The sequence below is a fragment of the Talpa europaea genome (genome assembly GCF_964194135.1).
Source record: "Talpa europaea genome assembly, chromosome: 6".
NCBI classification, from domain to species: Eukaryota; Metazoa; Chordata; class Mammalia; order Eulipotyphla; family Talpidae; genus Talpa; species Talpa europaea.
In genome coordinates this window covers 128,273,130-128,345,218 of record NC_140072.1, presented here as the reverse complement: position 1 = coordinate 128,345,218, position 72,089 = coordinate 128,273,130, and the positions used below count along the sequence as shown (strand labels likewise).

The 72,089-nt window shown below is 39.1% G+C and overlaps 3 protein-coding genes across 3 annotated transcripts; 1 reads left to right on the top strand and 2 right to left on the bottom strand.

Moving 5' to 3' along the window:
- Positions 1–21,100: 21,100 nt before the first annotated feature.
- On the bottom strand, positions 21,101–45,060 carry GPR180 (G protein-coupled receptor 180; the record flags this gene model as incomplete). The annotated part of the gene is made up of 9 exons (XM_084235388.1): positions 21,101–21,259; positions 22,232–22,309; positions 24,053–24,244; positions 26,653–26,810; positions 29,870–29,919; positions 30,062–30,242; positions 37,063–37,263; positions 43,422–43,580; positions 44,916–45,060. 9 exons carry the CDS (start codon positions 45,058–45,060, stop codon positions 21,101–21,103), a joined length of 1,323 nt encoding a protein of 440 aa, XP_084091514.1.
- An 801-nt stretch (positions 45,061–45,861) lies between these two features.
- On the bottom strand, positions 45,862–47,239 carry LOC311171875 (small nuclear ribonucleoprotein E-like; the record flags this gene model as incomplete). Its single annotated transcript, XM_084234905.1, has 2 exons — positions 45,862–46,242; positions 47,161–47,239. 2 exons carry the CDS (start codon positions 47,237–47,239, stop codon positions 45,956–45,958), a joined length of 366 nt encoding a protein of 121 aa, XP_084091031.1. The 3' UTR covers positions 45,862–45,955.
- Positions 47,240–49,422: 2,183 nt separating this feature from the next.
- On the top strand, positions 49,423–64,455 carry TGDS (TDP-glucose 4,6-dehydratase; the record flags this gene model as incomplete). Its single annotated transcript, XM_084234579.1, has 12 exons — positions 49,423–49,508; positions 51,445–51,511; positions 52,711–52,779; positions 54,162–54,252; positions 56,425–56,567; positions 57,909–58,007; positions 59,600–59,659; positions 60,659–60,702; positions 61,282–61,447; positions 62,584–62,642; positions 63,226–63,323; positions 64,385–64,455. 12 exons carry the CDS (start codon positions 49,423–49,425, stop codon positions 64,453–64,455), a joined length of 1,053 nt encoding a protein of 350 aa, XP_084090705.1.
- Positions 64,456–72,089: the final 7,634 nt, after the last annotated feature.

Sequence of the window (72,089 nt, the reverse complement as noted above, 5' to 3'; positions counted from 1 at the left end):
TAAATTGGGGCCGGAAGTCAAAAAACTTGACTTTTGACTTTTAGATCGTCAAATGCAGTCATGTAAGTTCACACATGCCAATGTTTCGTCCCTGTAAAACTCATGATACTAAATTGAAGAAGTGATCGTTTAGTCTTGTAGGAAAGACTGTCTCGTGAGAGATTATGGTGACGGCTTACAATGGCACCAAACATAAAACATTTCATTTTCTCATCAGTAGGATAAAGACTTTATCAACTCTACCTTACAGGTTTGTGGGGAGGTAAGATTCAGTCCTGATCTGGGATTAAATGTCTGAAAGGTGCCCTCTTAAGCAGACCCTTTGCCCTTCAGAACAGCATAGGAATTTAAATAACTTGCCCAAAGTTCTATTGTTGAATGATAGCACTGGAGTGATTCTTGAAGTAGAAGAGGGCAACGTGCTGACATGTTCATTAAGAGGAAGTGCTGTGATTTTAAGATATGTTAACTTTATACATGCCTAGGTATCCATATAGCCAATCTTTGTATTAGGTATACATGTGTGCCCTTGTGTACATGGACATAAACTCATATATACACACATCCATATGTGTGTACACACACATGCACACATGACAATACAAAAAAGGGTAAGTGTATTGAGATCTGTCAGGTACATAACTGACAGATCACCCCATGCATAGATATAACTGGCAGAGCTTCTTCAGGTGGCAGCTTCACATATATGGCACACATTGTAGCAACTCGTCTTTGGAGTATATGCCTGATTTACTTCATACATCCAAGGGGCAAGTTCACCAAAGAGTCTTAAATTATGTTTAAGACTCAGCTTGTGCTCAAGAAATATTAAATTGGGACCATGATGTTAAAGAACATAAGGGAACAATTCCAAATCAAAGTCACATTGCAGGGAAGTTAAACTGGTCATTTATGGAAAACACGAGCAGTCGTTATTCTGGTCTCAACTCTTTTTTAAAATTATTATTATTTTTGCATAGAAGAACAGGGGTGTAGGCCAGAGATGCTGGGGGTGAGAGGATTCACCAGAGACAGAGTGGGGAGCAGACAGGCAGATTTTCTGGAATACATTGCTGAGGGGAGCAGCGGGCGAGACAGGAGAGGTCTGCTGCACCATGTGGGTCAGCTCCTTGGCCGGGATCGAACTTGTGCTGCAGTGGCTGAGGATAGCTTCATAGTGCTGCAAATTAATGCCTTGCGCCACCAGGGAGGGCCTGATCTCAACTCTTCTCATAAAGACAGACTGTAAGAAAAACAGCAGGCACATAACGTGCTGCTGGAGGGCACTGATTTCCCAATCCTTACTGCCATAGATGGCTAGTAGGGTGAAATCTGGTCCCCAGAGTGTACATGGCTGAGGCAGAGCAGGGCAACTTATTTTAGCTTTTCCACTGTACCTTTATTTATTTATTTATTTTTTTATTTGTTTATTTGTTTGTTTGTTTGTTCATACATGCACTGGGTCAGAAGCGCGGGAGGGTGAGAGAATTCACCAGAGCCAGAGCGGGGAGCAGAGCAGGCAGAAGGACCGAAGTACACTGCTGAGGGGAGCAGCGGGCGGCAGGAGAGGTCTGCGCGCCATGTGGGACCCTCCTCCGGTGGCCGGGGAGCAGCCGGGGATCGAACCGGCGCCGCAGAGGCTGCGGGCAGCTTCGCAAGCCAGCGCTCAACCGCTGCGCCACCGGGGAGGCCCCTCCACTGTACCTTTAAATTTCTTACAATTCAAATAAGAATGGTAGGACACACTTTAAGGCAAACCCACTTGCCTTGGTAATAACTTAGTTCTCACACCTAGTAAGTGTAAGTACTCATGTGTAGCAATTGGTCCAAAGAAAAGGTGCTAAATTTTTTGTGTCTTGGTAGATGCAGGGGAGTGAACTAAATTGTAATCTCCCAACACACCATTCCTCAAATGTGGGATTCAATGGGAAAACATGAAACAAAATGAAAGGAGGCACATCTGAAAAAGTAACTGCTGTAGTCTTGTGCTAATCACACCTCAAAGCATAACATTATTGTTGTTTTTGTTTTAAATAACAGAAGCAATAAAATCCTAGTATGGTTTAATCTTGTGCCAAATTTTGTTTTTTAATCAAATCTATTTGGCGCTAAAGAAAATACAAAAATGCAAATGAAGGGCCTGCTCCTCCAGATCTTGTGAACATGTAAGGGCTGATACACTTCAAAGATTTGTTTTAACTCATAAATTAAAGTCATCATACAACACTGCAACACTACAAAATATACTTATTTGTAGACCTTTTCATTTTATATTCCTTGTAGAGTTTCAGCCTAATAAAACTCTTTAGGAGGGTGGATCTTAAAATTGCTAACACAAGATGTTTATTAAATAAATACTGATCTAATATAATTGCTCACGTAGGTACCGTACTCTTAGATGACAAGTGAGAATTCAGTTCCACACGACGAACCAAACCAGACAACAGGGACTGTGTTTAAAGAGTCAGTGTTCTCAAATCCATAGCTCCCTCCTCTCCAGAGAGACACGGCACTTGAACACAAAGGGTGGGTGAGTTCTCGGGAGGGTAGTTTATGCAGCATTCCACCCCAACCCCAGTGCTTTCCCCATCTGGGATGAAATATTCATTAGTAGACCTAAACAAACTCTTCAGAACATTTTTTATCTCAAAGTGCGGAAATGCTATTCAAACAAGCTGCTAATGAATCCATCTACCATCTTGTTTGATGTTGTTCTTGCAGTAAAGAGTACTCAAAAAGGCTTCAGGCAATGCCTACTCTCAGTTGGCAAGTGTCTTAACCTTTGTGGGGCAATGGTGTAACCCAGACCCTCCCTACAAAGCGCCAACCCACGCACTATAAATATAACATATAACAATATTCATGGACATCAACTATATAATATCAGGTAGCACATAAAGTACATTTTACTGCATGAGATCACACTCTATACAAGGACATAATAGCATCTCATTACAAGGATGCTTCTTAGAATTCAAAGCATAAGAAAGGATGCATTGTAGTTTTCTAGCCTGAAGCCAAAGAACCCAGAAAATATTGGGAAATAAATACATACTGTTGATGGAATATGCAAAACCAGGAGCTTGTGCACATGTTCTTCATAGGAACATCTCACACTACTTAGGAGAAAATCTATCAAGAGGAAGAATTTATTTCCAAATGTCCAGATGTGTGAGTGCACACACACATACACAAAACCACATGTAAAATGAAAGCATAGATAATGGAAATGTTACATGAAAATTGTAATGATGCAGTGGAAGAAATTTTAAGATGCTCTTGTCACTCATGCAATTACTAGCTTTGTTCATTTGGAGAAGTAGTTGTGCAAAACATGACGTTGCAGTGTTTGTGCTTAAGTTGACGGTGTGCCAACGCCCACTGGTGCTGAGCTGAGAACCAACAGTATTGTATTCTACACCCAGGTGATGTACACATTTAAAAAAATTTAATATGGTGGCGGGGCCTCCCTGGTGGCACAAGGGGTTAAATCTCAGCACTATGAAGCTATCCGCAGCCACTGCAGCACCAGTTCCATCCCTGGCCAGGGAGGTAACCCACATGGCATGGCAGACCTCTCCTGTCTCGCCTGCTGCTCTCCTCAGCAGTGTGTTTCAGTAGATCCGCCTGTTCTGCTCCCCACTCTGTCTCTGGTGAATCCGCTCATCCCCTGCACCTCTGGCCTACACCCCAGTTCTTATATGCATAAATAAATAAAATAAATCTAAAAAAATTAATATAGTGAACTGAATTCAGTATGTAACCCCAATGAAGTGGTCCCTCTTTGAGTATTTCTATTTCAGTTCATGACACACTCCCTGTGGTAGGCTGAATGCTAGGGTCCCCGAATGACCCACCCCCTGGAGAGTGTGCTGGGCTAGCGCTCCATGGTCATGGCACAGTAGGTGGCAGAGGTGAAGGGATATCACATGGCAGATGTAATTAATGTCCCTAGCAGTTGACTTTGAGTTTATCGGAGATGGACCGGACCTACTCTGGTGAGCCTTGAAAAAAGAGTCTCAACAGAGAGGTTCTACTGCAGGCTGTGAAGGGGAAGCTGCGATGCAGGGAGAGGCCGGGGTGGCAAGGAGGTGTGGGCGGCCTCCAGGGACTAAAGGCTGTCACCGGTAAGGGACTGGAAGCCTCACTGTTTCAAGCGCAAGGAACTGGATTCTGCCCACAACCACATGAGCTGGGAATATGACCTTGGGCTCCAAAAAGGAACAAGGCCAGCAGACACCTGGGTTTCAGCCTTGTAAGACCCCAGTCAGTGGACTTGGCTGGACCCATAGAAACAATGTAACAAATGTGTGTTGTTTGAAGGCACAAAATTTGTGGCTATTTGTTAAACTGGAATAAAAATTAATTTATCTTCTACCCAGTTTGCCCAGGCAAAAATGACCTTGGGCGTCATTTTTACCTGGTCTTTGACCACGACTGTCTATTCATAATCTATCTTACTTGCCAATATATATATTTTATTTCTCTTTCTATTGTGTCTTGTCAGGCCAGCTATATTTCTCACCTGGATTGCTGTAGTAGGTGTTCTCTGATTATAGATTCAAACCTCAACCATCAATACAGAATCTGAGACCGCATTCTCTTATCACTAAACTGATCATGTTCTCCTCTTCCTAAAGAACTTCAGGGTAAAGCTTGTATTCCTCAGCCTGATGCTCAAAATGTTTTCTGATCTGATTCCTACTCATCTTGCTAGCCTCATCTTCTGGCACTTTCTAGCTTCCACCCTGCCTTCTTCCTTATCCAATGACTCTTATTTATTGATGTTTTGCTGCTTTCTCGGGCCTCCTGCAGACTTGCTCACTCATTATTCAAGATTCCAATAGCTACACCTCACCCTTGTTCCTGCCTACCATTTCTAAACTTGCGGTTGCTTTCTCCTGTCCTGTATTGAATTTTAGTGGAGATGCATTTCTGTGTTCTACCTTTTCCTTTGATGAAAATGACTGCTCGCCTTCAGAAATCTTTAAGGAAAAATCAAGCATTGTCTATAACGATGAAAAATGAGAGACAATCCAAATGTCTAAACCAATTATCTAGGAATTGGTTAAATAAGTTGCATATACAATGGAAGAATATTCAGATATTTTAATGAATGCTGAAAGTTAATATATCCTGGAGGTGATAATATCTGTTAGTATCCCATTTAGTGTTGTGTGATATATAGATATATTATATTTAACTAGGGGGGATATGTAAGCATATATACAAATAATCACAAAGGCTCTGTCTAGGAGCTTTTAGCCAGTGCTATCTTTCTGGTGGACCTAGAAATTTGCTTATTTGTTTATAATATTATCTTGATTATAGTTTTAATTTTTATTCCATTAATTTCCTCTAATTTTCTTGTGCATTGTTTTGCAATAGAGTATATGAAAAAAGATTTTTTTAATTAAAAAAATAAATGCTTTTCTCCATAACAGCCAATCGATCGTTGTTCTGTAGACAAATTTATACAGATGAATGGTCATCATTCAACAAATACTTACTAAGCACTTGTTATGTGGTAGCCCTAATTCTCAATGTTGAGGCTATAAAATATAGTTCCTCCCAAACAAATCCTAGAATTCTGACTCCAGAACTCAGGCTGCCAGTGTCCTGGCAGGCTGCCTGGGGTCCAATGGAACTTGATGCAAGATTCTGGGTGCTTGGTGGTGGTCGTAATATAGTAACACACTGAAGAGGTGCGAATTTGTGTCCCTAAATCCTACACACTGTTGTAAACCCACGTTACCTCAATTTAAAAAGTAAAGCCCACAGTGCACATAGGAGGAAGAAGCTTGGAAAATACAATGCAGCGTAGCAAGGCAAGAAGCCTTAAGAGGAAGCATAAAGGAGGAACAAGTAACCCAGCCCAGAGGATGCTTAATTGGATGCCTGAAGATCAAAAGTCGGGGAATCCTTATTAATAATAATTTTTAGAACACAGTAACAAATTGCATCCTTCCATAGTTCATAAGAGTCAAGATGAGGGCCTCCCTGGTGGCGCAAGGGGTTAAGCCACAACCTATGAAGCTTGCCACAGCTGATGCAGCACGAATTCTAGTTCTAGCCCCAGCCAGGGAGCTACCCACATGGCGCAGCAGACCTCTCCTGACTCACCTGCTGCTCCCCTCAGCAGTGTACTTTGGTCCATCTGCCTGTTCTGTTCCTCACTCTGTCTCTGGTGAATCTTCTTACCCCTCCCACCACACCTCTGGCCTGTACCCCAGCTCTTGTATGAATAAATAATATTTAAAGAAAGAGTCAAGATGAGCAGAATCAGCTCTGACTTAGTGCTGTCCTGAGCTGACCCCGCTCACCTGCACTGCCAGGGAGGGCGCTCAGTTCCCCCATTCATGGTGGCAAGTGTCTCTCAGGCAGCCAGCAGTACTTTCTGTGCTTCCAGGCAGCCCCATCACTACATTTTCAGCTGTCCTTCACCTGACCTTTGACAGGTGTCAGCATGCTCAACACTAAGTTTTAAAAGTTGAACCCAAAAAGCTCTTGCTGTAGTTTTGAATTCTTGCATTGAATCCTGTTATCTGTGAAATATAAAAGTTATTCCTTTCACTCACCCTTTTTTCTAACCATGTTATTTTATAATGGTGGTGTTTTTTTAAGACGTCCTCTCTTGGCACCTTTTCTTGAATCCTTATAATATCACTCCTTTCACATTTGCTCATAGGACCTACTCCATATTGTTTTAACTAAGTTTCGTTTTCCCTCTTCAGTATATCCATAGCCCTTTAAAAACTAAATTACAATCAAACCTAACATTTTAAGATGGAGGTTAGCCTGCCTGAACTAAATAAAACAAAATAATGCACTTACCACTCTTCCATGGAATGTGCCTATTAATATATATGCGAGTCTTGTAGAGTGAAGCATGCTCCGTGGCTGAGATATGGCCAATTGCAGAGTCTTGCCTTTATGCTGGTACCTATGTAATTAAGCCCCCATCTAATGTGACATGACTTTGCTGCTATCTTCACAGTGAGGAATACAACAGCACCTCTAGAAAATATTTTTAGGTAAAATTTTCAGAGAGTAAAATGTATGGATCTTAAGTGTACAATTTGATGAATTTTGATAAATGTGTACTTCCAAGGGACCAATGTCCTTATCAAGATAAGAATATTTCTAGCACCCCAGAAAGTGTTCTTGTGTCCCCTTCTAAGCAATTCTCACTGCTTGTGTTTCTATAACCATAGAATAGTTTTCCCTGCTCCAAAATTTCCTGTGAATAAGGACATACTTTTTCATGCATGGATTCTTTCACTTAACATAGTATATTTGGGATTCCCCCTTGTGGTTGTTTATATCAATAGTTCTTTCCTTTCTGAGTAAAATTCCATAATATGAATACAGTCGTGTGGTGCTTAAGGACATTTCTGTCAATGAGGACCACGTGTTTTTTTTTTTTTTTTAAAGATTTATCCATTTATTTATACAAGCACTGAGTACAGTCAGAAGCGCAGGAGGGTGAGAGAATTCACCAGAGACAGAGCGGGGAGCAGAACAGGCAGACTGACCAAAGACACTGCTGAGGGGAGCAGTGGGCACGGCAGGAGAGGTCTGCACACCACATGGGACTCTCCCCAGCGGCCAGGGATTGAACCAGTGCTGCAGAGGCTGCGGGCAGCTTCACAGCCCAGCGCTCAACCAATGCGCCACCAGGGGAGGCCCCTGGACCACGTGTTTTAAGGTGATTCCTATATGTAGCCTGAGTATATGGTGGGCTCCCCACCCAGGTTAATGTCAGTCCACTCTGTGACGTCCCCAGAGTGATGAAATTGCACAAGGACACATTTCTCAGAACCTGTCCCCATTGTTAGGGATTGACTGTGTATCTTGATTTGTTTATTCATTCCCCCTATGAATGGGTATTTGGATTGTTCCCAGGTTTTGGCTTTTGTGAATAAAGCTGCTGAGCACATTCTTAGTATCATTATGATTTTTCCCTCTAAGACAAGGACCTGGAAGTGGAATTATTTCTAGAATCAATGGATGTTTAACTACATAAGAATCTGCCAGTAAGTTTTCGAACGTGGTTGTCTCAGTTTTTATGTGAATTTCAGCTACTCCAGGTTCTCCCCATTTGGAAATTGTAGATCTTATTAATTTAAGCCATTCTGGGGGGTGTGCTATGGCTTTTTGCTTTGATTTGTAATTTCCTGATGCTGAGTGTACCCCATGTACCTATTGGCCCTCCATCTATCTTTTTTGTGTGTAAAGTTCAAGATTTATGCCCACTTTTATAAATTAGGTCTTATTTCTTCTTATTTATTTATAGGAGTTCTTTATTCCCAAGTACTTTCTGGGATCTATGTATTTTGGGAAACAAATGTCTGGGATACAGCAAGTTTGTGGCTTCCTATTTGCTTTCTTCAAGGCGCCTTTTGAAAAGCAAAGTTACAATGAAACCGACTTTATCAACTTTCTCTGCTGCTTAGTATTATTTGTCTTAAGAAGTTCTTTGCCTACACAAAGCTCACAAGGTTTTCTTCTAGAAGTTTTGTAGGTTTAACTTTTATTGTAAGTCTGTTATGCCTCTCAAATTAATTTTTTGGGTGTGGTAAGAGGTCTGGGGTCAAAGTTCACTAGTTCATTATTTTTACACAATTTATCCAGTCATTTCAGTTTTATTTGTTGCAAAGACTCCCCTTCCCTCATGTAATTGTCTTGGAATTTTCATTGTAAAGCAATTGACTACTTAAGTGTGGGTCCATTTCTGGGCTCTATATTCTCTTCCATTAATCTTTTTGTCTATTTTTATACCAAAACCATATTTTTTTTTTGATTTTTTCATTTATCTATACAAGAGCTGGGGTACAGGCCAGAGGCACAAGAGGGTGAGATGATTCACCAGAGACAGAGTGGGGAGCAGAACAGGCAGAAGGACTGAAAGAACTACTGAGGGGAGCAGCAGGCAAGACAGGAGAGGTCTGCCATGCCATGTGGGTATCTCCCTGGCTGACCGGGAATTGAACCTGCACTGCAGAGGCTGCAGACAGCTTCACAGCACTGCACTCAACCCATTGTGCCACCGGGGAGGCCCGACCATATTTCTTTTTTTTTTTTTTAAATAATAAATTTTATTTTTATATTCCCCATACAATTGCAGCCCCCCCCATTCTGACCCCAATCCCTCCCCTCCCGCCTCCGCCCCCCTAAAAGTGTCTCTGGTTCATAGTTTTTTGTTGATTTTGATTTTCACTTTCTTATAGTTATTCATTTTCCTGGTCCCTTATTTAAGTTTTCTAGATTCCTGCTATGAGTGAGACCATCCGGTATTTTTCTTTTTTTGGCTTATTTCGCTGAGCATGATCCCTTCCAGCGCCATCCATGTTGCTGCAAATTGCATGTGTTTATCTTTTTTGAATGCTGAGTAATATTCCATGGTATATATGTACCACATCTTCTTGATCCAGTCATCTATTTTTGGGCATTTGGGTTGTTTCCAAAGCTTAGCTATTGTAAACAGTGCTGCTATAAACATAGGGGTGCAGGTGCTCTTTGGAATTGATGTTTCTGTGTCCTTTGGGTAAATACCTAGGAGTGGAATTGCTGGATCATATGGAAGCTCTATGTTTAGTAGGTCCAGAAATCTCCACACAGCTCTCCATAGTGGTTGGACCAGTTTGCACTCCCACCAACAGTGCAGAAGAGTTCCTTTTTCTCCACACCCTCGCCAACATTTGTTGTTGCTAGTTTTTTTACTATGTGCCATTCTCACTGGTGTGAGATGGTATCTCATGGTAGTTTTGATTTGCATTTCCCTGATGACAAGTGATGTTGAACATTTTTTCATATGCCTGTTGGCCATTTGCATTTCCTCTTCAGAGAAGTTTCTTTTTAGCTCTTCTGCCCATTTTTTGACTGGATAATTTTCTTTGTTGTTGTTGAGTCTCATCAGCTCTTTGCAGATTTTTGTGATCAGTCCTTTATCATTAGTGTTGGGTGCAAAAATGTTCTCCCAGTTGGTGGGGTTTCTCTTTGTTTTTGTTATTGTCTCTTTTGCTGTGCAGAAGCTCTTTAATTTGATGTAGTCCCAGCTGTTTATCTTTGCCTTCACTATCACTGCTTTGGGTGATGTGTCTGTAAAGATGTCTTTGATGTGCAAATCACGTAGTGTTTCGCCTATATTTCCTTCTATGTATTTTACAGTTTCAGGTCTTATGTCTAGTTCTTTAATCCATTTTGAGTTGATTTTTGTGTATGGTGTGAGGTAGTGGTCAAGCTTCATTCTTTTGCATGTAGCGACCCAGTTTTCCAGCACCATTTATTGAACAAACTTTCTTTGCTCCAATGCATAGTCTTTGCTCCTTTGTCAAAGATTAGTTGACCATAAATCTGTGGGTTTATTTCTGGATTTTCTATTCGATTCCATTGCCGACCATATTTCTTAATAGCAGAAGCATTTGAGCAAGTCTTAAATCTAGTCATGAGAGACCAATTTTGCTCTTCTTTTTTCAAGATTATTTTGGATGTATCATTAAAGTCATAACACTGTTCAATACTAATAAATACAGTATTTGAAAAGGGTTGATGTTGGTAAATGAACAATTTCAAGATGATTCTTTTGACTAAAAAATAATAACCAACAGAATCCCTCTTGGTCCCCAGGGTTTTGCCTCGTCTGTTTAAATACATTATCAGCCTTTAATATAGCCAATGTTGAGTTTGTACATAAAATCATTCTGAGATTGCGTGAACAGAATACATTTGTTTCAAATTTTACAATTTCATTTTTAAAAATATTAAAGAAAAAGCTGACGAGAGAGCTACATGTTAATGCTACATACTCATCCTGAGGAGAGCACTTTTCAGCTGTTAACAATGGCACACCTATTTTAGGGGCCATAGTTAACACACTTTAACGAAATACAAGATTACATATTTGCAAAGTGATAAAAATGATTCAAAATTAAACTTTTTGGTAATGACATGAATAAGCACACAATTTTAAAACATAATAAAATGAAAAACAAGAGATCTTTAATATACCTCAAGAAAAGTGTAATATTCAATGAAAATGAGGACAATGTGGTTGATGAGATAGAGGTTAAACTAGCTGTAAACATCAGTCATTTGGTGCCATAGGGGCCTCTTTTTTTTCCCAGAGCCCAACGTCATATTCCCAGCTCATGTGGTTGTGGGCAGAATCCAGTTCCTTGCACTTGAGTGAGGCTTCCAGTCCCCTACCGGTGACTGCCTTTAGTCCCTGAAGGCCGCCCACAGCTCCTTGCCACATAGCATTAATGAAAAATTTCTCCCAACAAGGGTTTTCCTTCCTATTCCTTTGCCAATGTAGTTAGAATGTTCTGGTGAGCCTGATAAAGTGTCTTTTTCACACATGAAAGGCCCAGGGTGTCTGTTTTCTCTGTAGTACAAAATACTTCCCTTGAAGTTTGTTATAATCAAAAGAAGGGGGTGGAGTGTAGCAACTAATAAGCTTTAGACTCACTTAATTCTGTCACTTAGTTGAGTAACAGTGAGTAAATTACTAAATTTATTTGAATTCATTTCTTTGCAAGGTTGTTGAGAGTATTACATTAAATGATGTATACTTGATCACTGCCTCGGACTCTATAAATGGTGTGTAAGTTATCACTGCTAGTTTCTTTTTCCGATTTTTCTCAAAGGAGTGAAGCAAACACTTACAAAACAAATTTGCCCAAATATCTACAGACTTGACTAGTTCAAAATTACTGAATAGTCATAATCTTCATGATATCCCTGAAGACCGGAGTCTCAAGAAATGCAACGGGCAGTAGGCTGGGACCCAGACACTGGGTTTTTGTCCTGGCTTTGTCTTTATGTCACCATCAGTGTTATTTACCCCCGAACCTGTAGATTTCTTATTCATCAAATGAGGATGGTGTTTTAAGGAATTCTCTAAGACTTCAATTCTATGATTTTAAGATCTCATGATGTAATGTCTACTCTGCTCAGATCTAACCAAATACTTAGGATAGAATGTTGCACATTGCCATTCTCCACTCCAACAAGTGGGGAAGGTGCCTGGGACATTTAACCAATCAAAAATGCTTGCAACAGAACCCCTACTAGCTCTCAGATGCTAGGAGTAATAGGCAGAAACAAATGTCTGCAAACATGCAAACTGAGTGTCACTTGGTTATGGAAGAGGTGGCCTCTGAGAGTGCTCAGCTTGATCATGTCTTTATCATGATGATGAGAAATCAATTTTTTAAATTAAAGTTCTTTTGCAGCTAACTTTTTCTCATCATAAAGGGTTATATATATTCTATGCAGAGAATTTGGAAAATGCAAAATGGAATAAATAAGAGAATTTAAATCCCACTACCTTGAAATAGTCAGCATTAAGATTGAATGTAATTTTTTTGTCTTTCATGTAGATCATATGTAAATTATAGATTATATTTTGTAATTAGGATGAAATTCATTATGTTCTATAATTGTATCAATTATGTATAGATATATCTCAGAGTAAAATTGGAATCAGAGTATTGACATACACATGTATAAATTTATATCAATATTTTTTCAGTTACAGTCATTTTTTTAGGATCATTTCCTTACCAGTAAATGTTCTTTAAAAACATCTTTGGGAAGTGATTTGGAACAATTGGCAAAAATGGAACACTAGATCCACACACACCTGACTCCTGACTCTTTACACGGTGTTTCTTATCTCTGTTTGCACATTACAAATCACTCACAGAAATTCTGAAACATTACAACGGCCAGACCCGACCTTTAGAGATTCAAAATGATTTAGTCTGGGATGGGATCCTAGCCATGATTTTTTTTCTCATTAATTTTAACTCATAGGCCTGAAGAGAATTATTCTTTTACATCAAGACAAAGTCCAAATAGATGTTAAAAACTGTCAAAAAGAAGAATCTTTCAATTTGTGAATAAAAACGTAACTATATCTGTAATCTTAGGTACTCAAGAATGCACAAGGCAGAGACAAAGAAAAGAAGGAAAATCTTCATATATTTAATAACATTCAGAAATATAAATTTCTGAATGTCAAACAAACATCACCACCCAAAAGAAACCAAAAAGTAAATCACTAACTGGTAAAAATATTCCGACATACATTACAGGCCGTGCTCTTAGCATATACAAAGCAAAAGATGAAGAAGTAAATAGCCTCGCTATAGGTAAAGCACCCAGAAAAAAAGTCGCTGTGCAAATGGCAAGAAAAAACATTTCCTTTTTTAAAATGATGATGTTTACTTTAGAATATAGACCTAAAGTAAGCTATAGGTCTATATAGACCTAAAGACTTTAGACCTATATAGACTTTAGACCTAAAGTAAGTAAAGGAGCTTTCCTGGCTCCTCCCCTGCTTCTTATAACTCAGGGGCTATACAGTAATGTTTACATTTATGCCCCAAAGCTTTGCCTCATTAAAAAGAAAACCTAAGCAAATTCATTAAAACTAAAATATGAATGCATAAAGAGCAAAGTCACACGAACACATAAAGGTTCGTGAAATCAGATGCAAAGCCTCGTAGCCCCTCTTCATTACTGTGAGTTCAGCTCTGCACAGTTTCTACTCGTCATAAAAGCAAGTCTTTCCAATCTGCGGCAGTGACTTTCCCTTTATTAGAATGCATACTCGTTATTTTCTGATTACTCCTCTACATAAAACATACCATCTTGCACTAGGCGTCCACACCCCTTTTACGGTCTTCATCTTTTATCTCTACAGATTGTAGTAAGTCACTTCAAGCACAATCACCCATTAAAGAATGGATTTTATAGGCAAAAAAAAAAGCATTTTATACACCTTGAGTGATGTGATGGCAATCATCAGATGCTCCAGTTCTCTTCCAGCACATACTATGCAGGCGTGCGCTAGTGATGCAGCCGGACAGGAGAGGTTATTACAGGCAGAATGAGTCAACTCAGCCCAATGTGTACTTCCTGGTTTCAGGATGTATCCATAGGAACCCTTTGAAATGTTTTGTTTTATTAATTTGGCTCCTTTCTATTTTTTCACTAGTGCCAACTCTTCAAGATAATGCAGTTTAGACATGTCACAGCTGTTGAAACTCATAGCATAAACCTGAGCTGACAGTGGCGTAGCATCAAGAACCAACAACACCCAAACATTATGATAAAGAGCAGACACAAGAAAAATAAAAAGACAAAGGGCAGGAAATATCGCCTTCCCAAGTCAAAGCAGAGCCCTGGGGTGAAACAGCTGGTTCAGAGCAAATAGTGATTCTTTCAAAATAGTGGAAGGGGTCTTACAGGAAAGGGCGAGGGAGTAGCCAGACCCAAGAGATTGGTTCCTGGAAGTTGAAGAGCAGGCAGTATGATGTTGCTGTCAGGGAATTTGTATTTAAGGGGAATTTGTATTTAAAATGGTAAGATGACCTTGAATGCTAGCTCGGGACCAAAATTGGCCACTTTTTCTATTGTATTTGAAACCTGACTTTACTATGTCAGAAATGTTTTGCATCTCGAATTCTTGCGTTCATTTTATGAACCACTTTCTATGCTTAGGAGGACAATCGAAGAAAATTTCTAGAGGGTTAAAGGGTTGTTCATTTGGAAATATTAAACTTTAACAACTTATGGTCATCATTTATTCTACAAAAACTTTACAAAAGGAAATAGAGTACATTATATTTTACTGATTTGATAAAGACCTTCATAGTAATTGGTACATTTGAGAAGGACTCACTTTCCAATGCCCCCTCCCTCCCCAAAAGACCTTTTACAAGCACTCAAACTTTTGGGTAAATCTTAAAAACTAATCTTCTGAAAGATCTGTAAGATGTACAGGCTAGGCAAGAGATTTAAATGTTTATTTCGTGTGGGTGTAAGTTGGAATGCAGTCGTGAGTGAATTAGATAGAATCTTGAACATATTCCAATCACACCTACTTTCTGTTCTAACCACATATGTATGATTATTTAAAACAAACACTTTCATCTCAGGGACATTTAAATATTATCTCCATGAATAGACTAAGATGAACCTCAGGTTCACTCAAAGTTTTGCACACCACTTCAGGTCTATAAAGAAAATGGCACGGAGTAGGCACAGGTACCACATATAATATATATCATCTTTACAACAGTCCCGTGAGTTAGTATTATTAGAAACTGTCTCTCACATTTGGCCACTCCTCACTCCATTCAGTAATGTATGCTAGAGAATCACTGTCTGCTCCAAAACCAGATTACATATAAAATGATTGAAAAATAGCAGAGCCTGGATTTGAACTTGGTCTGTTGAGCCAAAAGGTCCAGGTTCTTTCCAGTGGAGCATACGAGCTATATTTGAATTTTATACCCAAATAATTATACTTTAAATTATCTAGTGGCAATCATTCTGCATTCCCACCAGCAATGGAGGAGCTCTCCACTATCTCCACTACCTCAACATCCTTGGCAGGCGATGGTGTGGTGTTTTTGTTTTTTTTTTAACCATTCTAATAGGTACACACTGGTATCAGATCATGATTTCAGTTTCTATTTCCCTAATACCCCATTATGCTGAACACTTTTTGATGTACTAATTTGTCACCTATATAGTGTCTTTGGTGAAATGCCTGTTCAAGACTTTGACCCATTTTTATTTTTTTTAAAGATTTATTTATTTATGCATACAAGAATTGGGGTACAGGCCAGAGGTGTGTGTGTGTGGGGGTGAGAGGATTCACCAGAGACAGCGTGGGGAACAATACAGGCAGATTGACTGAAATCCACTGCTGAGGGGAGCAGTGGGCGAGTCAGGAGAGGTCTGCTGCGCCATGTATGTAGGTCCTTGGCCCGGGACTGGCACTCCCAAACTTGTGCTGCAGTGGCTGCGGCAAGCTTCATAGGTTGCGTCTTAACCCCTTGTGCCACCAGGGAGGCCCTGACCCATTTTTAAATTGAGATCTTTTCACTATAAGGCTTTCTTGTTCTTTATATAGAGTCCTTTATTACATATGGGATTTGCAAATAATTTCTCCCTACTATAGCTTTTCTCTTCATTTTCTTAACAGTGTCTTTGCAAAGCTTAAAACTTAAGCAAAGTCAAATTTATCAATATGTTGTGGGCTGTGATTTTAGTGTCTAAAAATCTCTTTGCCTAATCTTAAGCCATGAAGATTTCATCCTATGCATTCTAAAAGTTTTATAGTTTTGTGTTTTTTACATTTAAATATCTGATTCACGAGTTACTTTTGTCAAAGATTTGAGGTTTCAGTTGAGGTTCATTTATTTTATACATAGGCAGCTGATAGTTTAACACTTTGTTGAAAAGACATTTATTTCTCCACTGAATTTCTTCTGTACTTTGTCTTCCCTTCGATTTTTCTCAGAGATTGTGCAGAATTGATGTGATTTCTTCTTTAGGTATTTGGTAGCATTCACAGTGAAATATCTTGGCCTGGAAATTTGTATTTCAGAAGGTTTTTAAACAATAATTCTTTGATAGGGGCTTTCTTCCACACATTTTAATAAGCTGTATTTTCACTTTCAATCAATTCAAAATATATTTTGGTGAGAAAGCTGGGCGGGGGCTCTTGTGGCTTCCGTCGACCAGACCACTTGGGGTATCCAAAGTTCCCTGATGTAGGTCACGGTACCACAGGCTCCAGCTGTGGCCCTGTTCACTGGCAGGTGCAGCAGGCTGAGTGGGAGGCACTCCCTGGCATAGCTGGGGACAGCTGGAGGAATCCTCTTGTAGCCAGTGAGATTTAGACATGAGACTTTATAACAACTACTTGACTACTCAAGACACACACTTTCAATTCCATCTAATTGAGTAACAAACAGGCAAGGCATGACTGAATCACTGTGGACCGTTCCATTATTTAGGCAGTGCTATCTTGCTAAATACATGTCTGCAACTCTTACTAAATTGTTTTTATGCATTCAAAATTTTTGAGCACCTAATGTGCATGAGGGTATGTTCTAGGTGCTAGGGGTACAGCAATGAATAAAACAGGTAATAGTCAAACTCCCTTAGAATTTGCATTCTAATTTGGGAGTGAGGCAACAGCAGTGTTATAGAGAGCAAAGCAGTACTATAAGGAGAAAAGGAGGTGATGCATTATTGATTAGTATGGGGGAGCAGACTAGACAAACTGGGGTATAAGTCAGGGTCTGATAAGAAAATTACCACTAATATAACACACACACACACACACCTTTAATATGTAAAAAGGATGTATTCTAGGGATTGTAGAGGCTGTTCATTTGTGCCTTGAAGTCAAAAAGCAAAGAAGGATGCGAGGTGGGGGAAGTAAGGATGCAGTGGAATCTGCCAGTATGGAAAGAACTTAAGGGTAACTGAGTAGAACTCATGGGGTTGAACTGGCCCAAGAGTCAGAGAAGCAGAACGAGGGCATTCCTGTGGGTCTGGCTGTTGGCCCATAGGCCAAGAAGATGAGCAGGTAGACAAGCCGCGACGTGGGTGAGCAACAGTACATGTGATCCTTGGGCCTTTCAATGTTAAAAAAAAAATCCGGCTATTTTACTTCTACACTTACTGCAAAGATCTCTTGGGACCCACACTATCCCGAAACTATGCAAAGGGAATTGTGAGGAACACATCTCCAGCTTAGCTACATTGGCACTATATCAATCTGCCACAGATGACCCAAGGTCTCAGAGATATTTGCTCTGAGAACCTGAAGGATGATGATTCAGCCATGCAACCAGGCAAAGACTGGAAGAAAATAGTCCAGGCAGAAGTAGCTAGTGCAAAGGTCCTGCAGCAGCAATACATTTTTTGAGGATGAGGCTGGGGTATAGTGAGAGGGTGATATGAATAGAGACAGAGGCAGGACCAGACCAAGGGGGCCTGGAGAACATGGTCACAGCAGGGGGTCACTTGTTTTCTAAGTGTGAGGAGAAAGAAATGGAGAAAATGAAGATTTTTAACAGGGCAGTAGTAGTTTGACCTGATTCACGTTTCTTTCACTCTAAGTATTTTTAAATTTTAAGGAAGGCATGAGGTTAAGCACAATGCAGTCCTTCCTTCCGGTGATTTCCTCTTTGCTTTGTGGAGGCAGCACCCCTGCAGCTGGCTATGTGATGCCCTGGAGTTGAGCAGAGGAGGTGGTGTGGGCAGGCAGCACTATCGCTGCGGGAGCTACTCCGGTGGCTCAGGCGAGCAAATCTTCCAAGCGGATGTTCAGGCCTCATAGGAAGATCAATTTCCATTCGTGAATTCATGTTGGCACCCCAAACTGTTAACTTCTTCAGATCTGGTCGCAAAATTGATTGGCTAGCATATCAATTGTCAATAACAGACAAAAAAACCTCAAAGGTTTGGCACCACTGAAGCTGTTTAGAGAACGTTTCACCAATTATTCCAGATTTGCAAAGAATTTGCAGGGAACATGCACCTTCCTGAGGGAAACGCGTTGAAGGGACCAAGATTTGTGTTCAAGCGCAGGTTCAGGTCTCAAGCTGTTACAGTTGGTCTTAGACTTACATCCTCTGATTTCAACAGACTCGGCTTGCTTTTTTGAGATCACGAGAAATGTTCCTACTGCAAGCTCTTCTGCTCAGTATGTTTCCCCTTCCTCACAGTAGACTAGCTGGAAGTCAAGGTTCCAACACTGTTGCATGCTGAGGTGCACAGATGTTCAAGCTCAGTCTGATTTCAGAATCTGGACTTAAGGTTCAAGTCAAGAGCCAGAGTTAACTAAGGAGAGCTGGCCATTGGCCCGGGAAGCACACGCACCCCACAAGGGCTCAGCCCATCGGTAGGTGAAGCAGAGAAACGAGAGAGCAGCCAGGTGGCTTCTGTGCTGCATTTGGTTATAGGGGGCAGGAGGGCTCAGTGATGACTTCAAAGGGCCTGAGTCCCAGCAGGCCCTCTGCTAAGTGGGAATTAGCATGATCCTACACATCAATGCAGGTGACCACCTTCCTCTATTGTCCTACAGGGAGAAAATAAATGCTTCTGGTCGAGGGAGGTGGGGAGCTCTGGAGAGACCACTCATCTTCTTGGGGAAGAAAGTATAAAGTTAGATAAGAAGCTTTATCTGACAGAGAAAGAAAAGGAAAAAGCATTGATCTTTAATTAGAGTTGAGAGAGTATACTTTCTTCGATAATGTGGTGACAGATCTGCATGTAAACATTCAGAAAGAGAAAAGGAGAGATGCTGTGTCATGACTAATGCACTGTGAGTTTTGAACTCTAATTACTAAAACTTATCGACAACTGTTTCATATATTTATTAACAACTGCTTTCCTTCATTTAACATTATTTACTGAATAACAAAATAAATTATCAGTAAAGCAACCATAAATTAAAAAAATAATGAAAGTAAAAAAAACCTGTTAAAGTTTCACAGATGCAAGCACAGTAATATATTTTATAACTGTTGGTAACAGTTTCTATGTTAGATTATTTGCTTCCCATTGTTTCAAGTTCACAAAATTTAGGAAAAGGCTTCACCTTTTTCCCCAGCTTAATCAGCTGTACCTCAGTTGAACACAACAGTCACAGGGGTTATTAGAGATGTGGTAAAAGAAAAAGGTCACGACCACACAGCAAATCATGTAAACTTAAAATATACCTCTGGCTTTCCAGTCTCAACCTGTAGCTGCAGTTTATTAAATAATTTACAAAGAACTGTTAGATGACTTAATAAGCAGGCTGAACTTTGTCACTGTGCCATTTTGCTAGTCACAAACACATATATTTTGCCTTTAAATATTCATTTCCAGTGTGGCTAGGTGTAAGGAAAAACAAAGATGAAAGCCAGATATTTTTAAGTTGTGCCACAATTTTTTTTTAGCTATTTAATTAAAATGTTAACCAGATCAGCACACCATTTCTTGCTTAAAATTGTAATACCCTTGAAAGTAGATAAAAATATTTTTTTTAAGCCAGAGGTAGAAATGAAAAGGCCAGGACAAGCTGACAGACCACAGCAGAATAATAGCTAATCAGTGACCATTAATGGGAATACTCTCTTCACACTGCAGGTCTCCACAACCGTTTAACAACCCTTTAAACAGGCACTTGGTAGAGTATGTTTTAGCTAGAATACACAATCCTGGGGCATCACACAGAGGAAATACGGCTTTATTACAAAGGATTCAAGATGGCAACCACTTAGAATCTAGTGCCAACACGGATTATAACAAATCCAGTGAGTATTTTGTTTTTTCAATTATTCATAGAAAATTTAATCCTGATTAAGTATCCTTGGGCAGGAATTCATGGGTAGTTGATGACTGAAACTAACATTTATGCGAAATGCTTCTGTTAATTTAATCTGTGTATACGGCTTAATTATGATTGGGGATTCAATGTAAGAGAAATGAATTATATCGGGATTAAAATTTTAGTACCCTATCACATGTTACTTTCCTTCTTTCTTTTAAAACATGTAAACCTGCTTGTCCCTTCTCCTAAGTGCTCGGATTTCAAAACCCTTTGTCCTTGCAATGCATGTAATGCATCTACTACGTTTTATTTTTCATAAATAAATCTGTCAGAACTCTTTGCTAATTAAGCTAAAAACCTAAAGTAGAGTCTAAACTGATAGGAAAAAGATGGAGACTCCCTTGGCCACAAATAAAAAGCTTATTCATTTAACTGTGAACATGTTTTATATTCATTTTCTGAAGTAATTTCACTTTCAGTTCCTTTTAAACTTCATTACGAAATGCATTTTCCTTAAAGCATAAAACGAAGCAGCTTTTAATCAGTGTACTACACTGATTTTGTAATTGAACTTAGTTTAGATATGGATAAGCAAGTAATCATTTAACTGATTACTTTGTGTGAGAGTATCAAACCTGAGTTAACTATAGATGATGAGGCTATTATAAGTATTGAATCTCCAACCAAAATATCATATAATACTTTCATCTTTATTTCCAATTGGAAATTGCATAAATCAGCTTATAACAATGTTCTTTCTTAAAAGTTTATTAAGTATATTTCAAACATACCATTTGTTACCTGTTTTCAGTTTTGGTACTGCTTAAATGCAGTTATATAAAATAACATGCTCTGCTTTCTCGGTTCAATTTTTCATACCAAAAGTATGAAAACAAAGTCACTGCACATGGATCCTTATTGCACTCTGTTAAACCAATTCACTTTTCTTTTAGACAAAATCGAGCGTCAGAAGTGAGACCGACTTTTGTGTCCAGACGAGATGGTCAGTGGTAGAGTTACCGAGGAAAGTGAGGAAACCTCCCAGTATAGACTGTGGGATAGAAAGAGTCTGTAGAGAATAACCATGGAAACAGACTGGCAGAGGATAACACCTATTGTGACAATCTGAAAAGAAAAGAAAAGAAAGGAATGCCTTAATACATGTAAAAACAGGGAAATCATCTTTAATTTATCATGAACATACATACGCTTTTTACATATACATGCTACTCCATCCCCCATCTGCACATGGGGACATTCATCAAAAAAACTTTCAATAGGGAAATACATCTAATGTTCAGAACTGTGATTGCTCAAAGGTAAAATTCCTGGGTTGCTGGCCAGGGAGCAACCCACATGGCGAGGCAGACCTCTCCTATCTCATCTGCTGCTCCCCTCAGCAGTGTTATTTCAGTCAGTCTGCCTATTCTGTTTCCCGCTGTCTCTGGTGAATCCTCTCACCCCCCACATCTCTGGCCTGTACCCCAGCTCTTGTATGCATAAATCAATCTTTAAAAAAAAAAAAAGAAAAATCAGTTCTTGGCTAATTTAGTAACAGGGATAAAGATGAATCTTGAAGATTACTCTAAAAGCCCTTTCAAAAATTCTCAAGTCTCTTCTCTATTCCTGTAGACAAACTTCCTATCCATTTACCCTCTGTAAGTATCTCAGGCTCAGTAAATACCTGTGCGTTTGAGCACGCACCGCACAGCTTGTGAGGGCTCCTGGCAGAATCCACTTGGAAATGATCACCTGAGGGGGTTGCAACACAATGGGTATGGGACCTACTTGAGCAGGCTGCTCCACTCTGCAGTCTATTAAAACAACCAGACTGAGTTTATAAATCTATCTCGTTTTTCATTTGTATATTTATGTAGCAAGAGTTTAACCATTTTTTCTTAAAGACACGTTGTATTCTCTAATTTAATTTATAAAACAATATTATGAAGTAATTTATATACTCATCGGTTCAATATTTTGTTTCACAGTTTTACTTTAAGGAACTCAAGAAACCTCTGAAAGGATAAATACACTGTTCTGACTTTAGAAACTTCTCAAACACTAGAAAAAACTGTTATGATGAGGTATGTTACTTACCTTATCTCTTTGGTAGTCACTAAAAACAATAGAAATGCAAGCAAGACCTGGATGGCATAGAAACCACAAGATACAGCCCTGAAATAAATGAAAAACAAGTCAAGTAAGTACATCCGTATTTTTATTTCAGAACATAATATTCTATAAAACACATTACTGGCATATTTAGGAGATCCTGACTGATCTCATTGAGCATTTAGAGTACAACTTGCAAGAAAATGTGGACATAAATTCGCTGTGCTGTGACATAATACTTTGCTTCTAGTTAAATGGGTATTTTTGGAGTATTCAAAATCTTAATATTGGCATCACTCTCATACATTCATTTCTGATATACTACAAATACATTAGTGTGAATAATGAATTGATAATTGAGACGAGCACATTAGGATGTATATAATATTGCTGTAAAAACAAGATAAATTAAGACTCCACATTCATATTTGCAGGTAGGGAGCATACACAAAAAATTAATTACCAGTGGTTGCCTATTGAAGGGTTAGTACAGGGGAGAGGAGGTTTGGGCAAGTAAACATGATACTTTTCAAGTATTTCTTTTCCATTTTTCTTAGAACCTTGGTAATATTCTCTTTTCCGAAATTCAACTTGCAATAAAAAATAAGTTTAATAAGTAGTACTGATGGAGATGCTTAGTACATTGAAGATGAAAATAAATCATTATGTAGAAAAATGTGCTTTGTATATTATACTTTCTATAAAAATGGAAGAAAACGTACAACGACATGCCAAAAACTCTCTGGCAGGGTCCATTAGGGTTAACAGCTACTAAATGAGGAGGTGGTAACTGGGTCAATGGGAGAGAGGTAAGACACACACTTAGCTACTCTTTTAAATACTTCTCGCTCTTTGAATCTATTGAAAAAGTTGGAACAGAAAAATATTTTTAAGTTTGATTTTGTTTAAAACATAAAACAAAAAAATTTAGTTTCTAATCACTTTAAACATGTACAAATTTTTCAAACAACAGTCACTCGCTACTGTCCCCATGAAAAATTCAAAAGCGAATGGCATTTTCTTGCTGTTTGGTCTCAGAAGCCTGAAGTGGGTTCCTCTGGCTGGAGCAGCGGCTTGAAGATGCTCCACAGCAGGAAGAGAGGAGGCATCTGGACCAGCCCAGGCTGACTAAATGGCTTATCATGGTTGTTAGCTTGTGCTCTGAATTGCCAAGATGAGGGCAAACCGACAGAAAACATCGCCTTCCAGGGAGGTAGGTGCCTGCTCTGTTCATTTATTAAATGGCAACGAAAAAAAATCAAATTTGCTTTTGGATGCACCTGCACAAGCAGGGTACAGAGAGGGGGACCACGGTGAGTATGGCCTCACAAGGTCGGAGAGAAATGGCTGAAACAGAACTGGCACTGGCCTCATGCTTCATGCGCTGAAGTGGGAGGATAGGTCCTCGCCGTGCGCTACAAAACAGGGCATGATGCCGAGACCAACAGTTCAGAGTCAGTAACTTCATTTCTCAGAAGTGCAAAGCATGTCTAATTTTTTTTAGTCTTACAAATTCTGATACTACGAAAAAAACATGCAATCCCTATTGATAAAGAAATTATGATGCAGTCAAAATGGACCTGTTAAAGATTACATGGAAACTATTATTCTGCAGGTCCTGGAGATTGTGGATAAGAATATCTACATCTCACAGACTGGGAAGATGAAATGAGTTGAAGCACATAAAGGGCTCAGAGTTGAGCCTGGCACAGAGCAAGTTTAATGAGTGTCAGCATGTCGGCTCTCAATAACTCCGCCGGGAAAGCAGAATGGAGATTACAGTAAAGAGCCACCTTCTGCCCATACTTTGGCGAATGTGGTGTAGAACTCCCTCTTCAGTGTACTCCTCTCCATGGTGATGATCTGGTACAGCCCACAGCCTAATGACAATGCCAGGCAAACTCTTAAAATGATCAGAAGGATCCCCGCCAGGTTGTGGTGTGCATGGTAGCTGTGAGGACTGGTATCTTCAAACTGTTCCCAAAGCAGCAAAATACTCTGCAAAAAAACAGTATTATGTTTAAAGGGAAAAAAAACCAACATACTCACCTGCAATAAAGAACTTTTTCATCTCTTTTTTAAAAATCCCCTTATATAGCATCTAAACACCCCTAAGAGGTGGTAAATGTTATCACTTTAAGCACAAGCATAGACTTTTCCCGGCTGATACCCTAAACTAGAGAAAAAGGATTTTTATCAAATAAGATCGCATACAAAAGAAAAAAACATGCTATTACTACCAAGCAAGACACTGCTAAGGATAAAAATCAGATGAAGAGACTGAGAATAAGTATAAAGGTTCTTCTATCACGCTCTCTCACTTCAGCTGCATATTAGGAAGGAAACTGTTCTCCACTCAAGCCCACTGTCTTATGATAATATTCAATTATGTCAGTATCTTTATTTTAACGAGTTGGAATTGTTGACTTCAGATTTCACTCTTTTCCCACAGTGACCTCCCTGGGTAAAGGAGACTGGATTTTTAATATTCACTGTAATTTAACCAGGGTGCTGTTATTCACCCTTATTTGTTTGTTGACTTCCCTGCCCCCATTATTGTTACTGTAACAATAAACAGTAAAAAGCTCAGCAAGGTCCTCATTAAACTCTTCTGTTTATTGCTATTCAGTAAAGAATCAGTGTCCATGTTCCCTCCCTCTTACCAAACATCAATCACTTAGCTTCTGTAATGATTTTACCATCATATGTCAGTAGCCCCTGAGCTGCCTTCATTTACTAAACTGGCCCTCAGAACTGAGTCCCCAGTGACTTCCAAAGAATTTAGATCAAAACTCAGTTATTAAATCTAATTCTTAGGCTAGGGGGTTTGCAGCAACCTCTCCCTTTCTTCTTCTCAAATCTACCCTAATCTTACTCGTGATACCTGGACGCTGCTGTCATCCTGCCATGTGAGTTTCCCTCCTGGGATGGATACTTGCTATTACAGAAAGTGTTACTCCTACACTCTGCCCAACTACACCTTCCTGATTCCTCAACCTACGCTGATTTCTAAACCTAACTTTATAAAAAAAGAAATGATTATGAAAGGATTATTTCTGGCATGCATGTGAGGAGATGGATATGTTAACTCAATGATTAAGCGATCATTTCAGAATGTAGATGGGTATTGAAACATCAAATTGTACACCTGAAATATATACAATTTTCTATTTGTCAAGTATACCCTAACAAAGTTGGAAAAAGCCCTTATTCCCTCCTAGTTACATGTTTAGTTGTTCAAACTGCCATGATTTCATGCATGTATGCTAATATGTGACCTGCAGAACGCACACATGTATTTACGCGGCCTCACTGTCTGTCTCATCTGCCTTCTGTTGAAGACTGAGGCCCTGTCTAATGTAGTCTTTATAATGCTCGCATAGGGTGCTGTCACACTCAATTTCTATTTGCCTATGATGTGAATTAAAGTTACCATGATAAAATTCAATTTTTAAAAAGGCTATTAATTGAAAAATGAGAACTTAACCTGATATTAACCCTATTCTCCATATATCCTGGATCAAAAACATTGTTAGTAGAATCTTGCCCTTATTTGAATCACGTCAATTTCAGTTCTTTCTCATTAGCTCTTCCTTCCTGACATCCTGTCCTTTCTAAATCTGTGTTATGGTCTCTTTCTAATTCAGTCACATAAATCCAGTACACCTATTTCATTCAGCATCTACTGCACTGAAAAAAAACTAGGGAGGTAACAATAAATAAAGCACAGATCTCACCCTTCATTTATGAATTTTTCAACTTATAAATACATTAAAAGTTGGACTGCAGTGTCCTTTACAGAGCCAATGTATATTTTATCTTCATTAACAGCTAATGATGGTTACAAACTCAATATACCTAATTTTATGCTTTTGGTTTTAAATTTTTATAACTCCACTGCACATGGGCACATGGAGATCCTAGAATAATGTCTACAGTATTGTTATAGAAGAAAACAAAAATACAGAGAGGCCCTTTTAAAAAGGGCAAATTTGGTTTTGTATTTATTATCAAAAACAAGATCCTGTTCTTTTTTATCCTACGTTTTCCTTTTTCCATTCAAAAGGCCTAAAGATCCCTGTTAGGAAACGAACTGCAAATCCAGAGTCACTTAATGTTGAGTACTTACTAAGTGTTAGAAAACATAAATGATAACTATTAAGCAGGAAATGAGCATCTAAAATAACATTAAATATACTGTGCTTACATAAGTTACTAAGAAGCTCAAATTCAGTTAAATTACAATTAAATTCTACAATTTACATATGCTAGCACTCAGAAGATTTAACTGGTTGTTTGGACACTCGACACATAGTCTTTAGGATCCCAGGTTTCAGTTTTGAAATGAGGTTATGTTCAGGCCTGCATTTCTGAACACCAGCAGACTGATACGCATCAACACTCACCTGTGTTATGACAATGAACACAGCAATGCCAGTGGATGCAGGAGTAGAATCCCACTGAAGAGGTCTGCTCTGAGACTTCTTCATTCTGACTATTGTCCAACCCATGCACAGACTCAGAAGTAGGTATAACATCTGAATTTGAGATGCGATGTCAAAAACTAATGGAAAATGAGAACCAAGTGAAGCAAGTTTTCACGATAAAATGAATCTGATCCTTTTTCCATAAAAAAAAAAAAATACCATTTTTAACCACAAATAGATAAACATTTTCAAAGAGAAGCACATGAAATTCAGTAAGAAATATTCAGTGAAAAGAATATATGCAAGTCATTAAAAATGGCAATACTTCCATTTAAAATCATTTACAAAGATACAGGGAGATTTATTGTTTGCCTTAATAAAGACATACAGGCATATGTCTTTATTAAGGCAAACAATAAATCTCCCTGTTTCTTAGTTTTTCCAACTACATATTTCTACTTATAATTCACTACTCATTTAAGAAAAACACTGTAATTCTGAAATGGGGATAGCACCTTCACTTCACTTCTGGGATTTTTGATGGCTGAACTAAAATGTGAAGGGTATGTTTTGAAACTATTCATAGAAGCATCAGGACAATGAAAGCACAGCAGCAGGCACAGGCTGAGAGGTGGCTGCAGTGTCAGAGCCCTAAGCTGGCACCTGAGTGCAATGTGCCCCCAGGTGGTCGTCACTCACACTGCAGGGCAGCGGCTACTGCAGAGAGGGAGCAACAAACCTGCCTGCGTCAACCCTGATTCTATAGCTAAGTCAAGTTCGATGAGTATCTTAGAAGTCAATATTTATTGATTTCAAGAAAAGATGATCACATTCTCACTAGTGTCCTTAATGTGAATTTCGGAATGAACTTCTGATCACAATTTAACAAAACAGAACTTTCCTCAAGTTGCTATTCATAACTTTGAAGTCTATAACTTTTGCATTCTTGGAGAAACAGATAAAACTAATTATAGTATAATTGTTATACTATGAATTTAAAAATTTTAAATTGCAAGTCAAAAACCCATTAGTAATATACCCTTTCAGTTATAGTTTGACATGTCTTACCCTTGTTCTGAATTCTGATAATGACCTATCACTACATTTGATGATATGTCATATTCTTTCAGTTCAAGCACAATTTTCTTTCATCACAGATTTTAAATGACTGTGATGTCAATTATTTTTATTAAATATTTATTAAATATTCAGTTACTCAAAGAAGTTGGCCAAAGAATTATTACCATGCATGTGCCATTTAGCAACATTTACCTGGGGGGAAAAAACCGATTTCCTGGCATTTCTTTACATACTAAACAATGCACGTATTGCCATGATATCATAATTGTGAAGACAGAGGACACCAATAACTTGTTGAGAAATAACTAATTCCAGATAAAATTTACAGGTCACACAAAAGTCCCTATCTGTGGGAGATGATTAAAAAATCTTAAAATTGCAATCATTTAACTAAGCAAACCTTTTGTCAGAACTACTGAAATTTTGCACATTGATTTATTATAGTTTTATAATCAAAAATCTCTGCTTTTTAACTTTCAGTGAAGATGTTAGGAAGCCTAAAACTGTTTTATTTTTGTATGCAGACAAGCACAAAAATCCAAAAGTCCTTGATTTACTAATACCTTTGCCACTAATGGGTTCCCATGTGCTTTGCCTCTTTGGAGTTCAATCTCTTCTCTAAAGTGCATAAGATAAATTATTTCAAAGGTTCTGTCCAGCTTTAAGATTCTATAATCCTATTAGACATCTAGAATTATCTAAGAGAGAACAGTGGGCAATACCAGTGGGCTTTATATAACATTGACGGAAAAGGAAGTCTTGTTCTTCACAGTGTACATCACTTTCACAAGGAAGACGAAAGGTTCTAGAAGTTTCAGAATCTTTTTTTTTAAAGATTTATTCATTCATTCATTCATTCATTTATACAAGCACTGGGTACAGTCAGAAGCGTGGGAGGGTGAAAGAATTCACCAGAGCCAGAGCGGAGAGCAGAACAGGCAGACTGATGAAGTACACTGCTGAGGGGAGCAGTGGGTGGCAGGAGAGGTCTGTGCGCCATGTGGGACCCTCGCCCAGGGGCTGGGGATCGAACCGGCGCTGCAGAGGCTGAGGGCAGCCTCGCAACCCAGCGCTCAACTGCTGTGCCACCGGGGAGGCCCGAAGTTTCAGAATCTTAAAGGAGGCAGCAAGATCAGGATAAGCAGATCTGAGATGATTACAGAGTAATCTGTAAGATACTCTTTATAGAGAGTGAGGATACCACAGGAAAAATATGGAGGTAGAAGGGTGTGTAAATTCTAGAATAGTTTTATACTCAGAATCTCCTTTTTTAGAGTAAATCTTAAACAGTTTTTCAGAACTGAGAATGACATGTGATCTGATGTCCCTCTGAAGTTCTCTTGAAAAAGTCACAGCTATGAGAACTTGGAAGTATTTTTCCCATCATACTTTATCAGAAAATTACTTCATACGAGTTCCTCTTATAAATGAAAGAACAGGTTGTGAGGTCAGCTTAACTGTAGGTCTCCTCTATGGACTTCAAAAGATAGAACCTTTGCAATAAATTACTTAGATGAGGATAAAATAGAATAAAACACTTTAGATAAAATAGAATAAACTTTAGATAAAATAGATAAAATTTTAGATAAATTTTAGATATAATAGAATAAAACACTTTAGATAAAATAGAATAAAACACTTTAGATGAGGAAACTGAGCTCTGAAAAGGTAAAGGGCACAGAAATAGAGAAAAAGGGTCAGAAGAAAGGATGACAACAGGGGAAAAAAAAAACACCACTGCGTCAGAAACCTTGGGTCTCTGTCTTGGCTCCCACTCACTGAGTGACACTGGGAATGTGTCCACATCATCAAGCCCAGAGTCTTTGTCAGCAAAGTGTGGATGAGCTTGTCTACTTCTCTGTGCTTTTACTAAGGATAAAATGAGAACACAAGTCAATGTGTTCTGAAAATAATGACAAGCGACACATAAGAAGGAACTAAGCAGGACATCTAAGAACTAAATCTGTAGCCTGTTTTCAGAGGAGCTGAAATCTAAATAATCCTTGATTTAAAAAAAAAATTATTATGACAAAAAGCAACTTAAAAGAAAGGCAAACAAAGAAGAAGCAGACAAAGCAAGTTTATGTTTGGAAAAAATGTTCAGAAAGATACTCACATTCTGCCAAACTTCCCATAAAAGGTACCCCTATTCCGTCTTTGGAGTAACTGAGGAATTGAAGAGGAGAGTATTAGTGTAAATTACAAATGTGAAAAAAAAAGTTCATAATCAAAGCAAGCATAATTTTGGTGGACTAATTAGGATTAATTAGACGTAATGATGAACACAGTTTGAGTGGTTTTGAGTTACCTGGAGAAATGAATGTAATTAGCTAAAGCTGAACCAGCTTGTAACAGCAATGCAGTTGTCAGAACCTTTAAAATCATGCGCATGGGTCCTCCTTTCTTAATAGCCTGCCACAATGACTGAGCATAAATGCAAGCAATCACAAAGTACACTAGGACTAGTAGGAAAAAGAACTCATGTAATCCTGTAAGAGAAGAAAGGAGTTTGCTTCAGTAAAACAAGCCAGTTATAGTGTTGGGTTGCTTTCAAATCTTCCTGTCAATATATTTCCAGAACTTGCTTTTTAATTGGAGTAATAGCATTCACTTTTGTAAGAAAAATATGGGGGGGGGGGATAATTCTTGAAATTTAAACACTTTCCTACTATGGGATAAAGTTTTAACTCTATGTAGGTAGATTCTGTTAAAGCCAATCTATAAAAAAGCATAGTGGTCAGGGAGTAAGCCAGAAGACTACCCATAAGATCACTGTTATGTGCAAGACAGTATGTCAATCAATTACTTCCAGCATTCAATTAGATATACATTGTATTTCCTAAATGAATTTTTTTTACAAGATTAGAAACGGATTTCTTCAATAAACAAGTATAATATACCCTGACAATGGTTCTCAAAGTGTGGTCCTTGGGCCAGGAGCAGCAACATCACCAGGGAACTTGTTAGAAATGAAAATTCTGAGACTTCATTCCAGATCTATTAAATCAAACTATGGGGGTTAAGGCCTGGCAATCTTTATTTTATGAGTCCTTGGGTGATTCTAATGCAGCAAAGTATGAGAAAACACAGCTCTGGAATGTACCATTACCTTAAATTTCGATGTGGACAAAACTTGAAAATACTTGTGAGGACGGAAGCCGCCTACCACAGTCAACTGCCTGCAGCACTTGTCACAGAGGAAGCCCTCAGGGGACCTGGGCTCCCCTCCACAGTTACCTGAACTACTATACGGGCCAAATGGCCACCAATCCCAAGACCAGCCCCTCTACAGCATAACATGGTTCTCAAAAGACAAATTAGGCTAATCGTAGTGTTCTGGGAAATCAACCACAAAACATGGAAAAGATGATGCAATTGATACCGAAGTTGATGCTGGGACAGAGCAGAGGAGTCAAATTAGGCCACGATGAAATCAAAGTTTCAGGTAAGCAGAAATTTCAGATGAACAAAGTAAGCTGGCTGGTAAAGATAAGAACAAAGTAAAAGTGCAGAGTTTATATTAAAAGTGGTGCCTGTCAGTCAGTCATTAAGTACACTCTAGCTCCTCCTAGCAGCTCTGTGTGTCCTTACACAAACACCCCCTTTTCTGTGTTACCTGAACTGTCTTGACTGTGTCTTCATCTTTCAGAAGTTTCAGAAAATTTTCATGTAGTGCAGAAGGCTAGCTCTGAGTTTAATGGCTTAGATTTACTTGGTTACAGCTAAAGTCAGAGCCTCATGTTGGGGCTTTTATATTCTACTGCGAGCCCCGGAGGGTAGTAAGAGTGGCAATGGACAGAGCTGTTGCTCCTGAGTCTGTGGGTGAACAGTCTGAAATGCAATCATTCCACTCCGACTGAGAACACTGAACCAGCTTCAGTTTCCAATTGGGTAAAAATGCCAACTGACAGGCGGAGACGTGAATATTTCCATTACACAGAAAATAATTTTGGAGAAGCAATTTAGAAAATGCAAGGAGTAGGAAAAATAATAAATAGTTCAATCTTAATCATATTTTTGGCATGGTTAGGAGAAAAGAAAGAAGAGGCGAGGAGTGTTTCAGCCACTGGGTGTCTCTCTTGCTCTGTGCACATAAATGTCCACAGTCCGCACTCACGTGCAGGTGAAAAAGCAGCTTTCAACTTCCTAGAAGGAATTATGCTCAGTGAAATCAGCCAGAAGGAGAAAGAAAAATATCAGATGGTTTCACTTATAACAGGAATATAGGGGAACCAAATAAGACATCAGTGTAAAAAAAATGATGACAGTACAAAACACAACAAAGCAAAAACAATTATAAACCAGAGACATCCTGCAGGGAGGAGGCGGGAGAGGGATCAGAGGGAGGGAGGGAGGAGCACAGGGGACTGTGGTGATGGTGCACGGGTGCCTTGGGGAAGGAAATTCTATGGGACTCAATCTGCGGGGGTGGGGGGAAGCAATTATTGTCTAAAAAATGATAAATGTTAAAATAAAAAAATAATTAAAAAATAAATAAATTAAAAAAAAAACAAACTTTCTGAACAGGAGTGCAAATAACAGAAGTGATATATTTCCTTTGCAAACTCCTTATATAGGAAGTATTTCAGTTTTAGAAAAAATGAGGGCAGAAGAAAAAAACAGCAAGTCTGGAGACATTCTAAATATGTAACTGTGGTCAGTAAAATTCTTTATGTCCTTCGAATCTTAGTTTTTAATCTGTCCTTCTTGGTACAAAGAATTAATACACGGTATTCTATTTAAAGTTTTGTCTATTTTTAACATTTTACAGACTATACATTACAAGAGAATGTTTCATTCTCTGTTAGATTGTACACATCCACCATTATTTAAAAAAGTCCTCAGGTTATGTACTGGATAATCAGAATGATACTGAAAATAAGACATGTCACCAGGAGAAAAGTGTTTAAATTTAGATTATTCAAAATTAAATGTATCTTCCAGGAAAAAACTAACATTATAACCAACAAATTATTTTGCTGAGATAAGTAACTTCAACTAGGATATTTGTCCAGCACTTTTGTTGACTGAATTTGCATAAATAATTATTACCTTGACCCTGTCCACAAGATACTTTAAAGGTAAAGGCTGGTTCTGTGTTCAGTATTCTTTGAAATCAACCACTTCTAGAAACCAGTGTCTCTTTTTCTCTTCCTCTATCAACTTTACTTCTGTTCTGCGACATCAGTCACAGGAGCGCAATCTCTGTTCACTTTGAAATTAAAACCTAATTTTAAACAGATGGGTACTAGGTATAAAACCTTACCTATGCACAAAGAAGAAAAATACTCTTAAATGAGCAAACAAAAGGTAACAAACATAAATTAACAGGGAAATGCATAGATTTTAAGACAAACTTAATGGAAAGAAAAGTTGGCAAAATTCTGCAGAAGGAAAATTTACAGTACAGGTCCAATAATTCAGATGCAGCTAAATGATGGATGATGCAAGTAGAAAGGGTAAGAAAAAGGAAGCAGGTCTTGGGCCCCTGAGCAGCGAGCAGCACCTGGCACGGACACTCTCACCTGCCCACTGTACTTGCATTTCAGAGCCCCAAGGTCAACCCCACTCTCAAGTCTTCAAAATATATGATTAGTCTAACCCAGAGAAATTCCAACACATTTGCCATTATGAGGTAAACGTAATCCCTTACTCTGGCACAGCTGTCTACCTTATCTTTCTGACATCTTAACTTACATTTCTCATATGATACTATCTTGCAAGGGTATGTGACCCAGTTCTGGCCAACAACATAGAGCTTCTGGGAAAGGTTTCTCTGCTCTTAAAAAGAGATATTGAATTCTGCCATCATTTAAATAGGAGTCTCAAAACTACAGAAGACCCACCAACATGAGGGACCTGGGCTAGGGACAAAGCCGGCAGCAGAGAGCAGGGGGGAGATATGCAAGATACATCACCCTGAAGAAGCCTCAGAAGTTCTTGCTAAGAAGCATTATCAATTTCCTTATTGTCTGTATCGCTTGCATTAGTTTCCTGTTACTTTAAGGCAAAACATTACAAAAAGTTGCCAGAGCTACACAGGAGACCCAAGGGAACAAGGGGTAAAAGAATGAATATATCTGGAATCTTCAAAAGTGAGATGTGCTAGGGCCTGTACTATTATTCCAGTGAAAACCAGTCTAGATGATGGTGCTTTAGCTCTCCTGATTCTGGGTGCTTCTCTTTTGATCCCTAACAAGAACATAGATACAGTGAACAGGATCTGATTATATTTTTAAGCAGCAGTTTTATTTTATTCTACCTTAAAGTATGATATTCCTATGTAGCATCCCAAAATTCCTATTTTGTCAAGTGTCATCAAACTTGCCTTAGTTTGTTGTCTGTTTTGTTTTGTTTTTTCAATCTAGACCAAACCTATATAAGATAAACCAAAACCTGGTAGATATAAAACACATCATTGATTTCAAAGAAAACTAACTCATTATACTAACTAGCTATCTGCACCAGATGTATCCTAACTCAAACCTCTCAGATAAATGGTTTAACAATCAAATCTTGGTAAAAAAGCATAGTAAATCATTTTTCCTTTCTCAGGGCAAAAGATTAGACAGGAAAGCAAAAGTTTCTAAAGAATAGTTAGGGGTTATCCCCTGGAATTGAATTCTATGTCTGAGACAGAGTAGGAGGGTACCCTGTTAATGTCCTACTTTAAGACTAACACTCTCCAAACCCAGTGGGGTACGGAGCAAGAAGTTTCATACACCAGAATCCACCTAGGCACTTTCACCAGCCAAAGCTTGGTTTCTACTTCAAAACCAAATCTGAGTCTCTAGAGGTGGAAGCTGGATGTTTTTTTTAAGGTCTCCAGATGCACAGACAGTGGTGGGTTGAGAACCACTTACACCTCATGATACAATTAATCACATTTTATGACAATGTAATTAGTATGAATCATATCTTAAGGGTTTTTCATTTTAGTTGATACAATGATGTGATTCTTAGGAATTAAGCCATTTATGTAACAAATCTGAATATTTTTGGCATTTTTTAACAATCAGTCTCCACAGATTAGCCTTGCACAAAACCCCATGCTTAAAGAAAATGCACCCTAGGGCCTCCCCTGGTGGCGCAGTAATTGAGTGCTGGACTGCAAAGCTGCCTGCAGCCTCTGCAGTGCCGGTTTGATCCCTGACCACTGGCGAGGGTCCCACATGGAGCTCAGACCTCTCCTGCCACGCCCGCTGCTCCCCGTAGCAGTGTGTTTCGTCAGTCTGCCTGTTCTGTTCCCCACTCTGGCTCTGGTGAATTCTCTCACCCTCCCATGCTTCTGACTGTACCCAGTGCTTGTATAAATAAATAAATAAATCTTAAAAAAAATGCACCCTATATAGTGAAGTTTTCATCCCGTATTTAAATACTGTTGATGGCATGACCAATGTAACTTTCCTATCCCAGTATAAGAAAGACAGGTTAGTTAGATGTAAGTATAAGCATCTAACCAAAATCAATCATAGGAGATGGTGTTTCAAGAATCGGGACAAATAACTATATCAAAATATTTAGTGTGAAGGCTGAAGAAAACACTAACCATAATTCAAGCTGTTGTAAAAGGACTAGAAGACATGGGCAAGGCTCCAGATGAGCTGGTGTGACCATGATTGAGATGCAGTAGCCCAAGCACAGCACAGGGCACAAATTTCATCACTTTATGGCCTTGGTCAATGTTCAAATGTCAAACTGGGAATGAGGAAATATATCTGAGAAATGTAGAAATGGGAGCCTAGAAAAGGAGGCAAGAAGCAACATACCGAGAACCAGCCGAGTCTCACGGGCGCACACAATAAATAAAAGGACCTCTTGAGCTAAAGAACTACTGCCAGGCAGGCAGGAACAGGAGGGCTTTGAGGTCTGGCTCCAAGAGGGCAGGAGGATGTACTACTCAGCGACTGCTGCACAGCGTGCTTCCTACTAAGCCTGGGCCAAATCTAAAAATAATTGTCACATGACAGAATGAAGCCTTACAGTTACAAAGGACCTTAGAAGCGACCATTCATCCCGCCCATCCCATATTATCAACAGTCTTGGGTTTCATCAATGCCTTTACAGGAATGGGAAATAAATGTCAACATCTCCTGTAAAGATAAAAGAAAACAGCAGGCTGACTTAATTTCCAATAATGCTCTACACTGATCCAAAGTACCATTTGGGGAAATGTCACCTTTAAGTTCATTTGCATTCCAAAACAACAAGTAGTTTACACTTGCACACTTCCTCCATAAAAAGAACTTTTAGAATTAACGGTTTAGCACTCCATTGTCACAATGTACATATTTTTTCAGACCAAAGGAAGTAAGAAGAAAATGTTTATTCCTTCAGATATTAAGTTCCTTGTCACCTACAATCCCTAACATCTGTTCCTCCATTTGCTTTGCTGGCTGTGTCAACTTGCCCTTGGCACTAAATAATCAGATTAGTGGAAAGGAGCCTCAACTCCAGCTCTACCTCCACTTATGCACCTAGACGGCCAGCGAAATGTAATAGAATTTTATTTTTCTCTAATCTGACTGACTCTTCCAACTGGGCAATGAACTCATGAAGCGGTAAACGCCTATTACTTTTCTTTGGCCCACAGATCTCTCTCTTCATTCTGACATGTTAATTTACAAATCTGCTGCGATACTTTAAACATCTATCATGAAATCACAAGAAGTCAATCACTTCTGGTTGGGCTAGGAATCTTCAGTGAGGCAGGACCTAGTCAACCTAAAATTTTGAGGAAATGTTTTATAAGAATAAATCTAATTTCAAAAAGCATTATAAACTCTGATCATTCCTAACTCTGGTAACTTCCTAAACGTTGATCCAATCACCCATGAAAGGAATCCCCAAATTTGTCCAAACAACCACGTGAAAGGGTGGCCATACAAACCAGTGCAGCTTCTAATCTCACTTAACCACTGAGTTTCCAGTTTAGATGGCTCAATTTATTAACACTTTTCTGTTTGTAAAAGTAATGCTGGGGTAGCACAGAAACAAGATTCAAGATGTAGAGAGAAAACTAAAAACCATCCATAACCCTATCACCTACAATATGGAAACAATCACTTAATATTTTTGTACATCTTTCTGTTTTACTCTCTACATTTTTTAACATACTTGAACTCATACAATCTTCAGCATTCTGCTTTATTACCTTAATAGTACAACTGTTATATGTTATATGTGGATTCATTTAACTAGTTCCCTACTCTTGGACATGTTAGCTATATTTAAAAAACACAACATAACATTAATGCATAACTTTGTTTTCTGTATCTAGGACATATATTTAAATACACATATTCTTACCAGATTCTCCCGCACTAAAATGATCAAATGGATTCCCTTCTGCATCTGGATTTAGTAACATCATTTCAAATGGGATATCTTCCACCTGGGAATTCTCACTGTCATCTTTGCAGGTATACTTGTCTGCATAAAACACCTGCCACGTTTGTGGGTACGGGATCTGGGACACTGTCAGATTATGTTCGGTCTGGTTCATGATCACTTTAAAAAGAAAGAAAATAGCACTTCAAAGCTGAATTCTCATGTGTAGTCATTGTTTGAGTCACATAATCAATTTGAAGTTAGAAGTTTTTGTTTAGTTCTGGTGTAGTACTGGAATAAAGTCGGTAAAAGTTAAATCAGATAAAAATACGTGTTAACCAAATTAGATTAAAAAATGTGTCTTAACCAAAGGAATCATCATAAAAGTATTATGACACACCACAAATTAGTAGAATAATTATCACCAAAACTTTGCATTTTAATTTCAAGAATGTTCAAAGTTTTCAAGTGAGTTAGTGACATTTAAACATTTTTTATGGGCCTCCCTGGTCACGCAGGGGTTAAAGACAGCACGATGAAGCTATCACCGTCCACTGAAGCACGGGTTCGATCCCCAGCCAGGAAGAGACCCACATGGCGAAGCAGACCTCTCCTGACTCGCACGCTGCTCCCCTCAGCAGTGTATTTCAGCAGATCTGCCTGTTCTGTTCCCCACTCTGTCTCTGGTAAATCCTCTCGGCCCCTGCACCTCTGGCCTATACACCCCAGTTCTTGGATGCATAAATAAATAAATGTTTAAAAAGAAACTTTTTTTTATTATGGTAAAATGGACCCAACACACAAGTTACCACTCTAATCATTTTTAAGTGTAAGTCATGTAGCATTATGTACACTCATAATGCTGTATAACCACCACAAGGACATTTTTGAAAATTATTCTGAGTTAAATTTAAAATGGAACTTTCAACTTAGGAAATCATTATATCTAAAAATGATGACTGACAAAAATCATCAAAAGAGTTTCCAAAATCTTTTCTGACTGGTTATCCTTTAAAAAGATACTAGAATTAGAAAAAAAAAAAAACAAAAACAAAAAACAGAAATTACCAAAATGAGAGCTATTTTACTAGGTCTGCAGTATAGTGAGATAGAGAAACTCTTGAATGTCAGCATCAGACAGATCAGAGTTTCCATCATTCACCTTGTATGTGACCTTGGGCAAGATATATAAGCAATGACACTCAGTTTCTCCATCTAGAAAATGAAGACGGTACTTCACAGCTGAGGTGAGAGTAAGTTACATGAGTAACTCAGCATGGTATATGTCCTCTAGCAAATGTTGAATAATGGTTAATTCTGTTTCCTTTCTTTAAAATAAGGTGGTTACACAAGTAAGTAGTTGTCAATCCAGGGCAATCCTAGTCCCCTCCAGAGCATCCGAAAGTATGGAGGGTGGTCACAATAGTTGAGAAAATACGTGGAAGGCAGCTGTGCTGAGTCTCAAGGTGAAGACTCACACGAGAAAGAACTGCCCCATTCAAAATGTCAGTAGCACCCCCTTTGAGAAACACTGAACCTCTAAGATGCCTTCCAGATCTAAACTGTGATTCTGACCTAAGAGGTACTCACTCACACTATCACAGAGTGGTAGGAGGAAAAAATTCTTAAACAATTCATATAATAAGAGTAGAAAAGGTAGAAGAGCCACATCTTGGCCCTACTATGTACTAACCTCATGATTCTGCAAAAAAAATTGCTTAACCTCTCTAAATGTGTTTCTTCAATAGCAAACTTATGATACATGCCCTATTAAGCTCAAAGTTCTTGTGAGGAGTAAATGAGAGAGTGCGTGAAAAGTCTATGTGGTATGATTCGCTATAGAGTATTCCTAAACTGTAAATTGTGAAGGGCCCAGCTCCCCATCTAGATTGCCCCCACAGCAGGCCTGTTAGTCTTGTTTTCTCACTCTAAGCTGAGGATGTACAGATGTTGGCTTGTATTACACTTCAAACTTTTCTGTGTGATTGAAAATTTTCCTAATAAAAATTTGGAAAATGTTATTTATAGGCTGTCTTTTATAAAGGAGTATGGATATATCTCAGGATAAATTTTGAGGAGTTGGGTTTTTATAGTTGGGAATTTTCATTAATTGGTAGTTAAACAGGACAGGATGATTTTATTAATAATGTCTAAGCATTGTTTTTTGACTATCTTAAGTTAGCTGACATTGTTTTTTAAACTGTATAGCTTTGGAAAAATATAGCAATATTTGCATCTGTTAAATACTTGAAGTCCTTTAAAAATAACTCAATATATGATAAATAAGTGGCTCAAAAATAAAGCTTTTGAAATGTGCAGCTTGCAATTACATAATCTGGACTTCATTATGTAAAGGCTCTGTGCTGTTGTCATTTTATCATTTGTACTTTTCCTCTTAGATAAAACAATATAAAAATTAACCATCTTCACCAATACACTTTTTGATGTTTCCTTTTAAATTAATGTAGATTTACAACAAATAAAAACAAAAGTGTGCTTCATGAAGTGATACTGGTTTTTAGTTTTGTCTCAGTGCTCTTTTCCCTCAGCCTGGAAAACAAGCCTCTTGAAAAAACTGTTATATTCATTATTTTTGAGACAAAAGACTATAGCACAGCCTACATACTCTATGCTGCTGTAATTAGTACCCAAAATATTAGGAAATTTGAATTGCAGAGAATGGTGTCAAATGGATAATTGTTCCATTATATAAAAAGAAATGACTACTGTTAGCCAAAACACACAGAATAAAATATACCTTTAAATTGTTTATGAAATATGCCATAAGTTGTATATAGACTGAAAATTTTTATATACCAAATTATATGATAGCAAGTTACTCTAACTTTCCTTGTTAAACTTTTTGACGCAGAAAATTCATTTTCAGCACTTTTAAATGCCTTATTTGCTTATTTTAAAAGCCTACAAAAATTTTTATCATAAAACAACTAATGTTTTATGATGGTGCTGAAAGAGAACAAAGGATACTGCAAAACAAGGAAGAATTAAACATTAACTTGAGAGAACAAGTTAAGCAACATTTGACATTGTATTTTTTCAAATCTGTTAGTCTTTGCATAGTTCATAGCAGCAGTAAGGTTTTACACAGTAGTTAGGCATAGTTAATTAACTCATTACTATATATATATATCAATATTTATAAATATATCTATAATATAAACATCCATAGTAGTTCATTTATTTCTATTCTAAAATTTAACAAAACTCAAAAATTCCTATTTCCTGAGATCATTCCATCCCACTAACTCTCCCCCAAAAAATACCCCTACGTTTGAAAGAATAAGGAAGAAGGGAATACAGAAAAAGAAATAACAAAAAAAGGTTTTATAAGTGTTAGCCCTCTATAGAAACAACTCATCCTAAAGAATTAAAATTAGAATTACAGCATTTTAGAACTCTCAGGAACTTTAAAGAAGACAATTTCCAGTTAAGTAGTGTGGCTAGCGGGAACACCTTATTACAGGTCACTAGCTGTGATTCTCAGTTTTTTGTCTTTCTAATGCAGTGGGCTCTCTCCCTGTATATTTAAGTCCTGTGACTTAAGACATGACTTAAAAAATTATGGTTTCACAAGTGTTTACAGTTTATGGTAAAAACTGATCATGTGATGTAAGAAGACAGATTGATTCCTATTGCTCAAAGCTTTACACTGCCTGATCAGTTTTTATTAAAAAAAGATTTTGAGGTGCCAAATACAATGCAAACCTACCAACCAAAAAAGTCCTTCAAGCACTAAGCACTATGTCAATTAATCCTACAAACACTTAGTAAATCTATTTATTTATTTATTTATTTATTTATTTTATACAAGAGCTGGGGTACAGGCCAGAGGCACGGGAGGGTGAGAGGATTCACCAGAGACCGAGTGGAGAACAGAACAGGCAGACAGACCGAATGCACTGATGAGGGGAGCAGCCGGCGAGGCAGGAGAGGTCTGCCCCACCATGTGGGAATCTCCCTGGCCAGCCGGGAATTGAACCGGCGCTGCAGAGGCTGCGGACAGCTTCACAGCGCTGTGCTCAACCCGCTCCGCCACCGGGGAGGCCCACTTACTAAATTCTTAACTCAGTACCTACGGTATTTTAAGTGCTTGTTCTCATGGTACCATGTAATTAGCATTCATAGTACTGATCATGAAAGCAATTTCACATTTATTCCCATTGATCTAATTCATTCCTGTCACTAGCCTTAAGGGCTGAGAAAGTATATTTTTAAATATTTTTATATCTATATATTTTAATACATTTATATTTTTATAAATTTATTTATTTTTACATCGTTGTTCATTCTTGTACAATATTTGATTTCTACCCTCAGGTGTAATCCCCATAATTTTCTCACCACCATGGCACCCATGAACCATCACCTACAGTCCCTTGTGGTCTTCCCTGGCCCGTTTTGATCCCTCCTCCTCCCCTTCCTGCTGTGTGCCTCAGACCTATGGTTTGCCTGCAAGTTTTATCTTTTTCCTGATCCTTTGTTCGGTTTCCCTATATTCCCCCTATAAGTGAGACCATCCAATAATTTTCTCTTTCCTAGAAAGTGTCAGTATTTTATCTCTTGATTTATCACTGTGCCTAGCATAGCACCGGAAACCATACAAGTGCTGAATGAATGAGTGAGTGAAGAGACCGAAAGGGCTCTACTGTTCTATTGATTTTATAATAAACAAATACAGTGGAAAGCAGGGACTATGTTAAGTGCCCTGGAGGAAACAAGTCATAAAAACACATGTAGACTCGGTGAAGGGAGGAGCCAATAAGGGGGAGGAGGAAGCAGCAGAGGAAAAGCCTAGCACAGCGCTGAATAAAATCAAATGAGATGGGATGGGACGGTACTGTGAGGTGAAGCTGGAGGGCAAGGATGGTCAGACTAGGTTGGCTTTGTTGATCTGGGTAAGGAAGTCTTCGTGTCCTAGAAGCAGTAGGAAACCACTTAAATACTAGAGGGCGTGGAGAGGAAGCGAAGGGGACAATGCTCAAAGCTACTGTTCAGAGAGGTCTCTGGCTGCAGAGGTGGTTGAGCATGGCTGCAGAATGGCCAGGGAGGGGGCTGTTGCAAAAGAACAAGCAGGAGACATGGTGGCTTCATAATACGGTGGAGACAGAGATGTCAAATGGGGCTATTGAGAGACTCTTTGATCTCTAGTTCATTAGACCGAAGTTCCCGAAATAGGGAGCACTGCAAGAGCACTGGGTTGCGTGGGCAAGATGGCAAGCTCAGTTTAGGATACTGTAAGAACTGGGAAAAGAAGGCTGGAATTTTTTATGCGTATGTGGAGCAGTTTAGCTGAGCAAAGTATTGTCGATAGGAAAAAATAAGCAAAAATGGGCATCAATACAAAGCTCCCACTTAAAATGTGACATGCAGGATAAGGTGACTAGTTACATTTGACTGTCTTTTTGATATCTGAATCCAGTCGTTCAGACTTCCTCAGCCTAGTATCACTGTCTCCTCCCAAATCTAGATGAATGACCCCCCAGTGAGTGGCAAGGATTGGGGACTTCGACTCTTACCCCCTTACTTCTGGGTAGTTGCCTTATGAGGGAAACAGATAACTGCTAAGACAAAGAAGACTATAAGTTTAGAAATGGCAGTGTTTTAATTGACTGGATCAAAGAAAATTCAGAATCATCAGTATACAGAATGTGACAGTGGGGATAAAGGGGAGAGGGAAAATTCCTATTTTTTTCCTCATAGATGCTCCTACACGCTATAAACTTCCAAGGGGTGAAATACAGGTGGGAAGGCACATGCTCTTCATTTCTGCGTTAAAAAATTTGTACTCACTCTGGAGGGCCAACACCTAATGCATAGGATTGTACTGATGAGAACAGAAGCACTAGGTTAAGATAAGAAAAGCAAAGTTTCTCTAGAGACAAACCTAGAGGTTTATAAATGACGTGCTGCTGGTACATCTCCAAATGACATATTGTGTCACCGTATCTCCTGTGCTAGTATCATACTGGAAAACAACATCACTTGGGCTAACTTACACAATTAACTGAGCTAATAATACATGATCAGTGCTGAGCTCAGTGCTAGCTGATTACAAGCATTCACCCAATGTTATTCTTCACTGCATGCTGCCCCTGGCTCACAATAACTACCGTACTGGTATGAAGTATGGGAGCTGGGAAAAATATGAATGGTGTCAAAGTGCATCTTTACAGATTATCTAGATAACGATTATCCTTTACATTTAGTTTAAAAACTAGTAGATAAAGGGTCATCAGTGTGATGTAAAGTGTCATCAAGCATCTTGGTATATAATACTTCAATATCCATCTAACATCAAAAAAATAAGATATACTCACTTGTTAACTGAGCTTTGGATAATTTTTCACTACAGCTATAATCATTACTGCTTTCCTGAAGCTTTAGCCACTCCTGGGCTTGGAACAGGTAGAGTTTTGCTTCTTTTCCAACAGCTACTGCTATGTTGTTGATTCTGACACACAGAAGAGCTCGATCCCCTGGACAGTAAAACAAAAGTTATCAACTAGTGTGGGCTTGTGTGGAACTGAGATGGCAGGACAAGCCAGAGCTCTGTTTATCAACTTGAACATTTAAAGAGCTCAGTATCTAGGGCAAATTTCCACTTAACTGGATAGACTACATTAAGCATCCCATTCAAATGGAAGACAAGATTGTGTCATTGACTGAAGAGACTTTCAATACTCAAAGTATAGTTATAGACAAGAGCCAGTTGTTTCTGGAATTTCTTCTTCATTCACCCGAGTTCTATTACACATAGGATTTTGGAAAACTGGCGGTATCTGCTTTTCTCAGCTATTTTTAAAACTTCAAGTTGAACATTAATTCACGTTCCCTCTCTTTTGCACCACTGTCCCTTTTATACCATCAACTCTGTTAATTTCCCAAGACTTTAAATTTCTTTCTTATACCAAAATAGCATCTCCTTTCTATTAAAAGAATCCTAGGAAACCTCTCTAGGACAAATTTCTGATCTAGCATCTTCTAATGTTAAAAACTGTATGAATCTAGAATCCTAAACTCGAAGCAAAAAAAAAAAAATTGATTATAGTGCTAATCATATCAAGAGTATCAAGAAAAGCAAATGTTGAGGGTACAAATAAAGTAAAAAAATTGCAAACTCATTCATTGAAGAATTATTGATTTCTGCGGGAGACCAGAAGCTAAGAATCAAATGCAGCTGATTTCAGAAGCTTCCAGGACACAATTACACGGAAGTTAATTCTAGGCCTCTCAGTCCACAGTATATCTACTCCTTCAATAGTGGAGTAACTAGACTGTTCCAGCAAGTGACAACTCGATTAGCAGGTGTTTTATTCAGTCTCCAAAATCTCTCTGCTGCGCGAAGGCTTTTATTTAACTGACCTTAAAAGCAAAAAACGAAACCCAGGAGACATAAGCTCTGGGGACTTAAATTCACAGGAAATCACGGTGCCGTGGTGTCTAGAAATACCAGGGCTGAGACAGGAGGGAGCAAACGGTGCTTCTTTGAGGGAAGGATCTGGAAAGCAGCAGCAAGGGAGTCCAGCCATCTCGTCTACACGTTTGAACCGGGAGGGTAGGGGGCTCGCTCTCGGAGGTGCAGAATCCAGTCACCAGGCGCCGGGAGGCTGCAGACCAGGGTCTGGGGACAGCAACAGTGGACTTGGCCCTAGGTGCACCCACGTTTCCGGGGGCTGCGGTGGGGGGCAGGCTGCCGGCGGGCTGCAAGTCCAGGGGCGCTGGGGGCAGGGCCGGCCTCCCCACGCGCGGCGAGAAGGGGGTCCCGCAGGCCGGGCCCCCCACTTTCCTCCCCCTCCGAGCCCCGCACCTACCGTGGAACTCGAAGTGGCCGATGCTCTGGCCCTGGGCGTCGCGGGCCGCGGCGCTGCTGAAGCTGCCCCGCAGGGTCTTCCCCTGGCTGCCCGGCGGCCACCAGCAGCAGGTGAGGGCCACCGCCAGCAGCCGCAGCCCCCCCATTCCCGGCCTCCCGCTCGGCACCCACACCCCGGCCCCAACCGCCCGCGGCCGCCCGCCCCACGTCGGCAGCTGGGGATTGGGGAGGTGGGAGCGGGACTACGTCGTGGGCCCGCCCCCTGGAGACGGACAGCCAATGAGGAGGACGTCTCCGCCACGAGCCGAGGCTCTCCACCAATCAGAGGCTGAGGTGGGCGGGACGTGCACTTGCGCGCATCCCATGACGCTCCGGCCTGGCGCCCAGTTCCCGCCTTTTGGGCGGAGACGCAGGAGGATGCGCCTTCAGGTCACGGAATAGTGATGCCCTCGCGGGCCGAGGCCGTGCCACTGCGCACGCGCGGAGAGCGGGCTGGGCCGGCGAGGGCCTGGGCGGGTGCGGGACGAGGAGATGAGCACGACTTATGCTGGGGAGGAGAGAGCTGGATGTCCGTGCAGCCTGCTGGACATTTCTGTTGTGCCCAAGGTCAGCAGACTCGGAGAGCACAGCCTCCAAGAACCCAAAGACAGCTGATGCAAACACAAAAGGGAGTTTATTTCAGACCTGAGTTCAGGTTCACGGCACCTACCAACGCAGTGGCAGATACCCAGAGCCCAGAACAAAGGAAGCAGGGGTCTTTTAATAAGGTTAAATTATGCTGGCAGTTACTCCTTGGCTACAAGGATGCGTTTTCCAACTTTGCCCGGCTATTGATACCGGAATTGTCAGGCCTAGTTTTTTGTTTTTTTTTTTAAAATAAAAACAATTCCACAGAATTTATTGCCATCTGGTAATAACATAAGGGTTATCCAAACAATAGGGACAAATGTTTCAGAACTATCGTCCCAATAAAGAACAGGTAAAAAAAGCTAACTGAATTAATCTTCTCAACCATCCCTCACTTCACGTGATTGATCTTTTCTAGTTGGAGACACTTTGGAGCAGAGTAATGTTATCACCTTTCAGCAAGATCCGACCCAGTTGTTTTCTTGACTTTGTTTTAGAATGAATCTCTTCTGCATCATCTAATACGAGATTCATATACTCATCAAAACCAACGATACAGCCCTCTATCCGCATATTCACTTGCTCATAAAGCCACACCTGAATCCAAGATCGATTTTGCAAGTATCTGAAGATGAGGTCGATGGGCTGCACCATCACCTTCTGCACTTTCTGACCCTGGCCGCGGTACGCCAAGGTGGAAGCTCACAAAGACCACACTAAGTCGCATGCTAGCTCAGTCCTAGTTTTTTAGCTAGGAACGGATCCCAGGCTGCAGGGCAGCGCTGAGGCCCAGCCACTAGACCCCCCATGGGTTGGTGTCTCACGAAGCCGCAGCAGGAACTTTCTAGACGCTCAGGCCAGCAAGCGAGAAGAGGCAGGTTTGTTTAGAGAAAGAAAAAGTTTATTGAGGAGAAAAAGAGCAGAAATAAAGTGGGACTCCCAGGCCAGGAAACCAGGCCTGGGAGGGGCAAGGAAGCCAAAGTGGAGTTGTGTCTCAGAGAATATATATCCTCTTTCCCTCATTATTTTAAAGCTTCACCAGTCTCTTTGTGATTGGTCAGTTTTTGGCTGTCTCACTTAATTTGGGTATTTTTGTATTGAAGTTAAACAGCTGTCCTTGTAAATTGTCCATAAATTAAACCACTCTCCATTTCTCCAATCTTTGCCTCCCTTTACCACCTAAAGAAAAACAGGCCCAGCATTAACAATGTTGTCCTTGGTCCTGAGATGTTTTTTTTTTCCCAGTGAAATTGATTACTTTCCCTTGGTTGTCCTTATCTCTAAAGCCTCCCTAAATTCTTCAAAAGTCTCCTCCCGCACTGTCCCTAAAACTGCCAAATAACCCTAGCTTGCCCTGTGTCTCACTATCATTCTAAGCTGACTGGCCAGGCCAAGATGCAGCTCCAACCTACAGCTCCAATTACAGCAAGTTCACCCTCATTGGTGACCAGAGAGTAAGGGTGGAGTGAGGGTCCAAACTATCTCTGGAATGCAGTCTTTTCCCAGCAAAACCTAAAATGGCAGTTACACAAAGCAATGGCTAAGAATACTTATCCTTGGTTCCACAATTTCCACTCGAATGTCTCAAAGACACTTAACTCGGCATGGGCGCAGTTTACCACACAACCTCTCGACCCTTCCAACCGGTTTTTCCCTCCTGGTTTTCTTCTTGAATTCACAAGCTTCAATTGGAATCATCCGGCAGACCAGAAAACTGGGAATAGAAGCGACCCCCACTCCCCAGCCCCTTACACAGCTACAGCCAATCAAATCAGTGAGATTAGGGTCTCTTCTGGGCGGTGATGGCAGGAAACTGCAGCCACTACCCTATCCAGGCCTCCATCCTATCATCACTTACTTGCCCAATGGCAACTGGCCTGCCTCCAGTCTTCATTTTCTCCAGTTGGCTACATACAGCCCATTCCTGTGCTAGAGACACAGGAAGTTTTGGGAACTACCATTTGACCACCATTTTCTTTTAGAGGCTCTCATGTGCCTTGGGTCCAAAACCCAAATTCTTCAGAATATGACTTTAAAGTCTCTCAAATTTCCATGTCTTGACTTATCTCCATGGGTACCAAGCCACCATCAGTTTGCTGACCACTCCAAGTTCTCATCTCTTAGCCTCTGGCTAGAATAGCACTTATAGCTCCCTCTGGCTAGAATATTCATTTATTCTATCACACAACCTCCATATCACCTTCTTTTCTGACTTTATTCCTCTTTCCCAGGGCACTTGAAGGAGCCTTTCCCATACACCCAAGTCTATTTTTTTTAAAGATTTATTTATTTATGTACATGAGCTGGGGTGTAGGCCAGAGGTGCAGGGGGTGAGAGGATTCACCAGAGACAGGGAGCAGAACAGGCAGATTGACTGAAATACACTGATGAGGGGAGCAGAGGGTGAGACAGAAGAGGTCTGCTGCACCATGTGGTTTATTTTAGCTCTCTGGCAGGGGATCGAATATGCTGCAGTGGCTGTGGATTGCTTCACTGTGCTCAGACTTAACCCCTTGCTCCACTAGGGAGGCCCCTCACCCAAGTCTATTTTAGATGTTCCTGGAACTGGAAGCCCTGACAGCTCTACCAGGGCATTCCATACACCGTATTGTTAATGTCTATTTCTCTGAATTCCCCACTGTATTGTAAGCTGCAGCTGGTCAGAGATTACGTTTGTGCTGATAAGACTAGAAGCTCAAAATTATTTAGTGAATGTATACGTAAATTATTTCCATTCGACAAGTTTTTAGTGTATATAAGTGAGTTCTCCTCAATAGACCTCACCATTTAGAAAAGCAAACACTGAGGGAACACTTCCTTTTACCCAGACTTTTCTATATTTCTGGCTAACCAGAAAGGAGCTGGAGGTAATATTATTGACAGATTTTTTTAAACTGCATTCTTTTTTAAATATAAAAGTAATTTATGTGAATTAGAAGAAAAAATCACAATCAAAAGTGTATGAAGCAAAAGTGGAAGGACTCATCTGTGGAAGTCCTCATTTCCACCTTTCCCTGTCCATACCTGATGTTATCCAAAGGTAGCTCCTGCGAACAGTTTAGGGTGGATCCTTTCAGGCATGCATTTACCAATATTTGGTATTTGCAAGCCAAGGACACAAATAAAATCGGTCCTGAAAATAAATCAGAACTTGGGCCTTGAATGTTGAGCCATCTCTTGTCTTTCTTCTCCATGATCATCTTTGTTTTTCTCTCTCACTGAAGACAGTGGTGTTTTAATAGGTGTTGTCAAGGAAACACTCTAACAGGATCAGATTCAAGCTGAAAATTGAAGAAACGGTACAAATTAAGCAGACAGCCTGGGAAAGTCATTTCAGGCACAGTGCAAGTAAGCATGCCTGGCAAAATAAAGGAAAAGGCAAGGACAATAGGAAAAGATCTGCAGGTGGCATCTAGGGGAACATCTTTACCGTGATATGTAGCTTGAGTTGTCTGTAATAACTCGTTGCAAAACGTTGCAACAGCGAAACGTTGCAATTCCAACTTCCCACCTCCACTTAGCAAGAGGACTCCCCAGGATTTCTTAGCTAACTAGTGAATAATTTATGGAAACTGTTTTGTGCAAAAATGAAAAGAAGGTAAAGCCTACTCCATATACTGGGGACACTGGGGGGAATTCCAGAGCCCATTCTCCCAGCCGGCCGGGCTGGACGGGAAAGAGCTGCGGCTGCGCAGAAGCGCCGCCGGCCCGCGGAACCGGGGGGCCCGCCCCATCCCCCGGCGGGCGGGGCCAGGCCGAGCCCGCAGCGGCTTCCTGTCCCTTCAACCAGTCTTGGGGAGCCTGGCGCGTCGCAAAGAGTCGCGGTGGAGCTTCCCTGCGGTCCTGGCGCTCTGCGGTGCCAGGTCCTGCTGCGCGGGGAGATGTCGGCTGCAGTTCTGGCGGAGCCCTTGGGTCCTCCTAGCAGCTTCGCGAAGCGGGTCCTGGTGACCGGGGGTGCTGGTTTCATGTAGGTAACTGCGGCGCTGGCCGACAGCAGCCCCCAGAGACCCCAAACTGTTCCTGCGGTTCTGCTTGTCCTTGGCGGCTTGGAACCAGCTCTGGGGGTCTGATGCGCGCGCGGGGGGGTGGGTCTCTTAATGCACGATGGGGATCATCCTGCCTTCTCCAGCCTGCGCAGACGTGATTGCTCTAAACTGCAACTTCTTGGAAACACCTCCCTCCCTCCAGCAAAAGTGCTGAGCTTCTCCCCGCCCTCAGGTCTGGCGCGACAGGGACCTGTCACTCTTCTGAATGCGCTCTCCCTGCGCTCAGCTGCACCCCGAGGGTCCCAAACCCTAGTCTGCACCCTGCCCTTCCCCACCAAAATACACAGGCCTTGTGCTTCCAGGCGCCCATACCCGGTTTTGGATTATAAAGAGGGCATTCATTTGTTCAGCAGACTTAATCCTCTGTTGGAGCGTTGACGTGTCCTACACCCAGGCCTTCCTGCCCTCTCACACCCGTAATCAGCAAGTCCTGGCTCACTCTCCGAGGTGACTGCTACTGCTCAGTCTGAGCCCTTGTAACTGTCTTCTTGTGCCCAGACTGCTGCTGTCCACTCCCATTTCGTTCAAGTCTGAGCCTCACCCAGAAGTCAGTGTTTATTCAGTAAATCTGTGAGTGGAGTTTTGCTCCAGTGATCCCTGTGAGACTGGGAATAAATATATAGGAGACTCTCAAGTGCATGGAACCCTTATTTTCCAACTGGTCCTGCTGTCTACCCCTGGCTTTTCTGTGTCAGCCACATAGATCCTGGCGGTTCCTGTCTGGAGGCCTTTGCATTTACTTCCCCTTGGCTTAGGCTGTTTGCATCACCGGTTGAGTTGTTTACTACATTGACTATTCCCAGAGGACTTACCTGACCACCCCATCCAAAATAGCCCCTCTTCCCAGGAACACCTTAGTCTGCTCTTAGCACGCACCTAATCGTACATGTGTGTTTTCTTGCTTATTGCCTGCACCCCTCACTCTGGAATGTGAATAGGATGAACCCAGAGACTTCTCTTCCCTCAGTGCCCAGAAGAATGCCAGGTGCATTGTATAAAGGTGCTCAGCAATTGTTAAGTGATTGAATGCAAGAGCAACAAGCTGGAGATTCCCCTAATGTCTAGAGGAAGGAGGAATGGAGAATTTCTTTATGAATGCATTAAATCACCTCTTCTATGGAAACTTTTCACTGAGTGAGAAAAGGGGCATGGACTTGAAAAGGTGGTGGTCCTTGAGTGCTGGTCCAGGAAAGGTCTAGAAAATGCTATGAATGGGCTACCAGGTACAAACTGAGTTCATAATATGGCCCTTGTTCCTGGGCACCCTGCTTTTTAGGTGTATATGATAAAAGCTGAGCCGATCCGGAGCTGTGCCTCTCCTTCTGCTTTGGGGTACTCTGAAACCCATAACTGCTTATGGATATCCAGCTCAGGATGGTTAGCCTCAGCAGCCTAGCTAAAGCTAAGACTCCTCTGAAGGTTCTGATTGACACCAATTCTCCCACCATGAGAAAGCAATTGCAGCAGTTTACTATGAACACAGACAACTCCTGTTTCACTAACTTTTACATAATTATACTTAGAGTTTCTGAAAAGGCCATTATAGGTTCAGAAGAGTTGCACTGACTACCTGCATTCTATTCATCTGCTTTTTTTGCACACCCAAAGCATCCACAACAGCACCATTTGGTTCAGCCAATTTTTTTTCTTATACCCAGGATCATACATTCACACTTCTGCAGAGTAAGATTATCTATGGGCACTGTTGAGAACATTGGTGAAAACTGGGGATGGGCACATATTTGGCTATTTTTTTTTTTTTTTTGGAAAATCAAATACGTGACAGTTTAGGAAGACATTCAAGAACTTCAGGCTAAGGTTAAAATTTCCTACTAATAAGGGAACCTTTTCTTACAGTGCATCACATGTGATTGTCTCTTTAGTGGAAGATTATCCAAACTATATGATCATAAATCTAGACAAGGTGAGTTTTATGAATGTGAACTTTATGCATTAAAACTTAATTACATTTTAAAAAAGTATTATAATCTTGTTATGCTGATATTTTAGTTGGTTATTCAGTTTTTTAATTTTTTTTAATAAGTCAGGGGCCTATAGCCATGTGTTCATACTGTATTTAATTTTATATGAAGTGTTTTGAAACTTTTTTCATTTATTATGGTAGCTCATAAAGTAAATATTTTTTAAAAGTGCAGCATTTTCAACAATTTTCACTCTTAATAAATTTAATATTTACTGTAATCTTATAATTATTAAAAAATTTTGGCATTGTGATACTCTGATTATTTATTATTTGATTATTCAATTTTATAATTGCCACCTCCTGAAAAAATCACATATTTTTTAAAATTAAAATATGATTTATTTAGTTTTAAGAACTTCTCTGTAATAACTGGTCTCCCGGAGTGTTTTACAGCCATGATTGGTAATTTCTGAATATTTTTTAGTTTAAACACAAAGTGCAAATAGTTATGTTAATTTCATAAAATGTAATAGTAAAAATATAAAGGCAAAGAATAATCCTAAGTCTTATGAATTTTTGTGACTGTCATGGACAGTCCTTTTTCCCCCACCTATACAACAATTGTTAACTCAGGAACAGATGTGACGAATTATAATATGCTAACATAGTGATTATCTTCAATCACTAGTAAGTTTTCAGTAAGATTATGGTAAACTTCTAGCCACCAGCAGCTGGAGGCAAATCTGGGCAGGAAAACCTTTTAAAGAAGAGGTTTACGGCATTTTTCATTTTTGCACAATGATTGCATTTTCATCTTGGTTCTAGTCCCCATACAATTCCCACCCCCCTAGTTTTGATGGAAAATGATGTAAAAATATATAAAATAAAAGTGCTCACCAAAAAAATCACTTCCAAATATATCTAATTTTGCATTGTTTTTCTTCAAGAGGGTCCCCTTCCCACCCCTGCCCTAAAGGTGAAAAAAAAAAAAAAAAGAAGTTTACGAAAAGTAATTTTTTGTATTTGGGAAAAGTAACAGTTCCATGTGGTTTTTTTTTTTTTTTTTTTTGAAGCTGTCAGGAACTAGTTAAACTACAAAAGGTAATTGCTTTAAGAAGACAGGTTCTTTTATTACAGGCTCTATTATTATCAAAATATTACTTTTTGTGTTGTTTCTCCCAACCCTTTCTTATTTTAAGCTGGATTACTGTGCAAGTTTGAAGAATCTTGAAACAATTTCTGACAAACAAAACTACAAATTTATACAGGTATGAAAGTTTCCTTATAGTTATAAAATTATTATATTGTACCTCACTAGTCAATAAGAGATTGTATCTTTCTATTTCACGAGTTTATGTGACATGAACTTGGAAAGCACACTTAGTAAAGACCCTTTCGTTTCTGGGTGTAGCCTGGGCGCTAAGAACCCGGCCTTGGGGCTGGCACTGTGTAGAGCGCCACATGTGATTTTTGGTACCTTCGCAGATCTGAGTAGCTGATTGAACTTACATGCTTTCTGATGTTTATATCCTGACTAGTTGTTTTTAAAATGGACTTGCTGGAATTTAAAGAGATTAGTATAAATTGTGCTGTTACTCAGAAAGACCAGCTACTAGCCAAACATTCCACCGCACAGCCCATGGGAAAGTTTCCCTAGGACCGTTGATTGGTGAGCTCTGGCAGGCTGATTCTTCTTAACCAGTCTTTTCTTTTTTTTATAAGCCAAACTTTAATAAAATTAATCTTACTGGAATTTCATATTTAAAGAATCTATTGATAAGTAACATTTAATCATTTCTAATTTATTTTATAAATTTAGTCTTTTACATATTATTTGCTTACCATAGAACAAGCCTTGGCAACACACAGACATTTCATATGGCAAGGGATGAAGTAGAATTTTTTTGTTGCTCCAAAAGTAAAAAGATGTTTTTTAGCATCCTCACCACTCTTAGAGTAGTCCAAAGTATAAAGCAAAGAAGGAGGTCATAATTTGCAAAGGGATGTTTTAATGTCAAATGAAAGTATCCTATGATTTATGGGGTTTTTTAAGTCTATCAACTTTCTTTTTAAACACACATTTTGAAGACTATTTTAAGCAACCACTTCATAATTCTCTTCTCCTTTATGAAGGACTTCTTCCATCACTAAAGAATTGTTCCAAAAACATATTTTTGGAAGAATTAAATGTAATGTAGCATCAAAGCTACTCAGAAGTTTGCTTAGTTGTGGTGAAGTACAGTTTTAAAAGTGTCATTCCACTTGTTACACTTTAAATATACTTCAATAATGGTTATCTCAAAATTTTTAAAATATATTTAAATTTTTCCTGTTAATATACTAACCTTCAGTTGGCACAAATATTATAAGAAACTAATACCATTCTCAGTAGTTAGTACTCAATAAAACATCATTTTAGCTACTTACTGGCAAAATATATTTTAAATGAAATATCTTATCACCTAAGATGCTAGAGAAAAACACCATGCTTACATATATAGTTGGATTTTTAAGATATTCTCTATTAAACCAAGGTGATTGGAAGAGGAATTTATTCATTTTTTTCTTGTTCTTTTTTGTTCATATACTAAATGGTGATGATGAATGTGAGTGCTCAATGAAATTTACATTTTTTTCATTTTTAATATAGGGTGACATATGTGATTCTCACTTTGTAAAACTGCTTTTCGAAACAGAGAAAATAGATATAGTCCTACATTTTGCTGCACAAACACATGTAGGTAAGCATTCTTTCATGTTACAGTTTTGATGGGCAGTTTTCCTTCCCAGTCGTTAACTAGTCTAAACCAAATTCTAGTAATGGGTTTGAATGAGGAGGTACTTAACATACATCGTTGGAAGAGCACATTCTACCAGAAAAACAAGACATGGTCACTGTCATTGAGATACTTGGTGCTTTGCAGATCATATTTAGGGAGAGGTAAATTTTAACGTTATTTTAAAACTTTTTATTTTAGCCCAATTCAGGGTAGTGATTACTTCTGGGGAAATAGGCCTTCAACTGTATCTTTTTGGGTTCTTTTGCTTAATCTGGGTTATGTTGGATACACACTTGAATATTATATTATTACCTATACTGTTTTATGCATGGAAGGTATTTTCTAATAATTTTGTCTAACATTTTCTATAGTGAAATGTAGCACATATTCAGAAGAATTTAGAAGTAAAGTAAGAAGTAAAGTGTGAATATCCATGTAGCTATCACCTATACAAAAAATAGAATGTTGCTAAACTCTCTAGTGATAGTGTTCCCACTGCCTTATTGCTTCATTTTAAAGTTAAAATTGCCCTTGATTTTCTCTACAGTTTCACAGTGTATGTATTTATCTCTAAAGACTGTATTACTGGGTTTTAAAGTTTTTGCCAAATTTCCCTTCTTAGGGATTATAAGTGTTTTTGCATTCCCATTACCAATATATAAAGTATCTTTTCCCCAAGATCCTCACCAATAGAACATAATGTCATCTATGAGTTTTTAAAGATTTATTTTTATTTATTTATGCATACAAGAACTGGGGCGTAGACCGGAGGTGTGGGGGTATGTGAGAGGATTCACCAGAGACAGAGTCGGGAGAAGAATTGGTGGATCGACTGAAATACACTGCTGAGGGGAGCAGCAGGCAAACAGGAAAGGTCTGCTGCACCATGTGGGTCAGTTCTCTGGGTAGGAATCAAACTTGTGCTTCAGTGGCTGCTGATAGCTTGATAGTGCTGAAACTTAACCCCTTGTGCCACCAGGGAGTTCTCCATCTATGAGTTTTGAATTTGAATTTCTATATTATAATTTAAGTTCAGCATCTTAAACTTAAGGATCTTTTGTATATTTTCATCTAAATTATGTGTTTATGTCTCCTACCAATTTTAACATAGGCCTGTTCCTTTTATTTTGTATAATTTCTTTATAGATTAAAAAAGATACATTTGTCCCTAACAAATTCAAATATTTTTCTCAGTTTTCCACTTCTCTTTTTACTTTGCCCATATGTATATATGTATGTTGTGTATACATACACATATATGTAAACCATGCAAGAATTTTTTTTTCTTTTTTTTTTTCTTTTTTTAGTTTTTTTTTTTTATAGAGGCATGTTTTATTTATTTATTTGTTTGTTTGTTTGTTTTTGTTTATACAAGCACTGGGTACAGTCAGAAGCGCGGGAGGGTGAGAGAATTCACCAGAGCCAGAGCGGGGAGCAGAGCAGGCAGAAGGACCGAAGTACACTGCTGAGGGGAGCAGCGGGCGGCAGGAGAGGTCTGCGCGCCATGTGGGACCCTCCTCCGGTGGCCGGGGAGCAGCCGGGGATCGAACTGGCGCCGCAGAGGCCGTGGGCAGCGTCGCAACCCAGCGCTCAACCGCTGCGCCACCGGGGAGGCCCCCATGCAAGAATTTTTACGTAGTCGAATTTATCAATTTTTTTCCTTTTGCTTCTGGATTGTGAATCAGTTAGAGAAGTTCCCCCACCCCCAGATTAAGCTGAATCAATTCCTTAAAATGAATTTATTTTTAAATAATTTATCCAGCATTTATTGTTATTTTCAGCCATCATAGTTCAACCTGAAAAGTCAAGCCCTTGTTAACAGACACAAGCAATTTCCATTTTTAAAAAAACAATTTTAGAACATTTAAAATATAGATGTATCATTTATTCTTTTTTTCTTTTCTGAATAAAAAGAAGAGTATTCCTGCACATTTAGCATTGATTGTTCTCTATGGTCTAAGAATGTGTGTTATGTAACTTGGGCTTGAGGAAATCATAAGCAGCAATGTGTTTGTGTGTTGTTTTAAAAACTCCTGTGTGGTGAGTGGGAGGTGAGCCTCACCCCGAGGCTATCATTTGGTCTTTGTTTTATTCCTGGCTTGAATTGTTCTAGCTTTTCCTTCTTTTTTTCAGATCGTTCATTTGTACGTGCCTTTGAGTTTACCTACGTCAATGTTTACGGCACTCATGTTATGGTAAGTGCTGCGCATGAAGCCAGAGTGGAGAAATTTATATACGTCAGCACAGACGAAGTCTATGGGGGCAGCTTGGATCAGGTAAGCTTAGAAAAATTTCCTTTCACCTGTTCACCACAGGCCATGACTCAAGGGCCACATCCTCTCACTGGATCCCCCCTGGAGCTTTTTCCATCTTATAATTGTTGTCACCAGTGGGACTCTCCAGAGTGTCACGCAGTTGTATCTTCTGTTCAGTAAAATGATGCCACCCCAACTGAGGAACAGCAGCCTGCTCTGGGTAGAGCTGGACAGGGCGGGACTGATAATATTTTGCAGGAAAGCAGCAGATCTCAGCTTTTTAGCTGAGCCTTACTTGATGACTGTCACTCGTGGGGCCAAAGTACTTCTGAGTTAGGCCACCAGGTACTCCCCTCACCTTTCTCTTGCACTCAAAAAAAAAGTACACTGGTACGTCGAGGACTAAGTGTGAAATGACTGTCGAAACTGGAATCTGTTCTCTCTTTTTAATCATTTTTAAATTTTATACTTTGTGTCCAAAAAGATGGGTCCATTCACCAGTTTCTATTTTTCATAGTGTTTGCAGCAACCTTATTCTGTTTTATCTTTCCTCTGTCCGCCCATCCTTCCATCCATCCATCCATCCATCCATCCATCCAGCCATCCATCTAAACCCAAACACCTACATAATGAAAAAAACACTCACACAGAAAGTCCTCACATAACATTATCAGCAGATTCTCAGAAACAGTAGCTTTAAAGGAAACAGCATATAATGAAAGCAGGTCTTTCAACAGCCTTGTTTAACTAGACATGGGTTGAGCTGTATTTTTCCTTATCAAAGTTGTAGCAAAATGACATTGAACATAACATTATTCAAGGACCTCCTATAGTTTGAAAGACTTAGAATGAGAACAAGCAGACCCCAAACACTTCTCCTCAGTCCCACCTCTGAGAAGCAACTGTTTTCAACTTTCTTTGCAGTTTTTAATCAGGTAAACTTCTTCCTTCTCAGACCCTACATCAGATCTGACACAGCAACAGAATAATTTTAAAAATATAAGTCAGATTATGACCTTACTCTGCTTAAAACTTGATCATGTTTTGACAGTAGACCTTCAAGGGTCTACATGTCCTAGCCTCCCTTCTGCCTCAGGGCCTTTGCACGAGCTCTTCTTTCTGCCTGCCTGGTAGAGTTTGGTGAATTTTAAAGAAGTTAGTTTATATCAAATGCCTAGAAAAATGCCAGTCACATTTTTCAGTATTTCTTACTGTATTTCATACTGTAAGAATTTCAGTATTTCTTTAAAATGTAAAGAGATTATAGTGATTAACCTTTCAAATTTGTGACATATTTTCTGATTTTTCTACTTCAGAAGTATGCATAATACTGATTTTAAAAATATATCTTTTTAAAATTAGGAATTTGATGAATCTTCCCCCAAACAGCCTACAAATCCTTATGCATCATCTAAAGCAGCTGCTGAATGTTTTGTACAGTCTTACTGGGAACGATATCAGGTAGGAACTGATTTCAGAAACTCTTGAGTCATTTTTCTTTGGATGTAGGAATTAGCACTCCAAGTTAGCATTAGCAGCATTTCATTTTTAGAGTAGAAGCCATAGATTAAGAAAAGTTATAGGTTAAGAATTAAAACAAACTGATTTCCTATATATGTGGGAAAAGTTAGAGCTGCTGCTTCCTGTTTAGGTTTGTCGTTTAAAGAGATGATTTCTTAAGATTTTTTTTCTTCCTACTTTACTCATAGTGGTGTCACAGCTATAGTGAAAACCCCTGTTAGGATGTCTTGCTTCCCAGACTCCTGTGAGTGAATGAGGGAGGGAGATTCCTTTAGGGTGGTCTTCACCCCAATATTCAGCTCTCTTAGCTCCTCATGAAGGGGAGGTGGAGTCACCCCAAGTGGCTCTGATATTGTCAGTGGGGGAACATTACCCACTACGAATCTCCAAATCGTATCCCCTACATTTAACTTCCCACCAATCTTTTGACATGTTGTGACAGGATCAGAAAGGTAAGCTGAGGAATTAACAAAAATTCTCTCACCTTCTGTGTCCTGGCAGCACAGTCCTTCCCTTTTTATGGTAACTGTCTTTATTTGTAAGCGTTGGTATAACAGAGAGAGCCCACTCGAAGTGCAACACCAGGTCAGACCTAGAATCTTAGAGGGGGTCTGTGAAATTACCAGGTGCAAGAGTCCTCATTCCTTATCAGACTTACAAACCGTCTCCTTCTGTATAGATGCGCCTGTGCCCCACTGAAGAGGCTATTCCTCTTCTTATTTTTGGAAACTCTTTTTACCTAAATCACATCCTCACCTGTCTTTTGGAACCTGACATTAGAGAAACAATCCCTCTGCTTCTGTCTTTAACATGTGTGGAATTCTCTTGCTTCTGTCTTTAACATGTGTGGAATTCTCTTTTTTCCCCATTATAATTAATTTTTATTTTCTTACATGGTTGTAGTCCTCATAGTTCTCCCACCACCAGGTCACGCGTGAGTCATCACCATAATGCCTTGTGTTCTTCCCGCCTCTGTTTTGACCCCTGCTTCTCCCTCCTTTGCTGGATGCCTCAGATCTATGGTCAGCTTGCTAGTTTTGACTTTTTTCTTGATCTTTTGTTTAGTTTCTTTATATTCCACATATAAATGAGGCCATCCAATATTTATCTTCTCCCTTCTGACTTATTTCGACTAGCACAATCCCTTCCAGCTCCATTCATGTTGTTGCAAATGGCATGGATTTGTCTTTTTTGATTGCTGAGTAATATTCCATTATATAGATATACCACATCTTTTTGATCCATTTGTCTATTTTGGAGCATTCGGGTTGTTTCTTGGCTATTGTAAATAGTGCTGCAATAAACATATGAGTGCAGGTTTCCTTCTGAATTAGTGTTTTTGTGTCCTTTGAATAGATTCCTAGGGGAGGAAATTGTTGGATCATATGGTAGATCCATTTTTGGTGTTCTGAGGAACTTCTAACACGTGTGGAATTCTTTAGCCAAAAAGTGCCCATACCTGATAATTGTCTGTCTCTGGATAAGCATTGTTATTGGGCCTTTCATGATCTTAATGTCAAATCCTCTTTAAGTTTCCAGTTGTCATCACAAGAAGCAGTAATGTCTATGGACCACATCAGTATCCAGAAAAGGTACATTTTACTTCTGAATCCATAATGTACTTTAGTGATTGTAACTTCTCATCATTGAGAGTAATTGCTCTTCAGTTATTAGTCCAGGATAACCTGTGTCATAAATATGCATACTTGTATGTGCTCTGTAGCCCACATTCAGGTCTCATCAGGGACAGCGCCAAGACTTGAGTGTAAGCTCCCACTCCATACTCCCAGCTGGCATGACCTTCGACTCTTTGAGTACTCTTTAACTTGGGGGGTAACGATATACTTAGAAAGGAGTTTGAAGGACCCGTGAGATGATACCATGATAATACACACAATGATGCCTTGTACTTGGTGGGATCCTAAAGTGCAGGTAGCGAAAAACAAACATCATTAAAAAGTGGAAAATGTTGAGTCCAATTTTAAGAAACTATCACTCTTTCTGCTTAATTCAGAGACTGGATTTTTTACTTCCCGGCTGGCTGCATTGATCTCTTGGCCCACAGGGAAGAGCCTTATGATCCACTGGTTATTAGTAGTTACTTTGCTTAACATCTGGAGTATCTTTAACAGGTCTACTGTACATTTAGATATTTCTTATTTTGCCTTGTTTAACAAATTTCTTTGACTCCAGGGCACTGGAATTGATTTTTTACTGATTTCACAGCAGTGATTGAATAGGTGCTATGGATAAAGTACTAATAGATGTGATTCCTGCCCTGATAACATGGTCAACACAGAAGTGAGCTTTGTGTTGAGCGCAAACTGTTCGTGGAAACGTATTCTGAATTTTTCCACTATGTTGTTTTATTTTCATATTTGCCTAGCACATCATTTGTTTCTTTTGGAAATAAGAAGCTCTCTTAGAGTTCCTTACTTATCAAAAGTATGGTTGTTTTTTTCTTGAACTCTTGATAAAAATTAGTATTCATAGATCTATATTTCTTATATTGCTTTTGGATTCATATTAATGTGAAATTCCATTAAAAGTGAAATTCCAAAGTCTGAAGTAATATTTACATGTTCTTATAGGTTATTCCAAAATTTATATCTTTACTACAACACAACAGGAAATGGTATGTTATCGTTTACCTTTGTACTCATGTTTTTCTGGCATGTTGATAGTATTTGGTGACAGTCTTTTTTGCAAATCATAAAGTCTTAAAGATGGAAAGCATGAATTGAATGTCCTAACAAATTTTAGAGTGCTTTCTACAATCACTGTAATCGGTTTTTTAAATAGTTATAGCCTCTAGTTCATCTTTATAATTTACTTGCAAAGATAGTTTCAAGTCTCAAACAATCTATCCCAGAACTTTAACTTATGACATTAAAATTTGACATGTATCTTTATAGAATTCTACTTTTTCAAATGATTTATTTAGTTCCTAGGACTGTAGAAGTTTCTTCAAAGTAAATTTAAGATATAAACTTGACAAATATTCTTGGGGTCACTTCTATGTTTGCCACTTCCCTACTGAATGCCCTCAGAAAGTGTGGAGATGGCTTAAAAATTATGGATATGTTTAAGAAAAGTTACAAGAATTTGTGTTTTCACTAAAAGATTTCTAGGATGCCATGGGAATTGTCTTCTCTGGATTTGGGAAAGCATCCTTTTTTACACATTATGATTCCTTTTCATTTGATCTTTTTAGCTGCATTCATGGATCTGGGCTTCAGACAAGAAATTTCCTTTATACTACTGATGTAGTGGAAGCATTTCTCACTGTTCTCAAAAAGGGGAAGCCAGGAGAAATTTATAACATTGGAACCAATTTTGAAATGTCCGTTGTCCAGCTTGCCAAGGAGCTGATACAACTGGTGGGTGTCTCTTGTGAAAGGGCAGTAGTTTCAAATTGTCACAGAATCAGCAGTGGACAATCCACTCAAATGAAAAGTGCACAAGTGAAAAATGAACTTTGAGAATGTTTATATCATGTTTATGTTAAGATACTTCCTTTTTTGAAGTTATAGCACTACTCACTTAGTAACAACTTTTCAGGGAAAAAATTCCTAATACATTTAAGCATTCAGACCCATCCTAAGACCCTCCTCAGTTTTAGAAATATAAAATGATGTGTCTTAGGCTCAAAGAACAATGATATATAAATGACTATACTTATGAGAGTTTGTAGGTATCAGGAATCGTCAATTATAAATCTCAGGCAGGTTGAAAGGGAGACTGAGTATGTGAAGATGCTTCCTTATACGCTCCTCACGGAACACTGCACTCTCCAAATTATGGGTTTTCCACGCCAAGCAATTCTCAGATACCAGCAGGGTGTCCTGCAATTTCATGCAATTCTGACATTACCTAGAGAAATTGTTAGATCCTGCAGATTAAGGGGTCTGTCCCACGAGACCATCCTCTCTTCTGGTCCCAATAGTGAGGCCGGGCTGCCACCTGGGATTCTGACCCACTCGATGCAAAAGTCTGTTAGACTCTTTCTGGAAAGCAGATTACTTACTAGAGTGTACCACTTTTTTTTTTTTAATAAAGAATATAACTTAGGAATTCCTAAGTGGAGGAGATGCATAGGGCAAGTATTCAGCAACCTAGAAGCTTCTCCCAGTCCATTCTCTTGGGTTTCCATGGAGGCTTCATTAAGTGGGTATTGTTGATCAAATCATTGACTAAGGGAGGAATTCCTGTATGCTTCCCATTATATATCAAAAGTATGTATTTTTTTTAACATAAATCATTATATCACCCTGAGTGATAACCAAAAATCCCCAAATTTTCATTTTCTACCATATTTTATATAGATACTGTGTATTCTGAGCCTTAGGTGGAACTGAAATGATAAAGTATAGAAAGCATCATTAAAATGCTGTTCAGTAAGCTGTCTCCCCAGCTTTGAGGAGATTGCTTTTGTCTTTTGATTCAGCCACTGGGTGCCATTGCTATTCTCTGTCTTATGTACAGTTTGACTCAAAATCCTTCTCCCTTTTGACAGATCAAAGAGACCAATTCAGATTCTGAAATGGAAAACTGGGTTGATTATGTTCATGACAGGTGTGTCACAAGTTAAAGCATTGGTGGGGGGAGGGAGCTGTGTAATCTCAGCTACTGATAACATTGTATAAGTTATATAACTTTCGGACTCAACAAGAAACTAGTTCCTCTCTCTTGAATTTTCTGCTAAAGTATTTTTTTTATAATTATAAATGTCATAAGAATAATGTATGGTCTTATTACTTACCAGCTATGTGGCTTAATCAGTGTTGATTCTTTATTATAGAAATAGTAACCTGGGAATAATATTTTGTTTATAAAAGTATTTTAAGGCTCTGCATTCATACACAGATGGTGGTTGAAATAAAAAAATGATAAGGCACAGAGAGGGCTAGTCATCTGGGATTAATGTATCACAATGTATCATAATAGATTGTGTTAATAACAATATATAAGGTACATATAGTTTAATATATGCTTTATTTTACAAATTTTCTGTAATAAGCATGTCATCAGGCAGAAACTTTTTACCAAAAAAATTGATTTATGATAAAGATGCATAACACTCATCATTTCTCTTAGTATTGAAATCTGTAAATACATATATCCATGATGTCACTTTCAATCTGTTTTGTTTTCCAAGACCTACCAATGACATGAGGTATCCAATGAAGTCAGAAAAAATACATGGCTTAGGGTGGAGACCTAAAGTGCCTTGGAAAGAAGGAATAAAGAAAACAAGTATGTGCTGAATTGATCATTTGGGTGGAGGAGGGATTCAGAAAAATGTAAAAGAAAAGTAAATTATTTTCAGAATTCTACAAATTCAGCAGAATATTATGATTAATCATTTTGACTTTCAAATTGTTACATCAAATGCATTTCTATTAAAAGCAGTAGTAGTGGAGGTCCCAAGCATCTTCAGTTTCAAAATTCTGATCACTCTTCCTGTGTTACTAGCATTTATCAGAGTTAAATTTCATTGATTCTTAGCTGTACATTATTTTGCGTCTTTTTACATCCTGGAAAGGTTTGTGTTTTATGATTACCTTTGTCTTATAATTACTATTGCAGCTTTTCTAGTTTCTTAGTGCTGTGTTAAGTAATGGCCCATCTTAAGTGGCTAGAGTTGATGAAATAAACAGAATTGAGTCTCTGAGTGTCTTGAGTTTTTTAATATTGAAGCGGGTAGGAGAATCATTTAGTATGTGCCGAAATATAAGTATGTAAAATGTTTTTGTATAAATGTTAATTTAGAAATTCAAGTTCAAACTATAAAGTATTTGTGCTGAATTTTAAAAATTCAATTCAATTATGTTTTAATTGAATTTGTTTTTTAACTAAAAAACTTTACTGATAGTATAGTGACATAAAATAATTCTGTACATTAACAGATAGAAGCTCACATCATCTCGTATTCCTATACTCAGTGTTGCTACGGTTACATGAACAAACTGCTACACTTTTTCTCTATAACTTTAAAATCAGTACAGATGATTTATCTCCTATCTCCCTTCCTCCTGATTTCTTAAAACTAGAATGGCCTAAACACTTAATACCAGCAAATTTCTTATTGAAGGGCCTTTGAATTTAAAAAGAAAAAACAATAGTTGATTTTAATGCTAAGTTTTCTTCTAGATTACTTCATTAGTTAGATCAAAATCAAGTTTTTTTGTCATTAGGCAGCTCTTGCCTGCTAATTAACTGATGACAAGCCTTTCTTTACTTAGCAGGAATGCGGTAAAGTGTTGGCAAACTGATGTTTAGTTTTTTGACTTCTGTCTCTTGTTTTTTCCTATCAGTTGAATGGTACAGTGAGAATTTTCACAACTGGAAAAATGCAGAGAAGGCGCTAGAACCCTTTCCAGTCTGACCTAGCACCTGTAGTCGGGACAGTTTTCAGAGAAAGAACCTTACCCTACCTCGGCAAGTGAAGCGAAATCAAGGGACTGAATGGCGTGTCCTCTCTTCATTCCGAATCAGAATCATGACTTCTGTAAAACTGAAAAGCAGAATGCCTCAATCCTGAGAAGAGTTTTAATACTGGCATCGGATTTAAGTATTGAAATCTTTCCAGAAGACTTTTCTGGGAAAATTAGGGCCAGGAGGTAGAGAAAGATCCTCCCTGAGGCTGGGGTTGGGGAAGGAAGGTCTCTCAGCTCCGAGGCCAAGGACACAAGGTCAGTTCAAAGCTGGGTAGATGAAGGATTTCCTTGGGGATCTCACTCAGCTTGCAAACTTCCCACTGCCCAGAAAGTCTCTTTGTAAATAATATAGGATAAGTACTGTGCCTTAATTCATCTTTTTGTAAGGTCTGATGTTGTTTTGTTTATAAAAATGGAGCAAAGTGGAAGCCTGTCTAAGCACTTTTTTTTTTTTTTTGTGGGACACTCACCGGCAGCTGGGGAGCGAACCGGTGCTGCAGAGGCGGCAGCGGGCAACCTCGCAGCCCAGCACTCAACCACGGCGCCACCAGAGGAGGCCCTGTCTAAGCACTTTTTAACTTTTGATAATTTCGTTAATAATTTTTTTAAATGATGCTGTTTTTCATTTTCTCAAAATCAGTCACTGAACTATATATAAAAGTAACCATGTATCAGAGGAGTTTTATCATGTATGTACTGGTTAAAATTATTTATAAAATTATCAGTATTTTAATGTAATTTAATGTAGAATAGAACTTTTTTAAATGTATGTTTTTATTTTGCTTTTGAAAAATTTTTTAAATACTTGATCATGTATTTTTTTTATTTTATTTTATTTTATTTTTTTATAGAGGCATGTTTTATTTATTTATTTATTTGTTTGTTTGCTTGTTTATACATGCACTGGGTACAGTCAGAAGCGCGGGAGGGTGAGAGAATTCACCAGAGCGAGGAGCAGAGCAGGCAGAAGCGAAGTACACTGCTGAGGGGAGCAGCGGGCGGCAGGAGAGGTCTGCGCCATGTGGGACCCTCCTCTGGTGGCCGGGGAGCAGCCGGGGATTGAACCGGCGCTGCAGAGGCTGCGGGCAGCTTCGCAACCCAGTGCTCAACCGCTGCGCCACCGGGGAGGCCCTGATCATGTATTTTTTATTCCTCTCTCCCCTAATGACTTGAAGATCATTTGAAGAAGTAATTGACTGCATTGAGAAAGGGAAATACTTGACCTCACAGAAGTCCCCGGTGCTATGGAAGGTGGATACCGTGACATTCTGCAGGGCACTCAGGACATCCCCTCTTTGGAGACCAGAACCAGTTAACATATTCCCGAAGGAAAGTTGTAAGCAGCATTTTTTATTTGATTTTTTTTTAAATAACAAGCTCCACTTTGAAGGAAAATCAAAGCGCTGCCTCTAATATTGCCCTTTGGCCTTTTGCTGTGGGGAAGGAGCCTCGGGTTCCTTAGCTCCCTGTATAGACTTTCAACCTTTCAACAAAGCCACTTACTCTCCGTCCAACACCTTACTCTCCCCACCCTCCTTGTTCACCTTCCATAGCGCCTGGACTCCTGTGAGGTCAGGTATCCCAATGTAGAGCTTCCAAGAAGAATTTTCGGAATAACATGTGACTTATGTCTAAAGGACCAACTAAAGTTAGTAGAGGACATATTCTCTACTGAGGATGATTCTAGACAGAAGGTATAGTAAATGGTATGTTCAGAGAACTTCAGTCACATACCTCTAGACACTCATTCTCAAAAGCTGTCCCCAGTTCATTAGGATTATGTAAATAGAAACTGTAATGAAAGGCCACTTCACCCTTATTAGGATGGCTATTATCTATAAAAGAAAAAATAAGTGTTTGGTAAAGATGTGCAGAAATTGGGTCCCTGTGCGCCATTGGTGGGGATGTAGAATGGTGTACCACTGTGGAAAATGATATGGCAGGGTCTCAAAAATTGAACATAGCATTACCGTGTGATCCAGAAATTCCGCTTCTAGGTATTCACCTAAAGCAGGTGAAAGTGGGCAGTTGCTGTTTGTGCACCCATGTTCATGGCAGCCTTAGTCATAACAGCCAGAAGTGGAAACAACCCAAATGTACTTTTATAGAGGAATGGATAAATAAGGTGGGTATATACAAATAATGGAATATTGTGATTTCTCTTATGTGAGGCAGCTAGAGCAGCAAATTCATAGAGACAGAAGGTAGAATAGACGTTTCCCAGGGGCTGTAGGCAGAATTCACAAGGGGAAAGTGGAGAGGAGAGCCGGTTACTATTGAATGGGTACAGAGTTTCTGTTTGGGATCATAAAATAGTTTTGAAAGTAGGTAAGACCAACATTGAACCACACTGTGAATGTATTTAATGTCAGTGAATTTTACATTTGAAAGTAGTTCAAATGGTCAGTTTTAGGTTGTGTCTATTTTACAACAATAATTTTTTTTATTTGAATGTTTTAATTATGTTTAATAAATGCATGTTCATTCTCAGCTTTATGTTTAGATGCCTATGGATTTGGGCAATGAGGTCTTTATTTTTTTTCCTTTTTATTTATTTTTACATTTATGATTTTTTTAATTTAAATTTTATTTTTATATTCCCCATACAATTACAACCCCCTTATTTTGACCCCAAGCCCTCCTTTCCCCCCCACCCCCCATAGAGTGTCTCTGGTTCATAGTTACAACAATAATTTTTACTATGTGTCCCTAGACCAGAGTATCCATGTCACTGGTTAGAAATCAGAGAAACTGACTGTGGGCCCAGTAATTCTGATGCACCCTAATGCCTGAGAAACTCTATATTGTGATAAGAGATGAGGTAGGTGACATGAGATGAGAGGAGTGAGGTGGTAAGGTCATGGGGGGCCACGTCTGCCCCCCAAAAATGCTTGGACCTCTTCCTGCCGGCAGAGCTAACTTAGGATTTTAAGGAAGAAATTGATATCAGTAGATTTGTGGAATTTTCTATTTCCTGATTTCAAAATTATCTGTGCTCATTGTAGAAAGCTCAGAAAACTGAATCAATAATATAATGAAAATCATCCATGCTCTGCCACTGGAAGATAACCCCATTCATTTATTTCTTAGAGCATATACCTACATTTTTTGAAACCAAATATGGGATCATAATGGACATACTGTTTCAGAGTCTGCTTTTTTTCACTAAGTAATATATCATGAATGTTACGAGATCTTTTGCCATTTTTACTGACTCCAGAATTATGTTTCTGATAGCTTATTCTGGCAACAGCATGAAAGATGAATTTAAGGAAGGCAAGATTGAGCTCCTGCAGGTATCCAAGTTATGAAGCTGTTGCAGTAAATCAAGCTGGTGGTGACAAGGCCTAACACACAGCACTATAAACAGGGTAGTGTTGGGGACAGATGGGCAAATTCTTTAGATTAAAAAACTTGTTGATTGATTATACATGGGAGGTGCACTTTCTTGACTTCATCGCTATTGAATTGGAAAGACTAGAGGATAGTAAATTATATTTGCAAAACGTTGAGCTTTAGAGATCTGTGGTATTCCTGAGTGGGGGTATCTAACTAAAACGTGGATGGGAGGGTTCACTGTTCAACATGCAGAGATACATATTTGGGAGTTAAATGGTGATTACCAACTGAGTGTGGATAAAATCCTCCCCCCAGGAGAGCACACAAAATGCCGGGGTTGATGGTGGATGGCACAATTCACAGACCAGCCATAAGAAGTACCAAGTTCCAAGTTCCAGGCAGATGAGATTAAAAAAAAAAAAAAAAGATCAGGGCAGTGGACTAGAACAGGAGGAAATAATACCGCAGATGTCAAGGGGTAGACATTCAGTAACAAGCAGGAGGCCAGCTGAAGTTCAGTAGTAGGGAGACTTAAATAGCCCCTGTTGGCTTTAGCAATGTACAAGCAAATTTTCTAGAGTCATTTAGTGGAATCTAAGAGCTGGTTTTGGTTTTGTTTTCTTTGTCCGTTTGTTTTGTCTCATTATCTGCCACATAGAATGAAATCATATGGTATTTGTCTTTCTCTGTCTAGTTTCCCTTAGCAGCATCCCCTCAAGGGCCATTCATGTTGTCAAGAACATCAGGATTTCATGGTTTTTTTTTTAAAGATTTATTTATTTATGCATACAAGAACTGGTGTGCAAGCCAGAGGTGCCGGGTGTGTGTGTGTGTGTGTGTGTGTGTGTGTGTGTGTGATAGAGAGAGAGAGAGAGAGAAAGAGAGAGAGGATTCACCAGAGAGTGGGGAGCTGAACAGGAGGATTGACTGAAATACACTGCTGAGGGGAGCAGCGGGTGAGTCAGGAGAGGTCTGCTGTGCCATGTGGGTAGCTCCCTCGCCTGGGAGGGAACTCAGGCCATAATGGTGCTAGCACTGAATCTTAACCCCGAGACCACCAGCAGGCCCTTATTCCTCTTCATTTGTCTCTGCCTCTCTTCCTCTCTCCACATGCACATACTCTGTCCATCCCCCCTCCCTTGCTGTTTCACACACCACTGTTTGACTGCATAAGACTCATTCCTAGAAATTCAAACTTGAAGAAAGAAGTAAACCAGGTTTTTTTTGAGGGGGTGGGAAAGTAAACCAGTTTTGCAAGTACTGATTTCCTTTATGTTTTTCTGCTTAGGCGGACTAATCTTTTTTTTTAAGATTCACTTATTTATGCATACAAGAACTAGGGTACAGGCCACCAGGGAGGTCCCATAGACTGATCTTTAATCCTCACTTGGTGCTTCTTTGTAGACATTTCTGTGTTTTGAATACTTGTTCCTTGATCTTTTTTGAGTTTTAATAGTCAATATTCCTAATACAGTTGTGTTTACAACTAAACTATGTTTTAATTGACACACTCTTAAAAAGATGAGTTTTACTCAATGGTGGACAATATTCTTTTTTATCAATATAATCTTTATTTCTTAAATTCAGAGAGTGGAAAGCTCCTTTTTCCTGACAATAGGTCAATTTTAAGGGACAAAAGAAGCAACTGTCATCTGAGGTCTTGATTGTTTATTACTGGGAAGCCCAATTAAATGTATAGTAACAATTCTCTGCTTATTCCCTCATCTATTGACATTGAATGAAACATTGCATTGTCCACATAATGAAGGCAGCCATGAGACTTAACCATAGAACTCTAAGAGGAGTGCACATTTCAGATTTGAATTCTGAATAAAAATTATAGAGACCAGAAATATTAAATAAAATAAGCCAAACAAGCTCTTGAGGAACACTTTCTATTTCCAGCAAATTTTAAAGCTTTGGTTAAATGGTTCTGGAGTCCTGCCCTTCATATTTTTAAAAATAAAATTACCTTAGGAATAACAAAGCGGTTTTTCTTTGAGGAATGAAGCTCAAAGTAATTTGTTATATCATATATCAAATGAAAATTCCACATGCTAATATTTAGAAATACACAGTTCCCTTCAATTAATCTTCTCCTCTGCATATATTCCTTTTGTGTTCACAATGTTCTAATATGAAGTATGAACCTTTCTGACTTATTCTGCAAGTATTTCAACTATCATTAAAAAAAGAACAGTGTAACACATAGCTAAAATTAAATCATTTCAAAATTCTCAGGAGTTGAAATTGTGATTGCCTAAGTTAATGGACTAATCAAACCATAGTTTTAGATGATATTTCTGCAATATTCTAATTACTGCAATCTGATTTTCCTTAGTAATTGTGAAGGTCAAAACTGAAAGCCTGATTCAAAAAGGAAATTAAAAGTTAAGAATAAAAGACAAGAAAGACATTTTTATCCCCAACATATGTCATGATAGATTATTAAATTGACCTTGTAAAATAAAAGAAAGATTTTGCTATAAATCACATTAGCTTTGGCGACAAGGTACAGAAACTGAAATAGCATTTTTCATTTAATTGTCTTAGTTTTCAATAAAGGTGATTCATTATAAAACCCACAAAAGTTATATCTACATATGTTTTGTTATGATTTTGTAAAGTTTTCATATGCATAAAAGCAAAACATAAGAAAAAATATATTATCAGATTATTTGAGGCTCAAAGTTATGTTCCTGGTATATATAGGAGAAACCAAGGGCTAAGGGACTACTCAGATTGACTATGGATTTGGGTAAGGGACGCTCTAGCTCAAAAATTACATTCCTAGTCACCTTCTGATGCCTAAAATTCCACTAGTAGGGAAGAAAGATCTTCTATCTTTAGTGAAAAATAGTATCAAAAGCCAGAAATGTTTAGGATCTGTAAGACTAAATTTTTCTTTTTTCACATTTTTATTATGAAAAATTAAAATTGAAAGATACATTTCTCCACTTGTATCCAAGCATTGCTGTTTTGCTTTATTGATTTTACCCATATATATGTGTGTGTTTGTTCAAGACATTTGAAAGTTGACATGATAGCTTTCCCCCAGAATACTTTATCACAAATATCCTAAGAACAACAGTATTTGCCTGCATTCTACAAAATCATTTTAATACTAAAAAAAAATAATAGTGATTTTCTAATATACATATTCAAATTTGTTCATATTTCCCTGAAGGGCAGCAGAATATGTCACCCCCAAATTTGCTATTTTGCCATAAGGATTATTTTGAGCTGAAGAAGATTGACAACACTCTACCCTTCCTCCATGTGCCTAAAAGACACCTTTGCAAAGGTGTTCCTTCACCCCTCTTTGTCAGGATGGGTAGAAGTTAATCACCTATAGTAACTCTACACCCTTATCAGCCCACAAATGGCACCAGAGAAATCTAAAAAACCTTACTAACTAGCCCTTACCTACCTTTAGTTATATATTTACCTTCCCACAATTTGCCACCCTAAAAATTTATCTTCTTTCTTTATCTTATCTCTTTTCTACAAATGTATCGTTCTTTTGTTAAGACCCTACATTAAGGGCCTCCCTGGTGGTGCAAGAGGTTAAGACGCAACCTATGAAGCTGTCAGCAGCCATTGCAATACGAGTTCGATCCCCGGCCAGGGAGCAACCCACATGGCACAGCAGACCCCTCTTGTCTTGCCCACTACTCCCCTCAGCAGTGTATTTCAGTAGATCCACCTGTTCTGTTCCCCACTCCATCTCTGGTGAATCCTCTCACCCCCACCCCCACACTTCCGACCTGTACCCCAGTTGTTATATGCATAAATAAATCTGTACAAAAAAAAAAAAGACCCTACATTAAGCCCGTGGTCTACCCAATGCACATATGCTCCCTAGTTTTTCTGTTTAATCTTTGTTTAGTCTGATTTACAGGGTACCAGTGAACTGAAGGGGAGTAGAGGGAAATACACCTCTCCTGAAGTCTTTATGTTTTGTTTTCTCTATACCAAGACCTAGTAAAGGCCCACACCTTACACATTACTTTTGGTCGTCTTTTTAGTCTATTAGGTGTAGATCTGATCTCTCAATCTTTTTGATGTTTTCATTTTTTTTCACGACATTTGTATTTTGAAGACCTCAGGTCAAATGTCTTAGAGAATGTCTCGTATTTGTCTGATTATTTCTTCATGGTATCAGCTAACTTATTTCTCCATTTTCTAAATCCTGTTCACACTGGAACTGAGGTCTCTGCCTGGAGACTTTGGCAGTTTCAGG